Source organism: Pezoporus occidentalis, unplaced genomic scaffold, assembly GCF_034315485.1.
Source record: "Pezoporus occidentalis ecotype Australia unplaced genomic scaffold, CSIRO_AGI_Poc_V1 ctg4, whole genome shotgun sequence".
Taxonomy (NCBI): Eukaryota; Metazoa; Chordata; class Aves; order Psittaciformes; family Psittacidae; genus Pezoporus; species Pezoporus occidentalis.
In genome coordinates this window covers 1,316,287-1,388,375 of record NW_026915724.1, presented here as the reverse complement: position 1 = coordinate 1,388,375, position 72,089 = coordinate 1,316,287, and the positions used below count along the sequence as shown (strand labels likewise).

At 38.4% G+C, this 72,089-nt stretch overlaps 1 protein-coding gene across 4 annotated transcripts; it reads left to right on the top strand.

The window, feature by feature from the left end:
* Positions 1–19,294: 19,294 nt before the first annotated feature.
* Positions 19,295–58,425, top strand: CRISPLD1 (cysteine rich secretory protein LCCL domain containing 1). 4 transcript variants are annotated; one of them, XM_062633163.1, is made up of 15 exons: positions 19,301–19,556; positions 20,486–20,808; positions 37,486–37,604; positions 37,732–37,864; positions 39,368–39,483; positions 40,394–40,494; positions 41,610–41,789; positions 41,882–41,942; positions 42,068–42,134; positions 42,839–42,969; positions 46,739–46,782; positions 46,876–46,948; positions 49,078–49,153; positions 54,895–55,025; positions 56,878–58,425. In XM_062633163.1, exons 2-15 carry the CDS (start codon positions 20,551–20,553, stop codon positions 56,927–56,929), a joined length of 1,542 nt encoding a protein of 513 aa, XP_062489147.1. In that variant the 5' UTR covers positions 19,301–19,556; positions 20,486–20,550; the 3' UTR covers positions 56,930–58,425. The 4 variants fall into 4 exon arrangements, with proteins under 4 accessions (XP_062489148.1, XP_062489146.1, XP_062489147.1 ...); XM_062633164.1 differs by lacking the exons at positions 54,895–55,025; positions 56,878–58,425 and adding an exon at positions 50,396–50,782 and having other exon boundaries at positions 19,295–19,556; XM_062633162.1 differs by lacking the exon at positions 56,878–58,425 and having other exon boundaries at positions 19,296–19,556; positions 54,895–55,119.
* Positions 58,426–72,089: the final 13,664 nt, after the last annotated feature.

Sequence of the window (72,089 nt, the reverse complement as noted above, 5' to 3'; positions counted from 1 at the left end):
GCCAGGAAGATGTGTAGTATCTCTTGTAACCCAGTGACGAGGGCACTTCTGGTAAAATGAAATCATGCTGAAACCCAATATTTACATTTAATGCGTTTCAAATAAATTGCTAATTGGAGAGGGTGTATGCTCTTCTTGATTTATTTTCTTGGTTTTTCTCACTCTCAAGCTCACAAACCGTATGCTTCTCTCATTTTTGTGTTTTGGGGGAATAGGGGATTTACAAGCATGCTGGGTTTTTTTCTGCCTGAACAGGTATACCCAGACAGCCCAAACAAATTCAAGCCTTAAGCGCTGAAATACTTTGTTCTAAGTCCCTTTGCTGCTGATTGATTTGGAATAGGACTGAGAGCTTTGCTGTTGTTTTTTATTGTCTCCAGCTGTTTGTTCCATAAAATTAATTGTGTTAAATGTTGCTCTTGGGCTCAGTGTTGCTGCAGAGGCAAAATTAGAGCATTTTGTCCAAAACCAGCTTTTACGCCAAGATATGTGGATTTTGTTGTGATAGGTTAGGAACAAAACCTGGTACTAAACTGCATGTATTTTTCATATGTGTCATATGAGATGTGGCTGACAATTTATTCATAAATTTTTATGTATGAATCGCTTAAGCTGCATGTATGAGGCAGCAAACCAAAGTATAAATCCTTTCCTGCTGATTAGAGCATTCAGCATTGCAGTGGCTTAGCAGTTTAACGGTTTAATTGTAACAGTGCAGTAGTGTCCTGTTTGACCCCATGAGAGTCATTAATTCCTCATTTACTCTCTGGAAAAGAAATGGTTAGACTTAGACATATCAGCATTTCTAAAATAGGGTAGTAATATGAGTATTTTTTCAGAATTACTGTTAAAAGTAGCATCTTTATCAACATATGAATTACAGCAAGGAGTCAAAATATAAAGGAAGAATAATGTTTGACAATGAAAGTTTGTAGAGAAATATGCCTCTGGACCAAGACCTTTCCAGTTAAAATGCTCAAGATTTTTTTGGTTGGCTTTGTTTTGTTATCTTCTACCCCTCGAGGAGTAAATTCCATCTCCCCAAGCATCCTGATCTCTTGTCTGAGTTGGCTGGCATAGAAACAGTATCACAGAGGTTCTGTGAGATTTAGGCAGTTGATGCGTATTTTTCTTCTGAATATCTAAATTGAAACCCAAGAAATCTTTGAATAGTAAGAATAAATGAAGGACATAAGGAGTGGTCTGCTGGGTCAGATCAGTGGTCCACCCAGCCCAGTGTCCTGTCTACAGTGTCAGCCATAGAGGAGTCTGCTTTCTGCTGTCTGTTCCCATTGCAGACCGAGCTGCAGCCCAGCAGAAACCAGCCAGGGCAGAAGAACATGCCCTGCTCTGCTGCCGGCGTTCATGGCAGAGCCTGCTGGGAGTAGCAGCACAGAAATGGAAATCCCTGCTGCCTCTAAGGGAGCTGAGGAGAGAATCAAATATTTACCATCTGAACTACTGCAACCACTGTTGCTATTGCCAGGAATTATATCTCCTGCTACACCTAGACTCCTCTGTTTATCCCTCCTTCAAAGGGAAGGGACAGAGAAAATTCCTTCCCCTTGGCTTCTGTCATGTTTCCACCTTGCTTAACCTTTCTTCTTTGTTCCTCCTAAGTATCTAGATTGGGTTTTTTATTTTGTTTATGAGATGGGGATTAAGAAAAATTTCTGCCCTCATTGATCATGTTTTCTTGCCCCAATCTGAGATCCACAGTCATTACAGAGAGGTGGTCTTTCAGCTGAGGTGATAATTCTCTAAGATATATAAGAAGATGGTCTTGGGGAATAATACCCTGACAGCAGTGGAGAAGGAAATCTCAGTGTATAGTACCACCATTCTCTTTAAGTCTCTATGGTTCTAAGTAGTCTTCACCCCCCCCCTTATGCCTTTTGGCTTCTCCCTCCTCTGTGCTGCCTTTCTCCTTCCCTTTTCTAGCCCCACTAGGCCAGTTTCGCCCCTCAGCCCTCTCCCACCGGGGTGCAGATACCTGGCCTTCTACCGCATGCTCTCCTTTGGCCAGGAAAACATTGTCCAAATGCCAGTTACAATGTACAGTGTGATGGAAAGGAATAGAAATGTTCTTTGTCACCTTTCTTTGTCAATGAGAAATATCTCTACCTGGTGAACTGACCTACCAGGTACCAGGCATTTTTCTTGTGCTAGGGAGAGACTTGGTGTCTCTGGGGAGGCTGGGGCTCTGTTAAAGTCACAGAGGGGTGACAACTCTATCCAATGGGCCTCTACCTTCAGACTATCTCATCTTCCCCTAGAACACTGAGGTCATGATGGTGCCTGGGTGTGATGTCAATGTGGGGCCCCACCATCTGTACCCCTAATCATCCAACCTCTGTGCTGTTTCAGCAACATAAGTACCAAGGTTTCCATGCCCCTAACCTACAGCTAAACTTTGCTGCAGTAGGGGAGCAGAGCATACTTCTGCCTCCTGAAGATGCCTCTGGCAGATTGACAATCTTCTTCCCTCCAAACACACATGCTTACATACTGGAGGTCACCCAGGTCATGTTGGTCACCTGCTACATCATCAGACCCACAGGGATGGATCAACCGTTAATTCAGTGGTGAGTTTTGTAGACTTTGTAGTTTTCCAGCATGACCTGTGCAGCTCAAACTGTGCATATCTGTGGCACATGCAGTCTGTAAGTATCAGCCTCACAGGTTTTACCAGTGATGATGTCTTCAGGGATCTCTACTCCTTATTGAAAGTGCTTGGATACCTAAGAACAATGACTGGTGATAGCGTATCACTCTACAAGCATGAAGGAATCATTACAGGGTAGGAAAAATTAAGCAGGGATCTGTACGAAGCTATTTGGGCTGTTGAACAAAGTAGGAGTCCCACTGACAGTGAGAAAGAAGCTGTGGGTATCTAGAAGCCACCAATTTTGGATTCCAGATGCTATATTGCCAGTAAATTCCAGTCAGGCCTTTATTGTACACCTGTGTGTGAAATATGCATTTTGCTTACAGGAAGAAAGGCAGAGATCATAGAAACATAGAATCGTTCGGGTTAGAAGGGACTTTAAAGACCATCTACTTCCAATGCCCCTGCCATGCCCAGGACATGGTATAACCAGTAGTGTGAGGTACCTTGAACTAAGAGCAATGCAGTGCTCCAAATCCTGCATGTTCCCCGCTCTTGTAAGTGAGCTGGGAGAGATGCATGGCTGTTTATGGGAATGAGAAGTATAGGAAGTAGTACTGCCTAGACCCCCAGAGCTAGAAATGGCACAGGGCATAAATGTTTGACTTTACTGTTGGCAGAAATGCTTGGATCTGTTTTGTCCCTGTTATGTATGTATTTATTTGATTTTCTTTTAAAAGAAAGGGGAAAGTACCTATGGAACTGCTTCTACACAGGCTGCTCTTCTTTAATCATAGTTTCCTGCATGTTCAAGTGCCAATACAGAAACATCTGCATCAGTACCTGTAACATCTCACACTATTCATACCACCTTAGTAAGTGGCTCCTTGGCAACAATCTTTCTGCTAGAGATCTGGTACATTCAGCACTTCTGCCTAGGTACAAATGTTCCATATTGGATCCTGCAGTGAAACAGAGCATGGTTTACAAGTCTCAGGCCTTGCTTGAGCTGAATGATGTATGTTTTTAATGTGGGCAAAGTCAGACATAGGTATCAAAATTACTGATCATAGGTAGCATTCATCTAAGGAGAGGATTTGGGGGGGCAGAAACCTCCAGGAGCCAAAGGAGTAAAACTGTTATTTAGCTATTAAAATTCTGAGCTGGTGCTTGGAGTCCCTTCATATCTCATGATACCACAGCCTAAAGGTCAGGTGAAATTACATTTATCCACGTCCTGATAGTACAACTGGAACGCTCTGAAGCAGTACTGTTCAAGGATCAGTAAGAATATTTAATCCTGATTTTATATTGGCATCGCTAAGCATGCTAATTATTCTATTATAGGTTGTGAGTAGTTCTTTTTTCTTCTGTATAAATTACTTATACCCTGCTGAGTCTTTATAAGTTATACCAGCATGGACAGTTATGATCCACTTACTAAGAATTAATTTATGCCATACTACATATCACGTCAGTTTTCAATAGCAGCTCATTGTAAATGGCAAAAATCAACACAATGTTTAGACTAAAGATCTAGAGATTGTTAATTTTTATTGTTGTTATAGTTCCTCTATATTTCCAGATAAATGTAATGAAATATGTGATTCCACAGGCACATGAAAAAAGGATAGTTTAAAAATCGATTCATAAAGGAAGATTTAATTAGAATTACAAAGGACAACTAAAGCAATGAACTTTATTGGCTGGCATATGGCTCTTTCATATGTAGACCTTTGAAGAAGGTGCTTATTAGCATATTTCTATATTTTGCCTGGGAGCACTTCAGCCAGACTTATTCAAGTTTCATTAATATTTTAAAATTTGTAGCAAAAATGTAACTTTAATTATAGGGTTGGATTATTTAAAAATTAAAATACTGCCTTTAGCTGTACTAAAAGAGCACTCAGAAGAGACTTTGTGAGAATCTTATTTCTCCTTAAATCCCACAAGATGGAATCAATTTCTATTTTAATTAATAGCTTATTTGCCAGTCATTTACAATTCAGTGCATAGCCTTGACTGTTAGCACCTCTAAATACCCATCCCTAACATTGGGTAAATTATTTTCTCAGTATCAGGAAAAGGTCTGTGACGCAGTATCTTTTTTGAGGCAATGATGGCCCAATGATATGCATATGTTACTTATGGTCATATGAAGGAGAGATATGATCGTAGAAGAATAAGGCCATCGCAAGGATGCCATGACATGGATGGGCTGCCACCCTCACCAGCAGCAGAAGCAGTTTCCAACTCTGTGCCTGCAGTGCAGGTGGTGCAGAAAGAATTGTTCTTCCTTCATTTCTTCTTTAACCTTAACAGTGTCAAATGTTGATTAAATTAGGTTAGCCAGACATCAAATTCTCCTCTCTACTTCCTTCTGTCCCCCCAGTCCCAAGCTTTCCCACCCCTTCCTCAACACTTCTGTGTGTCCTTATACCAACAAGCAATCAGAATCTGTACTCCCTCTCACAGCAAGACCCAGCCCTTTATTTTCTGCCTATTCAGCTTTGTTATGGCATTTACTTATCTGTCCCATATTGGGACCTTCAACTCTTCCTCACAATAAATCTCTTTACAATTCTCTAACTTCCTACCTCACCTCTCAGAATAACTGGGCATATATTTCTAAGTAGATATACCATTTGTTTACCAACATTTTGCCTGTGTAGCATGGGTTATGTGTTAAAAAAATCCTACATTTGGCAGTAGTATGGCCGTACATATACAGGTAGCTGAAAAATATAAAGGGATGTTTATTAGAGAACTGCTTTTTTTTTCTCCAAGGAATCTCCCCTTTCACCAGTCTTCCATACTCTGCTGTTCTGCATCCAGAAATCCCAATTCTTTTTCCTCTGACCTACAGTTAAAACAGAGCACCACTGCCAAGGACTAGGGAATATGCTGCATCCACAGCTGCTGCAGTGGATGGCAAACCCACACAGCTACGGCTGCAGCTAAAGGAGGGCATGTGAGGATTTGAGTTGCTGCTTTAAGGGAGTGCAGGTTATACACATCAAAACACTGACCTGTTCTCTGAATGGTTATGTTATAAAACAAAATTAATTGCTTACAGAATGTGGGGCCCCAGAAAAGGAAGTTCAAGCAAGCAGTATAGTAAATGCTTTGCAAAGAAGCTTTCAGATTTCCAAAGTCAATTGGCACTTTCCAAAACAGCGTCGCCAACGTCAGCCCGGTAGGTGCCACTGAAAACACCACCAAAGTAAATACTGAAAGGTCAGCTCCCCTTTTGTGCCAGTTGTGTGTGCCTGTTCTTCAGCCTTCTCGCTCTAAACAGACTGGTATTTGTATGCGCACAAATATTAAAACATACATTCTTACACTGGTGCCAGTGTTTGTTTTTCTTAAAGAAGCAATATTTATATATGCAAACAAGTTACAGAAGGTATGGACTGCAATATTTTCACACCACAGTTTCTTCTTGCCTTGAAAAAAAAGGAGAAAACGGACAGGTCTTTCCTGATGTGGGTGAGAGCTTTGAGATCTTGGAATCTTTGCAGTAGTACCTGACCAATCTGAGGTTAAGCTTTGTGAACCATATGGTCTTTTGTGACTGGTCCTCCTAAGGATGCTATAAAACTCAGTGCAGCCAAGTGGAAGCAACAATGTTTACTCAAAGTTTGCTTCCTTTGGAAAAGAAATTTGGTGTGGCTTCATTTTATTTAGTTTGTACCTTGCAAGAAATGCACTGACTACAGAGGAGGTGTGAAATGGTGTGAAACTATCAAAATGCAGTAGGGCTGCTGGAATCACAGTCTGGATCTTGCAGGGGACAGGGAGTTAGAAGGCTTCCTCACAAATCAAAGAGGATGCAAAGGAGTCTGTGGCTGGCACAGTATGATTATGCAAGTGTGATGTATATCTGGTAGGGTCAGTGAGCTGGACATTTGTGCTACAATGGAAAGATGTCACTCTCTGCTGCTATTATCACAAATGCATTAGACATGTAACTTCCTCACATGCGAGTGGCATGGCTAAAAAGGGGAAATTTTGATTGCTTCATTTCCTCTGTGACAATGATATTGATTCAGTAATGGAGGAAAAGAGGCCCTATCCTTCAAACCTTACTGACAGTCTGCACGTCCTTAGCAGTTAGGAAATCAAAATACTGCTGTGTTTGTGATCTCTGCTATTGCTTGTCAGTATTCTAATAAAATAGCACATATTTTCCGGTCATTGGTCTAGTCTTAGAAAAGTAGTTTTAATATTTGAATATTTAGGGTTTGTAGTATATTCTGTAATAAACGATAAGTGTACAGCAGTTTGTTGTTTTTTAAATCTCAGCTTAGCACTTTTAAAAATAGCAAAATGATAAAATTCTGCCACTGCAAAGTTGCCAGGGTGCATAGCAGAGAGATTTTATGACAGGTTGCTTTTTGCTGGGATAAATGCTTCTCGAGAAATTTTCAGACGTTGAAAGTCTTTGGGGAAGTTTGTGAAACCTGATCCTGTGGTTTTGGTGAAAACTTGTGGATTATATTTCTTATGTATTGGGGCTTTTTTTCCTCCTAAATATTTCATATCACACACATTTACAACCTAATTGCAATGTATAAATGATAGCAGATCATATACTCAAAATAATATTATCACAATAAAAAGCCACACAGCATTGATGTGGTGACCCACCTGACACTGGGCACATGTTAACTTTAAGCACTTTCTCCCATCAGCTAGGTTTCCCTTTCACAATCACTTCTAGACATCAGGACTACCCAATCTGACATATGATAAGGTTTGAAAAATGACCTGTCAGCAAGACTCACATCTACACTTAAATAATGATAATAACTGAAATTTCTAAGGTTCCCAAAATAAACATTAGAAAAAATGCTCTGAGGGGGCTATCTAATGCATTATTTCCAGATGTATAACAAATAGCGTGTTTCTTTAAAAAATGCTAGGAAGGCAGTTTCTTCCAATGCTTGAGACAGTTTAAAGGACAAAGGCACACAAAGGAAACAACAGTAAAGATGGTTTGGCATTGGTAATGTCTATAGAGATTGCTGTAAGGAAACTCAAGGTCAAATTCCTGATAATTTTCAAGATTTTTTAATCTTTAGTTATAATGTATGTATTTCTATGTGTAAAAGAGTGATTTAAAACATTCAAGTGAAAATATTTGTGTTATATTTCACAATCCCCATATCCAACTGCTTATCCAACTTCCATACCTTCCCAGGCTGCAGCTCCTGATACAGTTGTCAGTTCTTAGAGTGACATGTCTACTCCCAGCCTTCCCTTATGCTACTCCCAAATCTGTTTGGGAAGCGTTTATTCTTTCTTGGGCTGCAGATGTTCTTAAATCAGGATTTGGACCTCTGGTGATTTAACATTTTCCCTAGTCTCACAGTACATTTGGCAACACAACCCAAGGCAAGATGCACACGTCTCTTGTCAAAGTGGAAAATATCCAGTTGTCCTGGGGAACCCTCAAGAAGGCCAGCTGGCAGTTCAGCTCTTGTGAACAACCACCTTTTCTTGATAGAGTCTAAAAAATGCCTAAACAAAACAGATACATTTTGAAGCATTTCCAGAGGGTTTGTATGAAAAACTCATGAACAGTTACATACCATCTACCAAATACAAGGAGTCCACTAAGTTTAACTGGAATGTACTGAAATTTTTGTGTGCAGTATTCAATCTTATACCCTATACTTTGTGCGCTTACAACCATCTTTTATCAAATTCCATATTTTTCTCCAGTTACCCATTTAAAAATATTTTCCACAATTTGCTCACCACAATATTGTTTCAACCATTTGTTACCTGCCAGAATGATTTTTCTCAGTCTCTTTCATTTCGCAGCTTGCTTTATTTTGAGCCTGAACTCTTCCTCCCTGTTGCCTTTCTTATGCTTTCTGTACTTTTCATTCTTGGGACAATGCAGGTGTTTGTTTAACTGTATTCCTTTCTTCAACTTCTCAGCAATTGTTTTCACTTTCCTTGTCTTTATTTAATCATCTTCTGTCCATTATTTTTCTCCTTCTCTACCAGCCTGACATGGTAGCTCAAGCTAATACCACCGCATGAGACTCAGGAAAACATGTCTTCTCCAGCTATAAATGCCAAATAAAACAAAGACAGAAGACAGCTGGGTCTTGTTACACAGATGAGATTTTTGCAAAAAGTTTGATTTGTTAAATGTCAAGTGCCTGGTTTTTTGTGTTTTTTTTTTAATGTCTACTTTTATCTTCACTTTTCAAGATGCAATTCAGTTCTATAGCAATTTAATATCACTGCTACAAATTAGTTAATAAAACAAAAGTAGAAGCTGCATAGCATGTAGGAAGGGTATGGAGCTTCTGACAGGTAATACTGTGTCTCTCAAGTAAAATTAATTTCTGATCTCATGCCAATTCTCTCCCTCTCCTCGACAGCCTTTCACTTGACTACAGAATATAATATGGATCCTGGCTTTGATATTCTTAATTTTGGGTGTTTTTTGGTTTTGGTTTTTTTTTTTTGTTATTAGACCTACTATGGTCTATCAGTGAGTGAAGAACCATTTCAGATTTCTGTAAGGAACCCAAAAATGTAGTCTGCCTTGTTTTCTCTGTGATGTTTTCTGCTCATTCTCTGAAAGTATCTTCAGTGATTTTACACAGATAGTAACAAACTGGTATGCTTGTTATAGTATTTCTACTGCTTTGCCTTCCAGGTGTGCCATTTAATCGTAACCATTCCAAAGATGACTTTCTTTGAAGAAAATCCCTAGATTCTTTACTAAGCTCTTAAAACAAGATGGATAGAAAGGTAATTCTTTGGTAAGCCTTTAAATCCACAAAAAGGAATGTTGACATGGCACAGGTAAATTGATGAGCTGATGAGAAAAATCTGAAAGATGAAAACAACCCATAATGAATTAAATGACATTATTTGTAAGCCCAGATCTTCTGGGGAGTAAAATCTGATTTCGATTCACCTCACGTTTTCCCCATTAAAAGAAAATCTGTAATAATATTTCATTAATGAAATAATCCTCCTCATTTAAAAGACTATCTTAGATCAATGCAAATATAGTTTCAGAGAAACACTTGCTTTTTGAGGATAATTTTATGTATCAGAATACTATTAATAGAATATGGATTTATAATTTGACGTTTTTTTAAGCAATCTAATGCAGATTTCTTACTTTGTATAATTTTTTTTTTTTCACACCTACAAGAAGACTATTTTCCTCCAGGTCAGGGCTGTATTATAGCTGGTAATTCTTTGAGTTTAAAATAAGAAAAACACTCTTATCTCTGTCACTGTTCCTTCCTGGAGTGCTGAATAAGACACCTCATTTACATTTATTAGTTAGTGCTACTTCTCTGCCTTTTTATTCTGCCTGTCTTCTTTTATATGATTTTTTAATTAAATCTTATTCTGTCCTTTCATTACTTATTCATGTTTTCATTGGGGAAGCATGATTTTCATTCTCCTCACAAAGCACAATTTATTTCAATAACCTCATTTAGACAGTTATCAGAAATAACACAAATAATCCATTTGTTAATTATGCAAATTGAAGTGACAATTTCAGAACACCCATTCCTAACATCATGTCAAATGGTCACACCTGCAATATGGCTTCTGCTTCATAAGCAAATGTGCAGACTATTAGTGTGACAGCATCTGGTAGAGATTATTCACAACTTCTAACAGAACATTTGAGATGATAGATAGCTAAGTAAGAACATTCTCCCTGTTTCAGCAGTTATGACAAATATGTCCATTATGAAGATGACTTTGACCATCAGAGTTAACCTCCTCATGTTGGCCAGCCCTCTACATAAGCCTACGCTGACTATACAATTAAAACTCCTAGTTTAGGTACCTGCAGTTAGGCAGTGAGAATAACCTCTATGTCGCTGCAAATAGGCAGATTTCATTAAGCAAAGTATTCACAAAGATGCTTTAACTGTAGCTCTTGCTTTAGCCACATTCCCATTGAGCATTTTCCTGGCAATACCTCCAAACTGCTGTTACCTGCAAACCTCCATCCACATTTTATCCTGACTGCTACATTTCTTGTAAATTTGCATTCATCAAGTAACGATGAATGAAAATTTTAAGCGAAAGGTTTAAAGTGAATGCCAGCAGGTGTTTTTTTTTACTTTATCTTGGTTCGTAATCTTTACATTGCCAGTGAACCGTTTTCTAGCACTTTCAGTTTTATCATTATAAGCAACAGAAGATTGTAACATTACAGTTTCCTTCATAAAATATTTAACAAATAAAATGTGAAATGACTTCATTCTGCTCGCTTCCTTCAGTTTTCTGATAGCTTCCTATATTCCTATATTCAGGTAACATAATTTCTCCCAGTATTAGCAAATAGTTTGCTTACTTTTAATTCTTCACAGTGCCATAGTGCAGAAGAGTACAACTGGAAGATTGCATCTTTTTCTTTGGCATGAATCATAGAGTCATAGGATCATATGGCCTAGGTCAAGGTTATAGGAAACTTTAGCATTCCGACATCTTTCTCATAGCTTCTGATACGATATGATTCCAGTGCCTGCCAGGTTCACCATGGCTTGCTGGCTCATCAGTCTGAAAGGAAACAACACACACAAGATAACTTGCAAGTAAGAATCTCTTGTTTTCAGAGATGCTGCAACATAACCCTGAGGGTCTATTTGTTGAAAGGATATACATGCTTTTGCCACCCAGAGACTAAGCTCAAGTGCCATCAGCAGCTTTACAATTGTAATCCAAACCAAAACAGTCTGCAGAGTGAAGTATAAGAGCAGTTCACAGCAGCAAGGAGTTGCTGGGTATTGTTTATGTATGCAAGTGAGATGGGTGTACAAGAGGAAGTGGTCTGCAAAACAAAGGATTTCAGTGCTTGCATGAACGCAAACGGGAACTTTTTCAGAGGGGTTATTGGAGCTATAAATTATCCTTTCCATCTGACTCAATGCTCTGTTTCAAGCTTCTCCTCTTCCGTAGCTTACTGGCTCTTGACTAATTATAGGCTAATATGCTAAGAAGCAGTTGCACAAAATTGCCTTCTCTATATTGGGTTTACATGCTAGCCTTTGGCTGCTATTCCCACCACAACATCAGGCTGCTTGTATAAGTGGTAAAAAAGACACATTGGACAGTTAAACAGTAATCACCACTGCAGCCACAGTCCCACAGGGGCACAACCATAAAACTAGCATTCATAAAATAAGGAACTACATACAAAAAGCTGTCTACACTGAAGAAAACAGACTTTTCAGATGCTAGCAGTGTTAAATGTAGATGTGAGCACATTTTCACCAGGGTTGCACAGGAGGTAGCAGTGACATCTGTCGTGGTTTAAACCCAGTCAGGCAACTCATTCACCCACTTCCCCCCCTTCTTGCCCTCCCCATGCTCCCGGAGGGATGGAGAGGAGAATCGAAAAGAATGCAACTCCCACGGGTTGAGGTAAGAACAGTTTAGTAACTAAGGTATAACACAAATCACTACTGCTACCACCAGTGATAATAATGATAAAAGAAATAACAAGGGAAGAGACTACAACACCTCATCACCAGCCGACCGATAACTCGCCCCACCCCACCAGACCAAGCACCCACTGATACCTCCTCCAACCCCGCAGTCTACCAGCCCTTCCAGGGCACTCCCAGTTACATCCTGGGCATGACGTGCTGTGGTATGGAATACCTCTTTGGCTAGCTTGGGTCAGGTGTCCTGCCTCTGCTTCCCCTCCTCCCTGGCAGAGCATGAGGCTCAAAAAGTCCTTGTTCAGACCAAAACATTGCTATCGGCTCTGTTCCCAAGCCGAAAGTCAAAACACAGCACTGCACCAGCTACCAAGAAGGAGAAAAATGACTACTACTGCTGAACCCAGGACAACATCCCAGAGGCTTAAATACCTTGATGATGTGACGTTTTATGGCATATGCCATTATAATTCAACCTCTTTAATTTATTGACATCAGCTCAAAATCTGGTGTGGAAAAATGAAAATGAAGAAGACATGTTGCATTTAATTGGTGTATCTGAGGAAAACAAACTGAGGAAATTACAGTTCGATTGTAAGCCCTCTCTATCATGTGACCCAGAAGAAGAATGATTTTAAATGGGGCCCTGAGCAGCAGCAAGCCTTTGAGCAAATTAAACGCGAGATAGTTCATGCAGTAGCCCTTGGACCAGTCCGGACCGGGCCAGATGTAAAAAATGTGCTGTACACTGCAGCTGGGGATAACGGTCCTACCTGGAGCCTCTGGCAGAAAGCTCCAGGGGAGACTCGAGGTCGACCCCTTGGCTTTTGGAGTCGGGGATATAAAGGATCTGAGGCCAGCTATACCCCAACTGAGAAAGAGATACTGGCAGCCTATGAAGGGGTTCAAGCTGCTTTGGAAGTGATTGCCACTGAAGCACAGCTCCTTCTGGCACCCCGGCTGCCCGTGCTGGGCTGGATGTTCAGAGGCAGGGTCTCCTCTACACATCATGCAACTGATGCTACATGGAGTAAATGGGCTGCACTAATTACACAACAAACTCGAATAGGAAATCTCAGTCGTCCAGGCATTCTAGAAGTCATCATGGACTGGCCAGAGGGCAAAGATTTTGGAATGTCACCAAAGGAGGAGGTGGTGCGTGCTGAAGAGGCCCCACCATATAATAAACTGTCAGAAAGTGAAAAGCAGTACGCCTTGTTTACTGATGGCTCTTGCCGTACTGTGGGAAAGCATCGGAGATGGAAGGCAGCTGTATGGAGTCCTGGACGACAAGTTGCAGAAACTGCTGAAGGAGAGGGTGAATCGAGTCAGTTTGCTGAGGTGAAAGCCATCCAGCTGGCCCTGGACATTGCTGAATGAGAAAAGTGGCCAGTACTTTATCTCTATACTGACTCATGGATGGTGGCAAATGCCCTGTGGGGGTGGTTGAAGCAATGGAAGCAGGGCAACTGGCAACGCAGAGGTAAACCCATCTGGGCTGCTGCACTGTGGAAAGATATTGCTGCCAGGATGCAGAACCTGGTGGTGAAGGTACGTCATGTAGATGCCCATGTACCCAAGAGTCGGGCCACTGAGGAACACCAGAACAACCAACAAGTGGATAAAGCGGCTAAGATTGAAGTGGCTCAGATGGACTTAGATTGGCAACATAAAGGTGAATTATTTTTGGCCCGGTGGGCCCATGACACTTCAGGCCATCAGGGCAGAGATGCAACATACAGATGGGCCCTTAATCGAGGGGTGGACTTAACAACGGACACTATTGCCCAGGTTATTCATGAGTGTGAAACATGTGCTGCAATTAAACAAGCCAAGCGGTTAAAGCCTCTTTGGTATGGAGGACGATGGTTGAAGTACAAATATGGGGAGGCCTGGCAGATTGACTATATCACACTGCCACCAACCCGCCAAGGCAAGCGCCATGTGCTTACCATGGTGGAAGCAACCACCGGGTGGCTGGAAACACATGCTGTGCCCCATGCCACTGCCCGGAACACTATCCTGGGCCTTGAGAAACAGATTTTGTGGCGACACGGCACCCCAGAGAGAATTGAGTCAGACAATGGGACTCATTTCCGGAATAACCTTATAGATATTTGGGCCAAAGAGCATGGCATTGAGTGGGTATATCACATCCCCTACCATGCACCAGCCTCTGGGAAAATCGAACGGTACAATGGGCTGTTAAAAACTACACTGAGAGCAATGGGTGGGGGAGCTTTCAAGCATTGGGATACACACTTACCAAAGGCCACCTGGTTGGTCAACACCAGAGGATCTGCCAACAGGGCCGGCCCAGCCCAGTCAGAACTTTTACATATTGTAGAGGGGGACAAAGTTCCCGTGGTGCATATGAAGAATTTGCTGGGGAAGACAGTCTGGGTAATTCCTGCTTCAGGTAAAGGCAAACCCACTCGTGGGATTGCTTTTGCTCAGGGACTGGGATATACTTAGTGGGTAATGCGGGAAGATGGGGAAGTCCGATGTATACCTCAAGGGGATTTGATTTTAGGGGAAAACAGCCAGTGAACTCAATTGTATGCTGTTGCCTGCTGTGTAATATTTTTATAGCTCATCAGCTAGATGTCTCCAGGTCACCAGTGACTAGCCCTGACTTCCCTTCAACCATCATCCCAACAGAGAATGAACTTTGATAGAACCGGATGAGTTCCACAGTAAAGGAATGACCAGCATCAGCAGGCAACGATCCAATACTGCACACAGCCTTTCCTGCCCTGAAAGATTGTTACAAGAGATGGAACCTGACATCATGGACCGAATGGACTCGGCAGCATTATAGGGATTGGTCCATGCACTAAGAAAATGATCTTTTTCTCTTGGTCTGTATGTATATGGATGTATATATGTGGGAGAGCGATGGTGTATTGAAATTGTGGGATATGAGCATGACGGCAGGGGGATTGGACTAGATGATCTTTCGAGGTCCCTTCCAATCTCTAGCATACTGTGATACTGTGTGATACTGTGTGACGTGAATGGTATGGAATAAGGGGTGGATAATGTCCTGGGTTCAGCAGTAGCAGTCATGTTTCTCCTTCGTGGTAGCTGGTGCAGTGCTGTGTTTTGACTTCCAGCCTGGGAACAATGTTGGTGAAGCCGATGTTTTTGGTTGTTGCTAAGCGATGTTTACCCTGACCAAGGACTTTGTGAGGCTCATGCTCTGCCAGGGAGGAGGGGAGGCTGTGAGGAAGCAGAGACGGGGCGCCTGACCCAGGCTAGCCAGGGAGGTATTCCATACCACAGCACATCATGCCCGGGGTGGGGGGTAACTGGGAGTTACCCAGAAGGACACGGGCTTCCGGGTGGGACTCGTTTCTTGGCCGGTGGTATCGTATTCTCTTCCCTTGTTATTTTCCCTTATCATTGTTGTTGTTGGTGGTAGCGGTGGTGATTTGTGTTGTACATTGGTTGCCGGACTGTTCTTGTCTCAACCCGTAGGAGTTGCACCCTTTCGATCCTCCTCCCCGTTCCTCCGGGAGAGGGGAAGGGGAGAGCCCCGGTGGGGGGCGGGGGGGGAGGGGCCCCCGATTGTTGTCAGCTCGGCACCACTCACTGGGAGTGAGTGAACAAGTTACCTGACTGGGTTTAAACCACGACAATGTGTCTCTGAATTACCAATAGAGCTGTGTTTCTCAAGAATAAAACAGTTCACAAGGTCCTCAGCAATGGATGTGGCTAAGACATTTTCAGCTGAGGGAATCCATCTATCAGAAGATCTTGCAAAATTGGAGTAATTTTGGTTTGGATAAAGGTTTCCTTGCCATACCCACAACAACACAAATACTAACACACATAATTTGTTTACTTCATTTGTTGTCCCTGACTGTGAAGTCTTCTGTGACTTTTGTTACCAAGCAGAGAGTCAAAAAACTGCAGAGGCAGTTTGGGCAAAATATTAAAAGCAAGGCTTTGAGCACAGTTCCTCCATTTTAGCCACCAACTTGCAGATGGATACATTTGCCCTTTTTAGCTCTATGTATATTTATTTGTAAAATGAAACAGTTCAATCAAAAAGCAAAATCAAATCAGACCACTCAGCAACATGTTGGGCCTATTAGATCTCAGCAAAGGAGCATTCAACAGCCTGCTGCATATCAGGAAGAGATTAAATTCAAAAACTGATCTTCCACCTTATAGACATTTCCCCTTAAAGGTCTCCTGCTTGGGCATTTTTTGTGAGGGTCTGGAGCAATTTGCCACACTGTTAGGACATATAAGCAGAGGGGTGCCTAATTTGAAGGTCACTGGAGCTTACTTACATGCCTGACAGGTTTGTGATACACACAATACCATACAAAATCCAGGGACTGAACTTCAGGTGTACAGAGGGTTTTCCTGGCAAAAACTGTTCCCATGGTTATTAGTTGCCTCCAGGACCAGGCAACAACTAAACACTGATTTTGTGGGCCTAATTTTTGGAAGGAAAAAAAAAAGTGGAAAGTGGCACCAAAGTCCTGTAATGGATCAGACTTTAATAGCTCCTTTAGGTCAATGCAGTGCTGTGATACTGTAATGTCAAGCAGCAAAGCAGAAGGTATATTAACTGAAGATGTTTAAAATCAACAGAAAGGTGGCCTCGATTTTTCTTCCTCCTTCTGTTTTCAATTAAAAGCTCAGCTCTTATAATTTAGCAGGTTTGCTAAATATGTGTATATGTTTTAGAGTCTTTCTCTCTTCCTCACTTGGTCGTGTCACTCTTTCTCAACCCAATTATCCACACATGGGGGCCCTGTGCATTATTTCTATTAGGAACACAAAATGATGATGGAGTAAAGTATCTTTCATTCAGGTCTTTGGTCATTTACAATGACTGATGGAATTCTGCCTCCTCAACCCCTGGAAGACCCAAACAGCAGAAGATACTCTTTCCCTAAAAATCTTCTTTCCTAGGCTTTTCTTGGTGCCATATTCTCAGTGTTTGTACAGCATATACCTGGTGACCCATTTCTAATTTCTTTCAAGTGTTTTGGGGGTTTTTGTTTGCGTTTTTTGCTTGTCACAATTGTTGTTGCTGCTACAGCTGTTCAGAAACCAGTTACTGAATCTGTCTGACTGCAGGTGCCTTTGGGAAAAGATAGTTTTAGTTTCAGGAGATGTAATGGTGCTTAACTCTTTATTGCAACAATTTTAGAATATGGATAGCAGTTATATCTTTGGTGTCAGAGGAATTCAGAATTCATAGAATTCAGAATAACAAAACAGGCGAAAAGGGTCTCCCCCCAAGCTGATAAAGTCAACAGATCCAGGCAGTTACATTTAATTATATACACAAAATTAGGTCAAAATATAACTTGGAAATCACAACACTTTTATCTGGTCACAAATTTTACAGCCATATATCAAATAAAGAAGAGCACAGTTCACAGAGTGTAAAGGGTTTATTCACTTGTTGATAAATTACCTGCTAACCCAAAAAGAAAGAGGTAAAGATCAATTTCAAAGAGGCCTAGCTCTTTTTATGGTAGCATTTATTTTATCTAAAACTTGTATTACAATATAATAAGGTCTTCAAAGACCAAATATGATCAAGTGCTTTCTAAGAAGTATGATGAATACTCAGAATGAAAGATGTTTGATCTATACTATGTTTGAAACCCAGCAGATGTCCAGTGCTGAGTGAAAGGGGCAGCTTCTGTGCTTTCCAGTGATTGATAGGAACTCCATTATGTATCTTCACTCCTTTAAAAATCTTCAGGTTTTGCGTACAACCATTAATAGCTATAACAGTAAACCTTTTCTGCAGCTTTATAATGAAATAGCACTTGTGCCTGTACACAGAATAAATGGCTTGGTATGACACACATTCTTTACTAGGTGATGATGGTGAAGCTGTACATTAGTGGTTTAGAGTTTAGAGGTCTACAGAGGATGAAAGTCCACATAGCAAAACAAATGGGATGTGAATATTATAAAAATCCAGATCTGAAATGTAGTCTCCAGCAAGTTCTTCTAGTTTTTTGTTTCCTTTCCCTTTCTTCAAACTCTTAGATGGCCAGACTATAAGCAAGGTTCACTCTTGTACACCAAAAATGACAGATGCTAAGGCATCCTGGTGCATAAATCCTGACAAAACTTGCATCTAGTCTGTGTATGCAGCTGCACAGTGGCATTTTACCTCACACAGTTTTGCTGGGATGAAAGTGTAGTAGTGCCTGATACCCGGGTGCATAAGTCCATTTCCCAACATTACAAAGAAAAAGTCTTAAAGATCAACCAATATAGGGCATAACAATTTTTTGCATATCACAGTGCATAACAGAATACCTATAGCATCCTGCAAGACAGGTTAGTTTCAAAGTCTTTAGAGAAATTATAACTAGAACGGAGAGAGTACAATAAGAAGCAGTGTGTTACTTGCATGGCATTGTTTCTCTTGGGCCCATGAAATTTGGAAACATTTACAGAGCTGTTATGAAGCCAGCTGGATTCTGATGAATTTTAACCTCAGCCTCTCATTTTCTGAAAAGTAAAATACAGAAAACCTTTGCAAGCTGGTACAGCAATCCTGTGAAGACTGGAATCTGATCAACCCTGCTGTTAGCTCCATGTACCAAATTATACTAAATAAATGAAACATTGTCCCAGTCCTTTTACATACAAAATTCAGGCTAGAAGACTGTGATGAAATACAATGAAAAAGTACATCTCTAATACCTAGTCTTGTGGGAAGCAGAAGTGAGTGGTTACAAAGTTTTGAATTCTACTTCTTAAAGAGAAAACTCATGCTGATGGTCTGATCTACAGTAAAATTCCTGTCCTGGTACCTCCAGCCCTACTGACATGTTCCAGACTTTTGCAGAGCTCGTGTATGAGCACCCAGCTTTTTCTCCTTGCTGCATCTCAGCAAGAGGGTGCTGCTTTAGCATCCTCTCCTCAGATACCAGGGGATGGAGGCGGCTGGGGCCGGGGCTCGTCTCTGCCTTTTATGCTCGACAGCTTTTGCGGGACCAAGGCCAGCTTCTGGCAGGATGCAGAGGACCCAGACGACCCTTCCTGCCAGCCACACTCGAGACACCGCCCGGGGGGGGGCTCCTGGGAGCTCCGCCGCACGGGGGAGGACGGGCAGCGGTCGAGGGTGCGGGCGCTGATGCGGGGCCGTTTTCGGCGCGGTGCCCGGAGTTTGGCGCATTCCGCCCCGCGGGGTGCCGGGGAGGGTTGTCCGCCGCACGTCACCGCCGCCCGCGATAAAAGCCCGGCGGGGAGGGAGCCAGGAGGAGAAGCGCGGAGGTCCTCGGGGCGGCAGCGACCCGGAGGCCGGCGGGGGAGGCGGCGGCTCGCTCAGCGGCAGTCCTTCGCCGCACTCCACTGCTGGACGTGTCCGCACCGCGGCTGCCCGCTGCAGTGAGCTGGGAGAAGCCGTGTCTGCGCCCCCCGGCCCCGGCCCCTGTGCGGGCCTGACGAGGAGGTGGTCGGCGGAGCGAAGTTGGCTGCAGAGGGAGGAGGCAGCCGGCGGCGGAAGGGTAAGGGCGTTGTAGGGTGGGCGCCCGGCGGCTCCCCGCAGCATCCTCCCTGCGGCGGGGGATGCGGCGGGATACAAACCCCGGCGCATGCAGGGTGACTCGGACAGGAAGAACGTCGTCGGGGCCGGCAGCCCCTCGGCGAACGGGGCCTGGGCGGTGCACCGGAGAGAGCCCGGCTCTGCCCCCTTCGCCGCTTTTTGTTTCCCTCGCAGCGGCTGGGTCCGGCGCGGTCGGTGCGGCCGGATCCGCGCGTTTTCACCCAGGCACCCATGGCGTAGGAGTGACCATGGCATTCCCACCTAGAGCACTCAGTCATGCAGTAGGCAGTGTCAGTATATGCTGTTCTTGGAAGTGGTACTACTTTTCCAGAGTTATCTCTGCTGTCCTTTGTTTGGTGAATAGACTAACCTCATCAACCCTCATTTGCTTTCTCGAGTTGGAAATCATTAAAAGAAAAAAACAAAAGTTTAATCAAAGTCGTATTTTGAAATGCACCAAGAGGGGATATTTCGTATCAACTTAATTGTGTTTTTCAGTCATTATTTTGGCAGTGGATGCAAGCCTTTTAAGTTACTTTGTTCTTATTCCAGTACTGGAAGACCCTTTCTACAGTCTAATCTTCATTTATGTTTGGCTCCTTTTAAGTAGCTATGAAAAGCATGCTTTCCCGCATGAAGGCAATTAAATGTGCATGCCAGTGTACCATATAAAACAGCTTGAACAGACTGAAGTTCATAAGGTTGAAGATAAACCATCTTCCCAAATCAACAGTGTATACTTACTAGAGTAAAAACAGAGTAGCATCCTGGTTTCTCCCCCTGAAACAACAGTGGCAAACTGTACAAACTACAGTTGTTGTTGCTTAGTAAGTTCATACAGACCAGCAATTCAGCCTCCAAATTACATTACTCTCTCTTATGCATTTACAGCCAACAGACCTGGAAGAAAGACTTTGTCTTGGACCTAACTCCTGAGCATTTTGAGATCATTCATCATGAAGTATGTAGTACAGGAATGGCTCAGAATAACCACCTTGCTATTCATAGCTCAAGCAGTTTCTGCAATGGTTCTTCCCAATGCAACGCTCTTACAGGAGCTTTTGGAAAAGTACATGGATGAAGATGGTGAGTGGTGGATCGCCAAGCAGAGAGGGAAAAGGGCTATCACAGACAGTGATATGCAAAGTATCTTGGATCTTCATAATAAATTACGGGGTCAGGTGTATCCACCAGCTTCCAATATGGAATATATGGTAAGGAAAAACTGATAGTGACGTGCAGAAAGAAATGTGCTTGGAATGGTTGCTGTCACTTTGTAACACAATATACTTTCAGTCTTGGCTTGCTTGTTTTCCAGTTTAAAGCACTTGTTTCTTGTTTGTCTTTTTTTTTTTCCTTTTGTACAGAGGTGAACTGTGAGATAAAAGTATCTGCTTGTGGATCAGACATCATGTTCTACCGATACTAATGGTTTTAATCCTTCATAGCTCTCCTGAATTTAAGTGGCAATTCTTCAGTGGTAGGGTTCAATTTCCAAAATTACATTGCTCAAAGTAGTTGATTGTGACCTAAGAAGTTACCATCTAAGAAGAGTTACTGAACTCTGAACTTTCAAAATAACTTGAATACTCTTCCATGCTTCTAGGTTAGATGGAATTTCTGAGGAAGAAAGTCTTCTATTTAACTTGGCATCTGTTACTGGATTGGAGTCCTGTATGTTCCCATGTTAGACAGATTAATAATGTAATGCATAATTTATATTTGTGTTTTTCCCTTAAGAAGCATCTATATTTGATTTATTATTAGTAGATTTAAATCTCCCATGGTTTTGAACTTTGATTTTATGCCATAGTTCAAGGCTAACTCTGTCTGTCCTTGCTAATTAAATCAAATCAGGTCATTAGAGCTTTGAAGAAGTCCAGAGGTCTGACAAGAATGGACAACTTTTCTTCCGTTCTTTTTTCTGCAGAAAAGCACAAATCTCTTTCCTGTGTCCACACTGTGTATTATTTGTGTATCAGTCCAGGCACCAGAGAAATAACATTACTAAGGGTTGGGTTGTTTATACCAAATATTACACATATTTATTTACAAATATTGTCAGGTTATGACAGAAGGTCATACTAACACATTTCAAGATGTAGATGTCTTTTGCAGCTTGGAGTGGTGTCTATCAGCTTGGAGATCTGATTGAACATATATGTGCCCTGGAGAAACTGTGCTTACTTAAACCATTAATAAAGGCAGTTTAACTTAAGTTTACCTGTATGAGTGTTACTATATTAGACTAAGAGCCATCAGAGAATTAGTTACTATGTTTCATCTCCAAATAAGGGGATGATAATATCTGAAACTCCTTTCTTTAACTCCTTCATTTAAAATAGTCTGCACATCTTTGAACTAGTATGTTTCTGTTACGACTTTATAAGACCTTTTTATAATATAAGTTAGCTTCTTGTTTCCAATAACCTAAGTTGATTTATTTCTGGAAAACTTAAGAAAAACCTGTCCAGAATTTTTATAAAATAAGAACAGGGAAAACTGCATTGTTTTCCTATGTTAAAATAGCGTAACACTTTTTCCCAAGATTCTGCAAAAGAGTAGCTTTGATTTTTATTTAAGTGCTTTTTTCCATTCCTAATGATATTTTACATTTACCTGTGTTACATAGTTTGAAAAGAACTTGGATATGCTGGTTGGAGTTACACTTTTGACATCTGTATCCTTCACAGATTCCTCCTGCACTGCGCACACTTTGGCCTAGAGCTTGTGTTAGGTCTACATCTGGAACAATTTTTTTGTGTTGTTGTTGTTGTCTTTTTATTTCTGTGCTCCACTGTGACCCCTGACCCAGAGTACAAGTAGCATGGAAAAGAGATTACACAATTTTAGTATTAAGGAGATATACTTATGTCCTGTTACTCAGAACAGGACAGCAGCTTTCAAGAACCTTGGATTCAATTTTGGGATAATATCCAAGGGAATCAGGGATTGGGGTGGGCAAAAGTTTAGGATTTGTGAATGGGAAGGGTCTGTGTAAAGAATCTGGCCAAAGGAATGGATATGCGTTCAGAGACAGAGCCCCATGAGAAGGGCATGCAGGGGGGCTGAGAGTCTGGTCAAGAAGATGTTGAGAAATCAGTGGTATGGAGAGAAAGAGCATTTGATGAATAGATGTGGTTAGGGGGAAGAGCTGTGACTTCCTGGTCAAAGAAAATTTGGAAGCAAGAGTTTACGGAGGGAGGTTAACAGCACACAAGTTCACAAAGAGGCTATACAAAAAGACAACCTGTGAGTGAGTGATAAGGGAGATTGTATGTGGAGGAAGCTGGCAGGAGTCAATATTGGGAACTGAGAGGATAATTTGGGAGACAGTGGAAACCCTCCACTGGTTAAAAGAAGGAGGAAATTATGGGATTTCTGATTGTTTGCATGTATTGTTTAATAAGAGTGAAATTTGAGTACAGAGTGGTAAATGTGGTGTGGAGCCACAGATTGAACAGCAAAGAAGGAAAAATAAATGATAGCTCATTAAGGAAGCATGGTTTGTTTTGTGTAAAGTGATTCCTTTGGAAAAACTAGCATCATAATCATAGTGCATTATTCATATTGCACATTATATTTATTGCATAATTAAATTACTTGAGGCAAACTCTATTCTGTCATTTCATAACTTTTGAGAGATATAGCTGTATAAGTATTACTGCTAGTTTTCTGTCCATAATTAAAGCAAATGCCTGTTTTGACACTTTATAGTGAATTTGTTTTTCTAGATTCATATCAATAATAGGATAAACAAGTTCTACTTTTCCAGGTGAAGTGATAAGCACTCTTAGATCTGTCTTTCCAAGGGTCTGTGACCTCTGGGTTAGTTTTGTGATTCTTTTCCAGTTTGTATCTACACATAGTAGATATGTCTAAGGAGCAGAATGTTCTCATGGTTGTCTGGCTGAATTTACCACATGACAAGTTCATCTTCCCAAGTACTGTGACTCTAGCAGTGAGCAGTAATAGATTCGTCGGGTAAAAGGATAAGATAAAAGCGTGTGAAAAGAGAAATTTCTGCAGTGAACCCCCCCCAGCTTCCAGCAAACAGCAGCTTAGGGACTTCCAAAATCTGCTCTTATACTTTTTGTGGCCAATAGTCTTGGGTGGAATTTTCTTTTATGAATCTGAATGCTTTTGAGTCCATTTGTATCGTTTGAATCCATGGCATCAAGTTGCAGAGCACTGTATATTTCAAATCATAGAATAATTAGGGTTGGAAAGGACCTTAAGATCACCTAGTTCCAGCCCCCTGCCATGGGCAGGGACATTTAATTATGGATTGTGGGAAAAAGTACTTTTTTTTTTAAGAAATAATAATTTCCTCAATGGTGGCATCTTTTCAGCTGGAGAGTCCTACTCCTCTTGCGTGAAAAATGTTCTATCTGGTATGGTTGTACTGTTTTCATTTTAATTCAAAGGGAGAAAAACAAACTCTTGATACTTATGGCATACCACAGATACAGTTTTTTGCTTCCTAATCATTTCTAAAATTCTTTTACTTTTTTCACTGTGCCTGAACTAAAGCTGACATTTTCATATAGATATTCACAATTACTCCAAGATCTTTTTAGTGTGCTAAGAGGTCATTTACTACACTACAGTGTATGAAAGTTGTCTGTAATCTCCAGCAGTGTTCTCATTATTTTGCATGTATTCACACCGAATGCTGTCATTTTGTTTTCCAGTCACTTATTATTAGTGAGGCTCCTAACTCTGTCTTTTATTTTCCTATCTTGTTTTTAACTACCGTTAAGTAGTGAATACCATCGTGCATTCCCTTTTCTTGGGCTGTTGTGAAGAAGGTATACAGCAGAGGACCATGGACACATCTTGCAGGGAATTTGAAGTTATTTCATATTCTTATCTCTGTTTTCTGGCTTTTATCACTTTTTTTCTTAAACTCATGATATCTTAATTTTAGTCATTTATTAATGATTAATGAATTAATGAATAATTAATTAATGAATTTATTAATTTCAAGACCAGGTTGGATGAGGCCTTGGGTGATATGGTTTAGTGTGAGGTGTCCCTGCCCATGGCAGGGGGGTTGGAACTAGATGATCTTAAGGTCCTTTCCAACCCTAACTATTCTATGATTCTATGATTAATTTTTAAATAACTTAGGAACTTTGTAGGAAGCTTAACTGCGCTTAATCCTCTTCCACATGTTGACACCTTCAAAATTTAATACATTCAGGGAGGATTTCATATTATCTGTGTATTTAGAATGTTTTTTAATGTTCTGTATGGAATCATCCCATGGAAGTCAGCCTTTAGTCTGCAGTTTCTCAGGATCTACTGGACACTTTTTAAAATATTACTACCCACACTCTGTTTTCTGTTACTGTGGTAATGAGGCCATATTAGGAGAGATTGTGTACCACAGTAATTCTGAAGTTCCGTGATCAAATTCTTCCAGATTCTTGAAGGATATTGTCTGGTCCTGCAGTTTGATGCTGTTAATGTATTCAGTTCCATCTAATGTGTTTTAAGTCTGATATGGATCCTCCAACTCCCCTTCTGTCTCTTTCTCCGTATAGAAGGATTCTGGCAAGAGAACCTGTGTAAGCTCCTCTGTAGGGAACTGTAGTCCAACTAATTCAATTAACTTCTCTGCAGTGGCTTTATGTGACCTTCTGACTGCATGTTAGATCATTCTTTCCTAAACATTTTATTTCAATGCTGAGAGAATTCTTGAAGTGTCAACATTATGACTTAAACAGGGGAAAAAAGATATCATTTTTAAGGTGATGATGAACATGAAAATGAATGGCAGATACATACTGTTGATGTTTATTGAGGTCTCTCCTCATAAGAGAGATGCTCCAAACCTGTGATGATCCTTGTGGCCCTCCACTGGACCCTTTCCAGTAGCTCCTTGTCTTTCTTGTACAGAGGAGCCCAGAACTGGACACAGTACGTCATGCATTCTATTTTAAATCATTCTTTTAGTACTGATTCCATGACTTCATGCATATTTTCCCAAACAAATGAGTAAGTCAAATAGCTCATGTAAGACCTATATTCCATGCATGTGCCTCTGTTGTACTGAAAAGTGTTTAGGTTCCTATTTTGATAGATAGCAATGCATTTCAACCTGGTATTTCTCAGCAATTAGCCCCACACTGCATTTTGTAATTACTGTAATTAGAGAACATTGGTGTCCTCTAGAGCAAGGAAGTCTTTGCTTATTTATAGTTGTCTTTTTTCTAATCCTGCTGATAAATGCTAGGGATGTCATTGAAAAGCTTGTGCTTTGCTTCTATAAAGTTTTATTTTGCAAACCTTGTGAAGAAAATACAGTCTTCTAGAGGTACTTTACGAAAAGTTCAGAATGCAGTAATTTATTTGCTATAGCTGCATGGTTCTTAAGGGCAGTTATAGATGTGTATCTGAATCAGTACTGAATCCATATTTTGTTTACAGAAGAAAAAAATATTCTTACTTTGTGTTGTTATAATACCTCTGAAGGTCTTAATTTTAAAAATTGATAATGATCTGATGAAAGTGCTGATACCATGATACTCCTTTCAAAATCATGACTGACTCATGACTTCTGAGGGGCCTTATATTTTAAGAGGCTTAAAGGTTTGCCTTTCCATTTCAGTAACTTCATGAAAACTTCAGAAGAATATTAGTAGTGACTGTAAATACTTCTCATTCAGATTTTTCTATTTTTTCCTCAGGCATATTCCTTCTGTATTTAAATACAACCCATTGGACTTTTGATCATATGAACTCAATAGCAGGTGGAGCTGTTCCATGAATAATAATGGAACTTTCATGTCACCATAGTGACTGAACAGGGATAGAAATAAATTATTGGCTGTTTTGTGATGCTTTTAGATCCTATGATCTGCATAAGTCTGAAGGTAGAAGTTTCTCTCTCTATCTCTCAGCTTCCAGCTGAGATTTTTTTTGTCTGTAGTATACTTAGGAGAACTGAAATAGCATTAGGAAAAATGAAGGAAAGCCTTGTAGTGTACTTTACACATTTTAGTGTAGTGCACTTACACATTTTGGTGAACTTTTATGTGCTGAATAGAAGTGCCTTGTTAAATTTCCTAGACCTTTCTGACAAAACTTGTTCATGTCTCTGTTTAGCGTATCTTGTCCATTTTGCCAAAACTCTTGAGGGACACTTGGTAAAAAACAATTCATGTTCCTTTCGAGTGGAGGACTTTGGTTTGTGGAATCCCTCAAGTGTCTGGAGAGCACTTTGGGTGCCAGGAACAGGGCACCTCTTTTAGAGTGAACCTGCCTGCTTTCCCTCTGGTTTTCCACTTTTCTGCTCCACTTCAAAGGTTGGTGGAAGTGCTTCAGCTCCTCTGCCTGTGCTCAAAGGCTGTTGACACTGCATCAAAGAATACATTGACGTTGACTTATGCTCTTATTCTGTCTGGCAGTTTTAGCAAAGGATTGTGCAATGTGAAGTGTCCAAGAAAGCAAGTGGATAAGTCCGTGGTATGACTTTTACTGATGTAATGCCAACAACAACTAAGCAACTCCAAGCAAAGAAACTGAAAGTGGAAAGTAGCAGAAAGGCTCACTGTCTCAAAGTTTAAGGGAGCCTTCCCAAAATAATTAACAACATAGGACAGAAACTATTCATTGTGTATTTTTGCTGTCAGAGGCATTCTTCATCCTCCATATCAAAAATATTATTAAAAGTTAATCAGTAGTAGTAGTATAAGAGCTTAAATACAAAATACAGTCTGAACACAGAATCAATAAGATTTATAAAAGTATCTCCATGTAGCCTTAGTCTTTATGATGATACCTGCCTGGGAATCTTCTTTAACTTAAGATTTTTTTTTAACAGATATGAAATACTTATTTTTTTAACAATTTCATTGAAATGGTAGATATGAATTTATCCTCAACTTTAGATTTGGCTTAAGTACAATGACTGCCATAGTTAGAAAAGTGTGATTTATTAAGAAGACTGTCTTCTGTCCATACAGAGGATGTTTTTTTATTTTATAATGAAGGAAAATAACAGTTTCTATTGAGGCTATTTCACTCATCAAATCCAGAATTTTGGCTGCCTGATAGATACCACGGTATATTTGCCCTCAATTACCTGTTGGATCTCCAAATGATCAAGAACTCCTTTAATACATTTATTAAGTCTTTTTTCTTTTTTTTTTTTTTTTTTTTTTAGGTTTTATTTAAACATATTTCTAACAGTAGTAACAAGTCACATGATCAACGGGTGCTTTATGGCAGTAAGTTCAATTCACTTATGTCAGATTACAGTGGTCATCTTCTCAAAGGGTTCACTGTGACACATGTTTGAGATACTGTGGCTAATTCCTGTTCAAAGTCCAGGAAATTCTGTAGCATCTCTAAAACTGCTGTATGAAAGCAATCAATTATAGCTGGTTTATCGTAGCAGTCACTACTAGGATTTGAGGTAAGGACCCATGCTCTGGTCAATTTGTGATTAGCTATAAATATTTATGATTACTATTTGTAATGAATGTGTGTAATTCATAATTCGACAATCAACAAAACTCAGAAATCAAGATCAGTGTTTACACTCTTGCTTCTTTTCCATTTGTGTCAGAATTTAGAAGTGAATAGATATTTAGTCATGTTCTAATAGAAAGTCTTTATGCAGTACTTTTAAAAAGTAGCAAAATAAATGCACTGTTTCAGAACACCTTGGAAAGCTGAATATTCCAGCAAGGTTTTTTTAACATGCTTTGGGTACACACAGAATTAAATGTGATTAGTCATGTCTGCTGGTTCCTATTCCTGGTTTTACTTTTGAACACAAAAAGCTCAAACACATGAAACTCTAATAGGGAGATACTTCTAAATATTGATGCAATGTATTCAGTGTTGGGGAACAATATTTTTGGCCGTATACCACTTTCATGTTTCCAGGCAAAAGCCACAGTTTTCCTGCTTCTTACTTTTGTCCAGAAGAGTGGCTGAAACCTCAAGGTCTGTTCAGGGATCTCTGCCCAGTTAAAGCTCTATAAACTCTAGTCCGCTGCATGGTAGCATGTAAAGTCCTTACTGTTTTATTTCTAGACAGGTAGTAGTTCTCCAATGAAAAATAGGTGCCTAACTTTCTTGGTAGTATAAAGTTTAACAATTTCAGCTATTCTCTTTCTTTTTGCTTAAAGGATGTATCAGTACTAGTCAGTGTGGTTGTTTTTGTATATTCAAGGAGAATTGTCTCGTGTTTCAGTACTCCTGAGCTTTTGTGGTCACTCTGCTGTATCCTGTAAGGGATCTTGAGCTTGTACAGAGGCCACATTTTTTTCATACTCTAATGGCTGAAAGTAAGCATCTCAGTCATGTGCTAATTCTCATTAGTTTCTATGGATTTCATTCAGCAGCCTTGGTATGGATCAAAATGCCTCACCTAACCATAACTGAAAGCCAAGCTGATGAAAACTGCCAATGTCTGTTCATCAAGAAGAAACCATATCAAGCCAATCTAATTTTTTTTTTATATGACCCACTAATTAACCAGCATAGTGTAGCAGAGGGGAGTAGTAGGTGTCATATTTTTGACCCTGGAAAGCTTTTGACACTCTTCACCCTGACATTTTTGCAAGTGAAAATTGACAAGCTCCCTGTTAAACTGGCAGATGATTGAAGGTGTTGCTGCTTCTGGAGCCCATGCCATTTGGGTAAGCACTTGGGTTATGACTTGTGTGAGCATACACTTAAAGAATACACTTGAAAATTGCAGAAGACATTAACATGGGCACAGGTTAGGATTGTTTCAGAAAACACGATAAATTAGAACTTGAGAAGTGGGAGTAGTGGTTTGGAACCAACATGATGAAGTTTAACTGCAAGTTATGGAATAAGGAAGAAATCAAACAGGCAAAATATAAGGAATAAAACGTAGAGGTAACACTGCAGTAAGAAGATACAGGAGTCGCACTGATTTAAAATTTAAAAATTAGTATAAGGGAGCAGTCTTTGAAAGGAGACTTCTCCATGTGAAGCTGGTGAGACCTTGTCTGAAATGCAGTATCCAGTTTTAGTCATTTTTTAAGAATGGTCTAGCCATTCTAGAAGGAATGAGAGGAATTAATTATAAAGACAGCATATGTGCTTTAGTTGTAAAAGTGAAGGAATGAAGCAGCTGAATTTGTTTAATTTGGGAAATAAATGAAGGTTGTTAACAGGAGAGAGAGTGATTTCTTTTTTCCTTAGCAATAAAACATCAGCTAGCATTCTAGCATTGCAGGGCAGGAGGTTTGGGTGGCATACCAAGGAAATCCTCTTTACTCTTACAATAAGAATATTCCAAAAGAAAATTAACTATTATTCCGAAAATGCTGTTGCTAGTTTTGATTTAAAAATATGGATAATACACATATATTTGATTCTGGCTTAGAGGAAGAGGCTAGATAGATACAGTCAACATCAGTCTTCTGAAGTAATTTTCAGTTGTACCTTTCTGTCATTTTGCACTGGTGCCCTGCAGCCGATTTCTAGTTCTTGACTGTATTTCTGGTTTACTTTGCTCATGGCATTTCTCATTCTATGTTCCATCTTTCGCTTTTTTTTTTTTTTTTGTTCTCAGTGTCATTAAAGAATACAGTGGATTCTATTAAAAAGTAAATAAATACCCATACTGTACTGTGGTATTTACTTTACCACTCTCTATATTTAGAATATATACAGCAATGAGGTATTTATACTATGCCATGGTAAATGTTTACTTTCAGTGGTGCCTGATGGTACTTACTTTTCCATCTTTCCTGAGCTTAAATTTTAGCTTTTTTTTTTTCTTTCTGTATAGTCCCATTCCATATATTTTTTTCTTCCTTCCTACATACATGAAAGCCTCTCCAACTAAAATGTTATCCCATTTTATTTTATTTTATTTTACTTTTTCACTGGAAAACGTTTTTTGAACTACTGGGCTTTTCAGTTCTGTTGCAGTACTGGTTGGTATAATTGGTAGGCTCACTTAACACTTTGGATGAGAATGTACTTATTTGATCTAACACTCACACAACAGAAATGGTGGGAGTCATCTACCACCACAAGCTTTTGATGTCTGTGGTGTACATGTCTTCATTTGAGCCAGTCTTTTTTATAATTAGTAGAGAAAACTGAGAATTTCCAACACACAGTTTATCTCAATTAAAGGTGGGTAGCTAAAATTACCTCCCTCTACAGATGCTTACTTGTCTGTGTAACTGCAAAGCTAATTTGGATAATTAGCTCAGATGTAGGTATCTGCTTTAAGGCTGTTTAAATTCAGGGGAGGTTAATCCCTGTGTGGAGTGATTAGTTTGGCTGGTGATGAATTGTAATTTAATCTGAGGTATCCTCACAGAAACATCAGCTCCTCCATAAGCAGAACATTGGTTTCAGTCTACGCGCTACTTGAACCCCATGTTGACAGAGGTTAAATACCACAGTTTGTAGTCCAGTCCATAAAGCTAAGATGGTGTTAGATGCGGTTTATTTTAACGTGATACGTTGTAAACCAGAAGCATTCAGAAGATCCTTATTGCATGCAACATTCCTGCTGTAAAACTTGTAACCTTCTGGGGTAGAAGAAGAGTGGGCAGCTGGAGTTGGTAACTGTTATTACCATTCAGTTTAATCTGCCACCTGGGTGGTGGAAAACCTTCTGGGTTTTAGCTTCAGCTGATCTAGCACATGTGGAAAGTTTGTGTAATGCTGCTAGCGCCTAATATATGGGTATGTCTTTGATGTTGCACTGGGTTTTAATAGGATACTGATGAAGGCAGTACCTGTGTTAGTGAGTGTTGTGGTGCCACAGGAGCAGGTATGTAGAGCAAAAGAACTGGTGCTGAGGGCTTGACATTCATGCTGTCTGTATTTCAGTGGTTTTTATTTTGAATTGGGATTAATCTGTGTGGACTGGATACCCATGAACGACTGCAAAGTGTTAGATGCACTCCTGGAGCACACCTTGCATTTTAGCTGGAAGAGATCCACTTTGTACTCCAGGAGTGCTCTGTGATACACAGTAAGTGGGAGTGACCAGGACTTCCATTTCCAAAGCATATTCCTGTTCTAAATTAAAAAAAAAAAAAAGCAACAAACCAAACCCTAATTCACTTTGAGTTCAGTCATGGTGGTATTGCAACCCAGTCTAAAAGATTAGCATTGTTTTCAGGCTGCTGTCTACATGAAAGTGAATGTTTTATATAGTAGATAGTAGATTGGTGTGAAATCTAAGAAATGCAGTAGAAATAGCATAAATAATAACTCAGATGATACACAAGTTGTTTTCCAAAGCTGAAGCAGGAACACACTTCTGATACTGTAAGGCTGAAGTATATAGAACAAAATATTTTTCTCTTACAGTAAAATAGGTGTTTGCAGGGACTGAAAACTTAGCCAATGCTCCTGCTGTGTGTAGTGGCTCAGGTGAAATAGCTTTTAAAATAGCAGTTTTGCTATTTGGGTATGCTGTTGTGGATAGCAGAAGCATCTGAGCTGTAGACTATGACGCCTTGTGAGTGGTAGACTATTCAGAGTAGATGATAAAATTAAGTCTTGAGCAGCACTAAGCCTTGACCCTTGGTTTTTATATGAGGATGACGCTAACTGTAAAGACCAAAACATGTTACCTTGCAGTGGGAAGAGACTACTTCCTCTAGTAGACAGCTATCGCAGAGATGGGGAGAAAAGAGGTTTTTTTTCTCATCCATTATCATGATGTCAGAGTGGTCATAGCTACCTAGTTATGTACCTCTCTTTCCCTCCCTCTCATATAGAGCAAGTTTACATCTGCACCTTTTTTGAGAATTTCATGTTGCACTTTGGACACCAGAGGGCAAGACAGGTACAAACCAATGCATATCTGTCCTGGGTTCAGCAGTAGAAGTCATTTTTTCTCCTTCTTAATAGCTGGTGCATTGCTGTGTTTTTGACTTTTGGCCTGGGAACAGCACTGATAATGCTGATGTTTTTAGTTACTGCTCAAATGTTGTGTCTGACCAAGGACTTTCTGAGCCTCATGCTCTACCAGGGAGGAGGGGAACCCGGGAGGAAGCAGAGGCAGGACACCTGACCCAAACTAGCCAAAGAGGTATTCCATACCACAACATGTCATGGCCAGGATGAAAAAATGAGAGTTACCCAGAAGGGCTAGATCACTGCTTGGGTTGGGCAGGGTATTATCAGTCGGCAGGTGATATTGTATTCTCTTTCCTTGTTATTTCCTTTATCATTATTATTATTGGTGGTAAGCAGTAGTAATTTGTGTTATACCTTAGTTACTGGACTGTTCTTTCTCAGCCAGTGGGAGTTACATTCTTTCAGTTCTCCTCCCCATCCCTCTGGGAGCTGGGGGAAGAAGCAGGGGGAGTGAGTGAATGAGCTGCATGGCTGGGCTTAAACCATGACAATATCCAAGACTAAGAAAATGGTATATGCTACACCATTTTGTGCACTACAGTCTCTTTAGTTCCATAGTTTCTTCCATGATACTGTTGAATACAGGGCTGTCATTACAAATCCAGCTTTCTGTCTTATAAACTACATTTTCTCATCTTAAAATTATCAAGATAGCCTTTGGTTCAGTGCTTTCTAACCTTCTGCATATATAAATAATTTGAAAAGTGAAATTTCATTCTGTGAAAAGTTGATCCCATTATCTCCTTTCTATATCATACTTAGGCTTTGAATCTTTCCTAATTTCAGCTTTCACTGGCAACTGTATGTGTATAACAAATTAACTTCTTACAACTGCAGTCTGCAGACTTTATCTTACAAGTCACACATTCTTGGCTTTTACAAGTCATGTAACAGGTTTAAAAACTTATGGACCTGGCCGTAACTAGAGAGACATTAATCTATTCTATTCCATTCTGTATCTAATATTTCATCTCTATTTGAGCACATTTGAACTCTAACGTAGTCTTGAAGAAGTAACAATGGTAAGTTGTACTGTAGGTTTCATGAACTCATCTGAAAAAACTGGATCAAATTAAGCATTGGCTGGCAGGATAATAGTTTTTTCTTATGACAGACTGTGCTAGGTGTATGTGCATGGCATCCATGTCAGGTAGTTTTTCTGTGTGGCACTAAAAATAAGGGGTTTAGGTGTTAAAGGCTGAAGAATAAATGAATGGGTCCTTTCCTCTATGGCGCAGAGAGAAAATGTCCTGAATAGCTGTCTTGGTTGTGTAGTACATGCGTTGAGGAGGAAAGCAAGACAAGTCGCATCATTTGCTGCAAACCCAAAATACATATATGCAAGGCTTTTGACATCTGATTCACGTCTCGGAACATGTTGCAGTTGAGGTTATTTGTTGATACTGTGTGTTTGAGTTATGCAGTATGACTGAGTTAATTCAATCCTTATAAAACAGCAACTATTTACTGTAAGATTTCTGATTATTTTTATCATAAAACTTTTTATTCACAATTTCTCATCAAAATTTTGAATGATTAAACTTAAATGAGTGCATGAAATGTATGCTTTGAGATTTTATGTTGTATTTTTTATAAAAAGATAACCTGTCTTTTAATTCCTAAATTTAAATTCTAATATATGAGACAGTTCCCATGAAATAATATCACAGGCATTTTACAAAGGTACTGAAATATGAATTACTCAAGTTTTAAAAATCATCTTCTTTCTCCATTGTTACAAAGATTAGCTAAAGCTGTTTTAAATTAGTGCCAATGAACAACATTTGTCTAGCCTATTATAACACTTTTAAAGTTTGATTAGAGAAAGGAAAATTGAAAAATTTCAGTTGAAACAAAATTTGGTTTTATCTATTGGAGAATTATATTTTTTTGCTTTCAATGAAAACTACCGGAAATTATGATTAGTTGAGCTCTAACATTCCTATTACTTCATTCTTTCCTGTTCTTCTTTCATCTATGTCATAAACTGATGTCTTTTGTGAAGTTCCTGTCATTAGACCTGTCATTATGATGGACACAGTGATCAAGGAAGGATGATGTTATCACTGTCTTAATGGACACCAGAGCAGAATCAATAATCAATCTGCTACAAGGAAAGTGCACTATGATGAGGCTCACTTCACCATAAACAGTAGTAAATAAAAACCACAGAAAGCACTAATTGGACAAATTAAAACTCTTAACATAAAAAGAAATAGGGTGATTACTTAATGGTGAGCCTTAAGCTATGACCTTTTTTGCTTAATTACTTGTGCAGATTCCTACTTGATATAATCTCATGCACATAGACCCATTCTTAAAAAACCTGGAGTTGGCTCCTCTTGGCTGATGTACTAACCTTTTGTGCAGTCAGGAATGACTGCAATGGGTAAAAATACCCAAATACCCCAGTCTCATTGTTGATATTATCTCCTGCTCTATGCTTTGTGCAAAGAGCTTTGCTGCATTCCATCTGCTTAGTCATGAAGATTATTTCTTTACTGCAGCTAAGGTTGTGGACTAGAAACTTAGAAGTGTGCTTATCTCTGGGTAGGCAAAGCAAGGGGGAGTAAGGACAATATTTCATAGTGTGCGTGAAGGCAGAGAAGCGGAAGAAGCTTTTTGAAAGGCATCCACTCTCAACAGTACCTTGGAGTGTGGGTGCTCATCTGTCAGGAGGATTGAATTTAATTTTTTCATCAGAAAGCTATTCTTGCAGAGTTCTGGATGGCTCTGTCATGCATAGCTATCATCATTCTTTAAAAGAAAATTTTGTTAAAGGTAACTACTTCACAAGCTTGAGGAACTGATTCAAGCAGCTATTATTGACTGCCTAGCTTAACTTCAAAAAATCATTATTTCACTTAAAATAGCTGCATAAAATATTTTGAAAGTTTTGTGGAGAAAAACACCCACAACAGTACAATTTCTTTATCCACAACTGCTGTTTTAAGAGTTGAAAATGTAAGGGGATGCTTTACCAGAGAATAGATTGTGGTATTCTGAGATTTATAAGAACTACAAGAAATTTTAGCTGGCTTTGGAGGTAGGAATTTCTAAAAATAAGCAGGTTGCCCACATTTTGGTCTAATGTAAGTCTAATTTACCCTGTATCTGTATTTCAGAACCTGGTTGGTAAAACCATTCTTAGAGAGCAATTATTTGGGAAATATGTTAACTTTATGACTTGTTCATATTCAGAGCTAAATCTGAGTATTACAGGATTTCAATTTGACAGTGTCATATAATATATTCAGCAAAGACAAACGATAGTGGCTTATATTTCAAAATGTTACAGTCTCATGATTTTATTACAGAATATTGAAGCCTATCATTTATAAGACCAAAACATATATGTGGAAAAGTGTGCTAATCTTGATGGTTTTTACAGTGGGTACAATAGAAAGAAGAACTATTAATAATGGTGAAACAAAGAAAGGGAAAAGATTTGTACAGACTGTCATATAAAACTTTCTGTTTTAAGATTAGTATATTTTCTTAAGGAGATTAAAGAATGCTGTGGCATATGACACTGAAATACTGGCCCAGTAGGGTGAACAGAAAATTCCTACTGTTTAGAGTCAGCGGGGTTTGTATCCATATGCGTGTTAAAAGCTTTATTGTGTCATTATTACATGCTGTCAAAATAAATGTTGCATTTTGTGAGTCAAAATGGACCCTATAAATTTTGTAACTGCTGATGATAGTAATAAGACAAAATCTAATTCAATGCATGAGAGATTTCTGAAGAGAAGCAAGAACAGATATGCTAGGATTAAACTGAGTTATATTAAAGTCTTTACATAATCATGGTCTTGCATAACCAAGGATATATTTATTTTTAATGAGTAATCTGATTAATAAGGGGAAAAACTGCATGTCAAAATAATTAGAAAAATAAATTTTAGCACGTGGAATTTGTCTTTTATGTTTGTGTATTCTTTGGCTTAGACATGATCTCCAGTGTCTGCATGGAGATTTGGTTTTGGAAACACTGAATTAGTGTTGATTTAGAAATTCAGTCTGAACTTATGATGAAGTAATTGAGGCTCTATCAGGAAAAGTGTTTCCTTCCTGGAAGTGTTTCAGTTTCCTAACCTGAGCATTGATATCAGATAGTCAAGTATCTAGAAACTGTATCTGCAACTACAGGAGTTGTTAAAAGTCCAGCAGTGGTATGGATGCTTTGCACAAGAGGGACCACTTTGAGGAAACCGCAGCTTAGCACGGTGAAAATGTGCGTACATAGTATTGTATAATTTCTTGCAGTAGGAGTACATTTGTAGTATGCTTTTAAAAGAAATAAACTTGCATTTGCCTTTCAGCTATAAGCCTATTCTTCCATGTCTCTTAAAGAATAAAAGAATAAGTAATTTTGAGAAACAATAATTGATAATCTTTAACTTATCCTAAGCATGCCTCTTGCTAACATGAATGCCTTTTTTACCAATCTGTCATAAAAATCTGTTAACGACAATCTTACTCTGTTTTTCATATTTTGTGTTTGCGCTGTATTATTTCAACAAAAGCTGATTATAGAAGAGGGAGAGAAAATCACTTTCATTTCAGATATACTGTTGGTTAGAGGAAGTAAAGCCTTATGTTGAAAGTGTGCTGGATAACATCCTTTTGGCTAAGAAAAGTACCTATTACTAAAAAGAACTCTCACAAGACAGAAAATGCACTTAATATAGCCTCGAAAGTTGAACTAAGTCTTTCAGTTTCATATTTGTGCTTTATTCATTGCAGCATTGCTTCACATGCTTCCTAAAGGAACTGCTGTGAAGGGGTTAAAACTGGTTTTTTTTCCTTCTGGTGAAAATGGTTTTTCTTTCTTATGTAACACAAATTTGCATACAATTGTCAAGTCTTACTCTTTTATTTATTCCTCTGCCCTGGCTAGTAACAGAGGCTTCAAAAACGGACAATCCTGTTTTGTTGTTTTTAAAGTAGGAGATACATATTTCTAAGAAGGTGTACCTTTCTTTCCTTTCAAATTTCAGACATGGGACACAGAACTGGAGAGATCTGCAGAATCGTGGGCTGAAACCTGTCTATGGGAGCATGGGCCTGCAAGCCTTCTTCCATCAATTGGACAGAATTTAGGTGCACACTGGGGAAGGTAGTTTGAGATACTGTTTCATACTATATTTTTTAGAAATCTAACAAAACTTGCATGTTACTTAAAGGGGGAATAATAGAAGCTACAACTTTTGAATGATCTAATAGACTACTACTGGCTTTCGTAGGTACAGACCTCCAACATTTCATGTCCAAGCATGGTATGATGAAGTGAGAGATTTCACATATCCCTATCCTCATGAATGCAACCCGTATTGTCCTTACAAATGCTCTGGTCCTGTTTGTACACATTACACACAGGTATGTAGATGGGTTTGGGTTTTGTCAGCTATGGAAAAGAGTGGTCAAGACTTCCAGATATGTTACTGTATGACAATGTAGAACATTAATCTTGCAGCATATACCATAGCACTAAAGCACAAATGGGACTTGTTGTTTATTAGACTCCATAGTTACAATCATTGGGTAGCGGTGACATAGAGTAGGGTTATACAAATCTTTAGATTCCGTCCTCATTAATACCACTTCCTTAATAGGATTAAGGAAAAAGCTCATAAACCCGTGTTGAACTGAGTGTTACTGCTCAATGCACTTTACAGAATCTAGTCTCTGTTGCTGGTATGTTGGTACTTCTTTCTGTAGTATGCTGAAGAAACACACATTTTAAAAAGAGAAAAAAAGTTTTATGAGGTGAATTCCTCAGCTCAAACAACAGTTTTTTTAACATGTTACTTTAACCTTAGCAAGATTTTTAAATTGTATAAGAACCATTTTATTTGGTACTTCTGAAATCTACATGCCTAACCTGAATTTTTCCAGAGGGGAATCAGTCGTATTTTCAGTGAATTGAAAACACATGATCCACATGTAATTTTCAATATAATATTAGAAAACTTCAGAATGATTAATTTAAAAATATTTATTTTGTTTACTTGAGCAATTTACAATTGTAGGCAATTTTAAGACAAAAATACCTCCATGTGTTTATTTACCATTTCTGTAAAAATACCTGTAATTACACTTATCAGCTGCATGGGAAATCTACAATGCATATATATGGTTCTTTGTGGTACTAATTCTTCACAGTACCTATCTCTATCAACTCCTAAGTCTTGCTGAAACTACACAGTTGTCTTATCTTGAATTAATACAAATTTACCACCTGTCATATTTGTCTAATTTTAATATTACAGACTTCGTAATTCAGATTTTTTTGAGATCTGTAATGAAAATTGTTTCAACAGATGAATAAAGGAGCACAGCCACCTTAGATTACAATGGCATAAAAGCATATTCATTTAAAATCCGAATTTGAGTCTTTCTGGTTTATTAGTGGTTTCTCTGAATAGCTTTATCATTTATGTTACCTGCTTTCACTGCTGACAAACATCTGTTCTCTCAGTCTAACCAACCTAAACCCCTGTGGGTCCTCAGATTGTACTGAGAGCTCCAGGGTATAGGAAGCTAACTTCTAAAACATGATTATCTGTTAATGTAATTCCAAGAATCAGTTCTTCAGATCATGTTTTGTAAATATTTTTCTACACTTTCAAATACATGCTTAGACCATTTATGTAAAATGAGAGCCATGTCATTTTTATGAACGGAAAGGTTTTCTTTCTAGCAAGGATATAACCGAATGGCCTTTTGACGGTTGTAATTAGGTCACTTCAACCCATTTGTAACAGAGTTGAATTTAACATCACTTTTGTGATTTGAGTTTTATATGTTGAAGTTGAGAGTTTTGATTTTGTGTTAATCAGCTTTGGTTTTCACAGTTATTTCTCTTTCATTTTCCCATAGGTTGTTTGGGCTACAAGTAGCAGAATTGGTTGTGCAATTAATTTGTGTCACAACATGAACATCTGGGGGCAGATTTGGCCAAAAGCAGTCTATCTTGTATGCAATTACTCTCCTAAGTAAGTAGGCTGACACCCAAAAATATCTTGAGGGGGCAAGATACTTTACCATAATACAGGAAATCTGAAAGGAAATCAGTCTGGGTTTTCTGTTTTTTGTGCTCTTACACAGTAGAGCATTTTTCCAAAAGCAGCTTTTGCCTGCACAAATACTCTGATTTTCAGTTTTCTGGCCTGTGTTTTAGCATCCAACATCAGAGATCTTTGTTGTAGTGTGATATTTGTCTGAAAAATAAATGTATCTATCTCCCCAGTGTGACTTTAAGGAATGTGTAACATGAAGCCCATGGTTAAGATCAAATTCTATAGGATATTCCTTTTAGGAAAGCAGAGCCTGAGCTCGTGTAGTTGGGGAGTTTACTCTTAAGGTGCTATGCCAAAGATTTTAACAGCATAAATAAAAAGATTTTAACAGCAGTTTATGGCAGTACTTCAGTTTTTGCTGCATGGACTTTTTAATTACTTCATGTGCATTTTGTATAGAATCATGGAATCAGAGAATCGTTTAGGTTGGAAAGACCCTCCTGATCAACAAGTTCAACTGTAAACCTAGCACTGCCAAGTCCGCCCCTGAACAATGTCCCTTAGTGCCACAGCTACACATCTTTTAAATACCTCCAGGGATGGGAACTCAACCCCTTCCCTGGGCAGACTCTTCCAATGCTTGACAACCCTTTCAGTGAAGAAATTTTTCCTAATATTCAATCTAAACCTCCCCTGGTACAGCTTGATGCCATTTCATCTCATACTGTCACTTATTACTTGGGAATATCAAAACAAAGTTACAGGCTAAGTGTGTGCTGGTTTTCATCATTTGTCCACATACTAAATGCAGTTTAATGTTAATATATTTATTTATTTATTAAGCCATGTTTTGCTAATTTATTCTTTTATGATTTTTTGTGTAAAGGGGTAACTGGTGGGGTCATGCTCCTTATAAACCTGGCCGCCCTTGTTCTGCTTGTCCCCCTAGTTTTGGAGGAGGTTGCAGAGAAAATCTTTGTTACAAAGGTATGTTCTATTTCAACAGTACAACTATAAGTGGGAAGAGAAATGCAACTTTCATTTTGCCTTCTTTCCTCATTATCCCTAGTGGAATAGAATATATTATGCATGTTCCCAAAGACCTGGTAGGGGCCTACTTTTTCTATGATGAATGAGATCATGTAATTATGATTTGTGAGGCTGAGCCTCACCAGAGGGAATGGAGTTTGCTGAACTCCTGATGATTTAAGTGCTGATTGAGGGCTTTTAGTACACAAACACGTAGACTGTCTCTGCTATGTGTATGCCTTTCTGTAATTATAGTGGGATCCTGTGCAGTCATTTGTTTATAGGAAAATGTTATCTCAGGCACGTAGCCATGCACATTACTATAAGAATATCAAGAACAAGCCTAGAAGATATTACTAATTAAAATGTCAGCTGGGATGGTTATTAACTTCTTGCAATTTTCATACTTTAGAGGATTGAAACACAAAATATAATGAAGCTACTTTTTTTTTTTATTTGTTTACCCTGTGTACAAGTAATTAGGCAGGTCTTCTTAGTAAATTTTGAAAGTTCATATGGACCATAAGAGCTGGATGCGTGTGACAAAATACCTTCCTTATGGTTTTGCTCAGTGATGAGTATTTAAAAATTATTTTCATTATGTTTGAATAGAAGGCTTAATTCCCAGATGTATGTTTTTATGAAACCAGCTTCTTTAATTACAAGTTATCTATGAACTTGATAGAACTCTTATGATTGTATAATAGAGATGACATATTTGTTCTATAGTTTTTGTGATGGCATAAAGATACTAAAACAGGAGTGTTAGGAGCATTTTCATACTTCAGTTGTGCTGTGTGTACTAGAAATAAAAAATCTATCTTTTGTTAACATCAGAAACATACTTCAGATGTATGATTAATTTTGAGGTCTTATACTTGAGATGTATGATTAATTTTGAGGTCTTATTATGAAGCAGTGGAAAGTGTTCCTTGCTTTCTTGCTTTTATTCATCCACCTTTTTATGAGGACAAAGCCATGTTACCATAACATGGTAAGGGATTTGCATTCCACAAACACTGGTTTCTTTTTTCCTGAGATTTTTTTATTTTCTCTCCTGTTTTCTGAAACAGATGATTCAGAAAGGCCTTATTCTCCCCAAGAGCCAGAAGAGGAAACCAATGAGATTGAACGGCAGCGATCCAAAGCCCAGGATGCAACAACACAAAGCTGGCCAAGAGCTCATTCACCTCCAGGCTCCACAGGCACTGATGACAGTGAGAAAAATGAAGTAATAAGCACACAGCAAATGTGTAAGGAATTTACCCAATTTGCAAGCGGTCAACAGATTTGAATTACATAGTACCAAATTCATTGCAGTGAAATTGCTTTTTGCTTGTTTTAGCTCAGATTGTTTCATGTGAAGTAAGGCTAAGAGATCAGTGCAAAGGAACAACTTGCAATAGGTATGGTAAATTTTACAGTTGTCATTCTGAGATTATTTTGAAAGGCTCTATTTGTTCATGAGCTGCAGTATTTTCCCTTTTTGTAATCCCAGGATTTTAGACCAAGTTGTATTTTATTTTCTTAGGTATGAATGTCCTGCTGGCTGTTTGGATAGCAAAGCCAAAGTTATTGGAAGTGTACATTATGAAATGGTAAATATTTTAAAATTAGATTCTGCACCAGTAGAATGTTTAATGAAATATCTCTCTGTTGGAATGCTGGTTAAAAACATATTAAAAATGGATTTTGAAGAAATCAATATTTACCAAAAATAAAAGCCTACACCAGATGTTTAAGATCATATCAGATGGTCTAAGTTTGCATCTGCTGTTCTGTGTATATTGTCCAAATATACTTTATACTTCTTATACATGCACAGAAGTAGAATTTTTGTGTCTACATATTTGCATGTAAATATGTGAAGGTGCTGCAGCAATTTATGGGTGCACTCATATAAATTATTTGAGTAAGAAAGATAGGCCTACTTGTGTAAGCTTAATGGTAGCTGAAAATATATAATTTATTCTGTAGAACTAGAAAAACAGTGTAGGAAGTAATAGCTGTTGTGAACAAGTATGCCAGAAATTAGTATAGTTTGTCCCCAAGTAAGGCAAAGTGGTATTTTCTTCGTCTGAAATAATACCTACATAGACAGTATCAAACTTATTAGACTATCTACCAAGGTTTTAATGACATGTTGTAGTTAAACCCTGGGGGATTTTGGTGGGGTTTCTGTTTTTTTTGCGGGGGTGGGGTTTGGTTGGTTGGTTGGTTGGTTGTTTTTTCACAAAGAAATTTTAAAGTAAAATAGTGGCTTTGTCTGACATGGAACTGCTTTTCTTGCTCTGTTTTTCAGCAATCCAGTATTTGCAAAGCTGCCATACATTATGGCATCCTAGATAATGAAGGTGGTTGGGTTGATGTCACTAGGCAAGGAAGGAAAAATTACTTTATCAAGTCTTACAGAAATGGCATTCAGTCAATTGGGTAAGTTTTCTTAAAATGTGTGGAAATTTTTTCACCTGTTCTTTTGTATTACATGCAAAATATTTCACAGTAATAGCATTTTATTCATACTCTTTATCCTAAAGAATATGAAAATGATGTAAAAGGGTATGTGGATATGCAGGTATTGTATCCATTCTGAAACTTCAGCCTAGTGTTTAATGATGGGCAGAAAAGTGATGCAGTCATGATATGAAAGAAGGTGAAATGGTTATCAAAATCACTTGGGCAGTAAGTTAGTATTTGTAGAAATATTCTCAGTATATGAAGGATTAAATTAATTGATTTTTTATGTGATATATTTATTGTAGAAAACAGGGGACTCTTCATTAGGGACTGTAGTGATACGACAAGGCCTAACGGGTTAAAACTTACACAGGGGAAGTTTAGATTGGATACAAGGAGGAAGTTTTTTACTGTGAGGGTGGTGAGGCACTGGAATGGGTTGCTCAGGGAGGTTGTGAAAGCTCCATTGCTGGCAGTGTTCAAGGCCAGGTTGGACAGAGCCTTGGGTGACATGGTGTCCTGTGAGGTGTCCCTGCCCACGGCAGTGGGGTTGGAACTAGATGATCTTAAGGTCCTTTCCAACTCTATTCTGTGATTCTTTATTGTCACTGAAGTGGCTTTGTTTTGTACAAAGCTGGTAATATTTCCACGTTGGACCATGGGCACCGTGCATATGAACAGTATGAGCCAAGTAGATAATACACCTCTTCCAATATGTTTGATAGTTGCATCACAATTCCACAATTTACATATTATGCTCCAGTATTTTGCACAGTTTCTGCTTAGGCCAGTGGTGAAATAATACTGCATACTGTGGAAGCCTCATTTGGAGGTGTACTATATTGTTTAGGTGCTTGCCTTAAGACAGGTGTACAGAAACAGATCCAAATACTTGTTGACATGCTAAAAGGAAAACGAGTGAAAAAGGGTCTAGAAGTGAATACTTGGCTGTTTCCATACGTAATCATCCTGTGATGGGACAACATCATTATTTGTATGTTTAAATCTAAGATATTATTAGGATTTGCAAATTACACTTCACTATATTTTAATATGTTCTGCAGAGCTGTACATTGCTGTCCTTATTTCTGTCTATCGTTAGTATGTATGCAATAATGGTATGTATATAACAGTTAATATAGGGGTAATATTGACCTAAGAGAAAACATAATTTTGCTGATGTATTTGGCTCAGGTGTGAACCCAAGAGTAAGGAGATATGTAATCATTCGAGGCGGTACTCTCACATACAACAAATGCCACATACTAAGATGCTTGTCAAAATTTCTCTTTTCAACAGATTTACCTAAGCCAGGATAGAGAGAAATACACTGACCAGGTAGACTAAATTCAGTGGCCTATAGTTTGGGCTGCCTGGGTAGCACTTAAATCATTGATATCGATCTGTTTCTTTGGGTCATCTGATGATCTGACTGTGGTTTAATTTACTTCCTCTAGAAATGAAGGTACACACAAATCTCTTTTTTTTTTTTAATGCTGTGAGAAAAAAAGAGAAGTAAATCTTCATTATATCAATACTAACATATTAGGAGCCAGCTTTCTAACAAATGTAGGAGTAGTTAAACTGTAGAAAATCATCAAGCTAGAAGGAATTGATTTCCTGTCACTTGAAATCTCTGTATTTCTATGACATATGAAGCAAAACTGTATTGAGTGTTTGGTCTACAGAGTATATTTAGCACCTATCCTCTGAGAGCTAGAACTCGGAACAAGGTATTAACAATTGGGTTTGTTTGCTATGGGCATGGATAATCTTGTCATTGCTGAACATTACTGTTTTTGTTTTGTGATTCGGATGTTGTAAAAAAAAAAATAAAAATAGATGACATACACAAAATACTGTTCAAGGACCGAATCTGTACCTTCCTATCTATAAACATATTTCAGGAAACTCATGCTGCTATGTGTGCACAAGGATGACATAATTCTTCATTAGTGTCCTATAGTATTTAGCGTATCACCTTTTAGAGTGAATTTACAACATTTTATGATCAGGCATCAGTTTCATAAGTCAATCTGTAAGCCAAAGGTTTGGGATAAATAAGGATGATTTACCAAAGTTTCAGCCTTCAAAAGGCCCATCAGTAAGGCCGGGGATGCCTTGCATCTAGCAGGCTCTCACTAGTGTCTCTAGATGGAGCCATGCATAAACTACATATCAATTCAATGAGTAATGCATATTGCACAACAGAAAGACAGAAAATGTAATACCAGTGCAACATAAAACAGATCTCCTAATCTTCAGCTGCTTTGATTTAAGATCCAGATTGCTAATACAGATTTTTGTTCAACTGTTGCATTTTCATAGTACAGGATACCATTTTTAATAGTATTTCAACAAGCTAATCAAAGATAGAATCACTGTTTGACAATGCAAGGGCAACAGAAATTTGAGCTAACTCAGTGAAAGCAAATTGGAAGCCACTAAATGAGCAAATGTGAAATTGGTGGACCATGCAACTAAATAAACCAATGCAAGCAAACAGTTTCTGAAAGCAAATCACCATGCTGTGGAGCACATGTCTAGAATTTGCTGCAAAGGTGGATAGGGAATAATTTCCTTGGGGTTTTGTGGTTTGTTTTGGGGGGGGGGGGGGGGGGGGGGGTTGGTGTTTTGTTTTTTTTTGTTTTTTTTTATTGGTTGATTTGGTTTGCTTGGGTTTTTTTTAATAATCAGTGACTTTGTGAGTACCAAAAGCGCCACCAGCTTCCTTGTTACATATGAAAAATACTAGAATCAGAGGCATATCCAATGGCTAAAAGGGGAGCAAAAGAGGAAGAAAACATAAGAGGAGGTGTGAAATGGAAGTGTTCATAAATTCTCACAACAGAAACAGTATACAGGAAACAGATACATCCAGGTACCACGTAATTACTGAGAAAAACAGACTTTTGTATGTTATCATAGAATCATGGAATGGTTTGGGTTGGAAAGGACCTTAATGATCATTTAGTTCCAGCTCCCCTGCCATGGGCAGAGACACCTTCCACTAGACCAGGTTGCTCAAAGCCCTGTCCAGCCTGGCCTTGAATGCCGCCAGGGATGGGGCAGCCACAGCTTCTCTGGGCAACCTGTGCCAGGGCCTCACCACCATCACAGTAAAGAATTTCTTCCTTAATTCAAATATAAAACCACCGTCATTCAGTTTAAAGTCATTACTCCTTGTTCTATCACCGCATGCCCTTGTGAAAAATCCCTCTTGTAGGCCCTCTGTAGATACTGTTATACTGGGGTTTTCATGATACTGGTGAAAATTTACCATAGTGACAGGATCCAAAAGTAAAATTTCATTATTTTTTTCCAAGAAGACTGCTATGAGAAACTGTGTTAAGTGTTGGAGCTGTTGGTAAGAATGTACCTTTAGGGAGAAGTGAGTGATCTCTTCTGATAGATGGATGCTTCTGACCAATCACAGATTTTGGTTGCTACATTTTGAAGGACAAATAGATTGCATAATTTGTTCCTTGCACACTTAATCTCTTAGCAGATTCAATTACTGAAAGACTTTAACATGCATTCCTGGTTTTCAGATTCACTGGGAGTACAAAGTAAATGTGTCATTGCAATAAATAGATTCACAACGGGTGAGAGGGACTGCAGTGAGTAAAACTTATTTGGAACAGTGTCTTGAGTTGATTTTTAGATTCTCTAATCAAAATTCTTCTATTTAAAGAAATCAATGAGATATGTTATTTATTGACTATTTCTATTTTTTCTTCTTCAGAAAGTATCAGTCTGCTAACTCCTTCACTGTCTCTAAAGTAACAGGTTAGCATTTATTTGTTATAAACTCAGTACTACTTTGAGTTATGTTTTTTCTAAATAGCACACATTTATTTGTTTCTGTTTTACTTTCTTCAGTTCAAGCTATCACCTGTGAAACAACAGTGGAACAACTATGCCCATTTCAAAAACCAGCCTCACACTGTCCAAGGTGAAATTCTTTGATTTTTATTAATATAAAGTGCTGACATATTTTCTATCAGTTTCTTATTATCTATAGTTTTCATTGATAAAGGTGGGAACAGTAGCTGTTAAAGTGAAGCCAAAAATGGTTTACTGATATTTTGTTCTTTGGTCTAAATAGAAGGCCAGGTAGGTACAGGTGATCTACAGGCTTTTGTATTTGGAGAATCTCTTTTACCCATAAATATCCCTTGGCAAATCTTAGTGAAATCATCGTTGGTAAGACTACAGACTGCACAGAAAAATTCCTTTTTGTATTTCATTGTCCACTATTATATCTGTGCATATTAGGCAAAATACCCTTTGTTTCAGTTTGCTTGTCTGTAAAACCAATAAAATAAAAAGATATGGTACAGGTATTTACCATAGAAGTTATCCATTTGTTTGGGAGTTCTGAAGCATAGAGCAGAAAATGTGAAGTATATATATTTAAGGTAAGGTGTGGTCTGCAAGTCAGTTAACCTCTTTAAATAGATGTGCCATTTCTTTAAAGCCTGCATTTTAACTCTTTGAAAGAAGCCTGTGCCATAATATCTGGAGGAAGGAAATCGGTAACAGTTCATAAAACCATAGATGAGTCAAAGGTAAATACACTATAGCATGATTTGCCGCAAGCTAAGCTGGAGATATCCACAGGATTACTTTCATAGCAATTCTACAGCCAATACAGGAAGCAAGTACAAAGCCAGAACTGCTAGGAAAACATCCTTCATGTAGCACTTGAGTCCATGGACTTGTTTGGTGCTTGGCTATGACTCCTAGCTTTTTTGCTGGAAGATATGGAGAAGTAAGCTAAGGAGTGAAATGCAGGAATGGATGGGTACAATCTCATGCTTAGATCTTTTTTTCTTCATTAAAAACTAAAACTAGCTTAATTAAGGGAAATATAAAGTCTGCCTTTAAGAAAATCTGAAAATAAAAATAAGGTTAAAAATTACTAATTCTGATGCATCAGCTGAAGGAATTTGATAGCAACAGTAGTTCATTCAAGATTCTGTGAATGCCCTTAAGTTAATTCTGAAAACATAGTCTCGGGTGTTTCAAGCAGTAATCAGCTATGGCATTAATTGCACAACCTCATTTTTCCCTCTCATGCCTTAATCATAAATCAGCAGGCCTTCAAAAAGCCTCTGACATCTTGTTTCCTCAGACAAAAATCTTTTTCCTAGCTGCATTAGCCTGTTTGAGTTACCCATCTGGTTAAGACTGTAGCATGCCCAAGTGGGGTGACATATTGATTGGAGTGTGGGCATTAGACGTTAGGGCATGACCCATTTTTCAAATGAAACAGCTCAGAGTAGACCTAGAGCTGACTTGTTCCTTGGAGCAGTATTGGAATTACCAAATAAGATGTTGGATGCCTTCTATACTACTGTTATCCTTTCACATGGTTTTACTGTGCATCTTGGAGCTGTATCAGGCATGCATCACAGTTTTCTCAAAGGTTAACAATATGCAGTTGACTAAAGACAGGGTTTTTTTTTTTCAATAGTTTTCTCATATCCTAGAATCAGCCAGGAATCTCATTACTTTCCAGAGTTTTTCAGTTTAGCCACAGATACCAAGTGCTGACCCTCATTTTTAGTTCCTAAATTGTCTTTCATCACCACATCAGCATCATAGCGGGTCCTCATTCAGATCTGCCTCTCCTGAGAAGGTATGCACATGTACAATTTATATAGGATGCTGTAGAAACAATAATATAAAAGGGAAGAGCCTTTCTTCTCACTGGCTTTTCTGCTGGCCTCACATATGTTGAACATGAACAGGAACTGCTTATCAAAAGGGAAGAAAACCAGACATGTCTGAAAACAGAAATATGTTTTCAAGCAGTTCATTACAAACTACAACTTACATCAGCAATGCTTTCACCTGTATTGTCAAAACCTTGAAAGCTAACAGCCTTTTAGTATTGCCATAGACCCATATAGGTAGAGCCACAGAATCAGCTAGATTGAAAAAGACTTCTAAGATACCCCCAGGAAAGGGGTATGCATCAACTAGGTTTATACTCAATAATGCTGATGTTAAATATGATGCAGTAGTATTCTGATATCATTCTTTCTCACTGTGTGTGGTTTATTTTTGATATTCCAGGGTGTATTGTCCTCGCAACTGTATGCAGGCAAATCCACATTATGCTCGTGTAATTGGAACACGAATTTATTCTGATGTAAGTATACTGAGTTACACTGTAGTATGTAATAAAATATAAAACCCTATGAAAAGCTATAATGTAAAGATAATAAGGTTTAATATAGATACTTGGTTCTCCTCTATATCCACATTTTTTACACAGTCTTTTCAAAAATTCTTTTTCAAAGGCTCTCTTTTAACTTAGTACTGAGCTGCTGAAGATGCAGGAAGTTACTTGAAAACTCAGTGTAGACTTCAGTAGTCTCCGGACCTATATTTTGAACTTGTTCAGTATAGGCAGTGTATACTCATTTAAACTTTTGCTCTTTAGACCCTAATGCAACCATAACTTCTGTCAGATTAAAGTAACAAAAAAAAAAATATATCTGAGAATAAATGTCTACATCTCGTTATTTTGGATATTTCTTAACTGTGCAGATAGCTAAATACTTGCAGTAGGATTTTGATATATTTGTGGTAGTATCTCACACTGTCATATTATTTTAGCAGACTAATACTGGGTTTTTCGGTTTTTGGTTTGGTGTTTTTTGTCAGTCTACTAGTCAACTTTCTTCTCCTTTCCTTTCTGTGTTTAGTTCTGAAGTGGGTAGAAAGAATGAAGGGAGAGTTCTTTTTTATGCCTCTCCTATGTCATCTCTCTATGGAGAAGCCAGGATGCAGTGGGAGAGAGCACAGTTTACTTTTTTGTTAGTACATTGTATGTTTTAACTGTCTTTTAACTGTCATAGTGACCAGCAGGGTCAGACAATTATTTTCTCTACTTTCCATCACTTTAAAATGTATAAAAATAATCTGCAAATATTTATTCACCATTATTTTGAAATTAACTGATGTCTGTTGGATTACCTGGGTAGCTTGTCCTGAAAACATTCTTGTCCATAAATATTGTTAAATGTTTCAGAAGTACTTCCAGTTCAGGAATATAATTGATTTGTGCATGTGGAACTTGGTCCTTAATGTGAATAAGAGAGGCAATGAAAACAGATTCAAATGAAAGCCCATTTTTGTGGAAGACTGTTTTCTTTCAGTTCTGTGGTTGCAATCAAAGGCTACAGCCAAAGTTTCCTAGTGAGTTAGAAAAGATTTTGTTGTAGGGGAAAGATGACTCATTTCTGTTTAACTTACAGAAGAGAACAGATACAGAATACATACAGAATGTATATTTGCCCTGGTTTGAGAAGTCTCATATGACTTTCGTTATATTATGCTTTAAAATAATTATAGATGTACTATCTCATTATTCATCTCCATTGTATAGAAATGTGTGCAGCCATACTGCTTTTAGGAAAAAATGGACATAAATACAGGTAAAAAAACAGGGATGGGACTCAGGTTACCGACTTCAGATGCTGTCAAGGGTAGGTTGCTACATTGGTGGTGCCTCAATTATACTGACAGTAGCTTGCAGTACATATAGGATAGTGGTAAAGGAGATAAAGGCAGCTGCAGCTCAGGATTCAGATTTGACTTTTCAGAGTGTCTGCTTCAGTATGAAGTGAATTGCCTAACAGAGATGTCTATTCCTCTACATTTCCTACAGAAGGGTTCTAGGGCATCTAGCTCAGATGTAGACAGATGTGTCCTACCTGTATCTGTACAGTAGTTTCCATTGATGGTATCAGCATTATGCAATTTTCTGCAATGTTTCTTTGTAGCTAACATTTAAATTATTTTAAAACTAAGAGACCTCTAATTGAAATTTTCGCTATATGGCTGGGTATTTTGTGCATTGTTATATGTTAGTTACTGAACTAGTTTCAGGTAAAGTACTTACAGAGAATATTTGTTCAATATGTGTCCTCTTCTTCATTTTTTCCTGTATTCAAAGTCAGTTTTGTTCATACATACAGAGAATTCATTTACCCGCGTCATAGAAAATGGGTTTGAAATTGCAGTCCGTGATCTACTGGATTGAGTCCACAAAACAGATGGGATTTTTTTTGTGACATTCCTACAAATTCTTTTGTTTCAAAAATGCATATGTATATTAAATGTATGTATGTATGCATGTATGCATATATGTACATGACCATTTCTTTTTACTAGCTTTTACTAGCTTAGGCTACTTGCATTCAATATATGAAGATTTTGCAGAGATACTGAGGAAAAAGCAAATAACATTAATAGATGTCACTAGTGCAAAAAGATAAATTTACAAACCCATTTTTGTAGCACTCATTCATAAGAATCCAGTTTAACCTTTCCTTTTCTGGCTTTGATCTGATCAGGCATTCATTCTTAAACTGATTTCAGATTTTGCAGTGACTTCTTTTCCTCCCTGTTCCTGAGAAGGGTTTTCCTCTGATTTATCAGTAGTGATCTTTCTTTTCCCCAGTGATGCCTCTTTTTCGTATCTCCAGTGTGAGCTGAAAATGAAGTTGCTACTATATTATATTACTAGTAATTAATAGTGTTCTCCTAGTTCTTCACTAGTAGTTAATTGCTTATAAACTTCACCTTTTGTTTCTTTAGACTATAATCCTGTATTGTAGAGGCCATTTTCCCCTTGTATATTTGAAATTGCACATGATCAATATTATCTTTAGTAACTCCCATAGTATGAGTACATAAAGAATGCTATAATCCTAAAAATAAGGCAACTACTGGTACACAGGGAGTCTTGCAGCCTTGGGAGGAGGAGGGAAAGTACAGAGGAACGTAAATGGCATCCCTTCTGGCATGTTCAAACCTGCAGCCAGCAGTGTGAAAAGAAAAACCAAGGTGTCTTTGTAAAAGGTTCTTTGTATAAACAATTTCAAATCTTTACTCCTAGAACTATTGTAACATTAAAAGACAAACTGTTTAACAGTGGAACTGGCAAGTTCTGTGCTTGGAATGAGAGTAGAAAAAACGTTGCTATTTTAAATTCCTGATTTTATATAGCATCACGAAATGCATATATAGCATCAAATAAATGCAATTATTGTTTGAATAGTGGTCTGTGTGAACAGCTATTGATATTTATATTGACTACATTTTTAAGGTTAGTCGTGGAGCCATCTATTGCAGTGAAGACTTTTTTCCACAAAACAACTTGGCTTGAATTGCAGATTCTCTATAACTGTAACTACACTTTGCTGTGCTGTGTCTTGAAGATTGGGACCTGCATTCTGGAGTACCTAAGAAGTTTCATTCTTCTGGCATCTTTTAAAATGCTCAAAGAGTAGTAGAGGACTGCAAGTTTAAATCAATTATTTAAATTAACATTATAAAGCTTGTCACTGAGCAATCCTTTGTTGGATATTATTTATGCTGCATAGGATCATGAGAGGAATTAGTGGCCAGAGAATGTAGGTTTCACTGAGGTGAAACTGCTGTTAACTTCACAGGGAATTTTCATAGAATCATAGAACATCACATTGGAAGGGGACCTCAAGGATCGTCTCTTCCAACCTTTCTTGGCAAAAGCACAGTGGCCCAGCACCTGGCACAGCTGAATCTTGCAAGTGTCTAATGTTGGTGAATCTGGCACTTCCCTTGGGAAATTATTCTAATGGCTGATTTTTCTTAATGTGAAAAATGTTCCTTTTGTGTCCAGTTGGAATCTCCCCAGCAGTAATTTGTGACCATTACTCCTCATCTTTTCCATTTGAGACCTTTTAAAAAGGGACTCTCCATCCTTGATGTGCCCTTTAAATGCCATTTAAGTATTGGAACATGGTGATAAGGTCTCCCCTGTGTCTTCTTTTCCCCAGGCTGAACAAACGCAGTTCTCTCAACCTTTCCTCATATAGCAGCCTTGCCAGTCCTTTGGTCATCTTTGTGGGCATTCTCTGGACCCTCTCCAGCCTGTCCACAGCTTTTTGTATAGCGGGAACTAAACTAAACACAGTATTCCAGCTATGGCCTGACAAGAGCCAAGTACAGTGGGATAACCTTGTACTAGAATTTGATTACACAAGGTGATACACTTGTTGATGTAACCCAGCATCCTGTTGGATTTCTTTGCTGCAGCGGCACACTGTTTACTCAAATTGAGCTTGCTGTCCCATGGGATCCTCTTTCCACAGAGCTGCTCCCCAGCCTCATAGATCACAGCCTGTGCTGCATTCCTGGATTGTGTTTTCCCAAGTGCAAGACCTTACACTTGTTGAAATTCATAAGGTTCTGGTTAGTCCACTCTTCCTGCCTATCCAGGTCATCCTGCAGGGTGGCTCTCCTTTCCAGGGTATCCACTTTCCACTCAGTTTGATACCATTGGCAAACTCCATTAGGGTACATTTCATCACATCATCCAGATCACTTATACTAAATAGTGCTGGGCCCAATACTGATCCCTAGGGCACCGCACTAGTAGCAACTTCCCAGTTACAAAGGAGCTATTCAGCACTACCCTCCGAGTATGACTTATCAGCCAGTTCATCACCTACTGCACAGACCACTTGTCTAGACTATGATGCATCAGTTTCTCTAGGAGTAGGCTTTGGGAAACTGTTGAGAGCCTTGAAGAAATCCAGGTAGACAACGTCCACCGCTTGCCCAGCATCAGCTGAGCAGGTTCTTTGTCACAGAAGGTGGTCAGGTTTGCTGACCCTTGGTGAATCTCTACTGGCTTTTCCCAGTCATGACCTTCCTTTGACTTGTGATAGCCCCCAGGAGGATTCGTTCCATATATTTCTCAGGAACTGAAGTAAGACTGATGTGCCTGTAATTTCCTGGATCCTCCTTTAAGCTCTTCTTGTGGATGGGGTGACATGAGCCTTCTTTCAGTCTTCTGGGATGTCCCCCAATCTCTAGAATTTCCCAAAGATAAGGAAAGCGGCTTTGCAATGACAGTAGCCAGCTCTCTTAACACCCTTGGATGGATGTTGTCAAGGCCTGTCAATTTGTAGGGGTCAAGCTCCTGTAATAGTTCACACACCAACTCCTCCTCCTTCACTGGTGCTGCATCTGTGTTTGCAACCTGGATTTTTGTTTTCAAGTCTGGTGCACAAAAGTGCTATGTAATCTTGCCTGCATAAAGTTTATGGAATTAAGCCCTGATTTAAAAAATCTTTTGAAGCAGTTGGAGTCTTCGCCTCCTAACTATTTCCTCACGCAGTCTTGAGGAGCTAAAGCCGTTAGTTGGTCATTAATCAACTGGTTTAGCTAAGGAATGATTTTAGGCCTCTATCTTCTGTTTGATGCTCACATTATATTTTTAATCTAATATGCTTTTAGTACTTTTCTCTGCCTGGGTAAGATATGCCTGGGTCTATGCCTGGCTTTGAATATGGACCATTTCACTGCTGGTAAAGGTTTTGTACTTAAAGAAGGAATTATTTCAGTCAATCCCTCACCTTTGGGGTAGGACATCCTCCTAGAAACACATAACTGCATGTGCCTTTGCTATTCTGCAGTTCCCCTGTTCAGCTTTGGCTGGGGATTAAACTGAATCTCCTGTTCTATAACAATTGACTAAGGTTTGGAGTTCACTACATCTCTGCTGTTGAAGTGAAGGCTGATAGAGCCTTTCATTTGAAAGGCTCAAGAATTCAGACATGTCCCTGATCTTTGAACTGAAATAGTCTGAAATAAATGATTTTTGAGGTCATGCTGTGGGAGATCTTTGAAGAGACAATGTCTGTATTCCTATAAAGTGGCCTATTTCCTATGAAATGAGTCTAAATACTGTAAGATGAATAAAACCAATCATGCAATAAATATAATTATTCTACGTTTCCTAGAATTTGGTTTAAATGCCTTTACTTGTTTCTTCTAAACAATTTTAAAATAAAAGGATGAATAAAAACTAATCTTCTCCTCATTCTTTCTTAGATATCCAGTATCTGCCGGGCAGCGGTACATGCTGGTGTAGTCCGCAACCAGGGTGGTTATGTTGATGTTATGCCAGTCGACAAAAGAAAGGTGTACATCGCTTCCTTTCAAAACGGGATATATTCAGAAAGGTACAGCGCCCAGTTTCAAAGATTACACTTTAATCTTCACCTCAGTAAGATTTACAGTCTTGCTTTGTGTCTGTTTGTACCTGGGCAGTGCTAGAAAACTTGTAGCTGGGGCAGTGCTAAAAAACAAATAAATAGGCCAACATGGGAGATTTACAGAGCTTGTGTAACAGCTGTGGTGACTTTGGAGAAGCTGTGGTAATAGAGCTGCCTGCCTCCTCTAAGCTCATAAATCATTACCCTAGGAAGCTGCTTATGAAATAAAATAACTCTCTTGTTTACTTTACTGGTTCTGTTGCAGCTAACATATTTGATAAGAAAATTGCCTTTGCTTTCTTTGGGATGTTTTTTAAATTAACATTGGTGATTTATTCTGTCCAAGTTAGAGGATCTGCAAGAGATAGTTACTAATAGCTAATGCAGGTTCATGATGAAATTCATTACTGATTTACATGGTATTGAATTAGTGGGCCTGAATCATAAATAAATATTAAAAACCATTATAATTCACTACGACATTCACTATCATGAAAACTTTTTTTTTTTAATGGTTTGACTATTTTTAACTGTTTTTCTGAAAGACATGGAGATGCTGCTGTGTATTTCATTCTCTGATGATAATGAATGGTGCATGCTGCAGGCTAAATTTAATCCCTGAAAGAGTTCTTCGGGTTGTAAAGGAAGAAAGAGAAATTACATTAAAAATAAATCCCTCTTGCACCAGTCTTTTAGTCCTGTGAAACTGGGAGTGATTGTTGCTTCTAAAACTGTAGGCTTTCCAAGAAACTTGAGTGGGAAGAAACCTCAAAAAGTTTCTGTAAAGAACTTGAAAGTAGGGAAAGAGTATTTTTTTATTTTTAATGGGAGGTGGGAGAATGTGTTGCCTCTTTCCCTCAAAACTTTCAACAAGCCTGGAAACTTCTGAAATATATATTTCCTTTGCTTAGTGAATGACTTAATTTACATATTCTTTGACCCTTCCCAGTGACCCTCCAGTAACCTCAGAAAGAGAGCTTCCTTAGTGACACTTTTGTTCTCCATATTAATCTCCTCATTGAGTAGAGATGTAGGCAGGAAAAGAGATGCAAATTTAATCCTTAATTGTACTTTAGTATTTCGGTAAAGTTAGGAACATCAGCAATTTAGGAAATAGTCCCATGCAAGTTTCAGATGATGGGTTGATCTAATGCCCTTGCGGTCAACCTGTTTCATTGTGCCCTTCCTTACTTTCACCTCCATTTCCCTTTTGTTCCCAGGTATGCCTCAGACAGTTTGCAAAAGAGAAAACAATGGCACCATTAAATGTGATATATTAGTTCAGTATGTAAGACAAAAAAATATTTATTCTAACGAAATTTCATTGTAGTTGAGTACTTTAGTTTCATTCCTTTTGAAATCAGATATTCATTCAGAAGAAATTTCCTTGTTTTTGTAAAATATCAATTCTTTATAGAAATCTATTCATCATATAAGCAACTAACAAGTGATTTTTTTAGGTCTGTAAGTTCTCTCTGAATATAATTATTAGAATAGTGAGTATAAAGATGGATGATTTCTCTTCTTCCTAAAAATTTTTTTGTAGTAGTTTGCTTTAAAGAGCATTATTCTTTAAATGAGAATCTCTCATCATAAAGGATCGCTTGAATTCTTTTATGCTGTTACTTGTTTATAATAAACTGCTTGGGAAAAAAAATTATTTGTATTTGTAATATTTTAAAAAAAAATTCTTAGCTGAGGTTATGAGTAGTCACGAGAAGAGTTGCAGGATTCTAGAATTGTCTTTGACAATTAAAAAGAAATGTCATTGGAGTGTTGCAGTCTTAAAAATAACATCAGGCATGTTTTTATGTTTCAGTTTACAGAATCCTCCAGGAAGCAAGGCATTCAGAGTATTTGCTGTTGTTTGAGTCTGGCAAGTAAACTGTGAAACAGGCAAGTGAAAACGGAGCACTTAGAAGAGAAGAATGAAGGCCATTTCTTATCATTCCTAAAATTTGTATAAAGCTGTAACATTATTGTACAGAAGTTGTATACTGCTTTCCACCAAAAAGTTTAAATTACATATATATATCTTAATGAAAAAAATCTGTAAAAGTAAACATGGGAGAAGAATTCATTTGAAAATCTATAATGATATATAACAATATTTTGAATCCTGTGTTAAAAATTGCTATATTTTCTTAGCAGTTACTCCTATACAGTTAATTCGTAACTCACAAATGTCCTTTGTTTTCTTCATCTGAATATATTTTCTATGGTGCTTTATATATGCCACTAACAATAACCTTAAAGCTATACCATAGGGAGGTCTGAATTTTTATTTCCAATGTACATAAACGAAGCCATCCAAATAATTCTATAAATAAATCATGCCTCAAAGTAAAATAAATATATATATAACTTTTTGATAATTTACAATATCATTAGCCACACAAGCACAAATGAGGAGATGGACTGTTTTCAGTTTCACACTAATCATAACAAGTACAAACACCTATTTTGAAATAAAATGGAAAATATAAAATATAGGGAAGTCCTGGGTCATATTAGCATGTTTCGCACAAAAATATTTTTATTAGACTGGGTCATTCATGTTTATTATTTCTTAAAATATGTTAGTAAATGTCTATTTGATGCTGCTAAGCTCTGAGTTTGAATAACCGATTCATTATAGCCCAGTCCTTCACATATCTGTCTTGGAATGGGAAAGTGAGAGATAGATATGCATAACCTTGAAAGATCTGAGGAAATTTTCATCCTGAGTAACCTGAAATTAAGGAATAAGCCATGCGTTCTGCAATGCAGTTCTGCACATATACATGATTTATTTTTGCCATGTGATTCCTTTAATTTACCTAAATTGGTTTTCAGCAAAAACGTAGAATTGTACACATAAAAATTGCACACTTGAAACCTTAAGCTGTGCGTGGTATCCATATACTGTACATTAATATGAGGGTAAATGTTCAAAAAACAAAGGCTAGTCTTGCTCCTTATGACCTGGCACATACTCCTGCAGGCCAGGAAGTATAGTGGTATGGAGCCCAGTGACTATTATGTCATTTGCTTCATCATTTAAAAAAATTCATTTATGGTGAACAGCCCTGTGCATTAATTTTACCATATTATGGTATATGAAGAACATGTAGTGATGATACTATGTTTCTTTCTATGAAAAGTGTATTGGTGCTTTAAAACTGAAAAGCTGTTAAACTTTATTTTTGGTATATTTTGTTTCTGTTGTTGAATTTATTTCCTTCAAACTTGTAAACTTATTCATATTCTTCGTATTTCAGAATACTATATTCTGCCTTCTGTTTTGCTACATGTACTACCTCATGTAGTTAGGCAAGCTTTGTCAGGTTTTTGAATCTGTTTTGAATAAAATTAATTTACATAGTAAGAGTACCTTTGACAGCATTTATTTTTTAATTATTTGTCCTGCCTCAATAAGACAAAAGTAACAGGCATCCAAAATCTGCTTTTTCTGACCTAAACATTGCAAGTGTAGGACCAACCCGTAGACATAATCTGAGGTTCTAAAAGCTGTAAAGGCAATTTAGACACATAACTTCCATTAATTACATTGGGGTTTTCATGGATAAATCTTCCGCTCATTTTTTTTCAAGTGCTGGCAAAGTTCTTTAGGAGCAGATTGCTATCTCATTTTAATGGGATATTTAATGCTGTGTCATAAGTGATTATGAAAAAATTCACCACCTTTTATTCTGTCCAGCTCTTTCCTGTTGTGGTGTGCAAACATTCCTAGCTACATTTGTTGGTAACAAGCAGATTTTTATATTACACATGCTTTTTTTGCTTCATAAGACTCATGGTCAGCTTGAGGGTTCCATGTGGGAAATCTGTTTAATTGATGAGGGAGAAAAGGAGTCTTTGATGTATAACCCGTTTTTTTGCAGGTGGTGGCAGAGGGCCATTGAAAGAAGCTTTATATAGGTTTTGCAATACTGGCATTAACTGTCCTGCAGAATTGAAACCAAAGCGCAAGCAGACCTTGACTGTGGTAGGAATCTCAGTCAAAGGCTTGAGGTAGACTTGTACCTCCTTTCCTTGAAAGCTCCAAGGCCGTAACAGAGAAAAGCCTTGCAGTACCTAGAGCTGGGACTGTCAGAACATAAAATGGAGTAAAGGCTGAGATTAAGGCCATGCAGAACTGCTAAGGGAGACATTTGGAAAAAAACCAGTATAATTGCAGCAGTAGTGTTCCTTTCCACACAGGCAAGGCACTTTCTTGCACCCTGGCCTTGCCACCCAGCAGCTCTCCATGTCCCCTGCCTGGCCCGTGGTCCCAGCAGTTGCCTCAGTAGCCCATGGGAAGCCTGTAAGGTGCTGCAGAGCCTGGCTCTGGTGACCAGGCCGGTAGGGTGAATGCCTTTCTTTGGGAAGGGCAGAGCCTGGGCTGTTGGAAAGACCAAGACAGTCACACCTTCCGTCATAACCACAGCTTCCTCACTTTTGCTAGGTGGGTGAGTGGAGTCCCATGCAGAAAGAGTTGCTGCACCAAATTTTTCCCTTTTTCCCACATTTGTTCCTGATACCTTTTTGTTCTGTATATCTCTGATTCTTGTCCTCTCTCATCTGTAAAGTCCAAACTACGTTTGCTGGGACTTCCTGTGCAAGGGGGCAGGGGTGGATCCTTGGTGCTTTAACAAACAAGTTAGTGTTTTTTGGGAGAAGTGGGGGCTAGCATCAGTGCGTGTGGATGGTTGGTGTGAGGAGCTCTATTAAGCAACACAGTGACGTGAATAATGAGAGGCAAGCAATTCTTTCTCTCCACATCTGTTCTATAAATTTTGGACTCCTGTTGCCTTTCCACACGTAATGATTCTATTCTGTTATAATAAATATATTCCAGCCAGCATCAGCTTTATGAGAAATTCTCTCATGTATTTACTGTAAGTAATGAGTCAGTGAGTAGACATTTCTAAGCAGTTGTAGACTGGGACCTACACACTGGTATTTTTGTCCGCACCAGAAGCAACTGTATGCCAGATGGTCAAAACTAATTCACACAAAGACCAGATGAGTAACTTGCACTCACTTGCAGTATCAGAAAACTTGTTGAAGCCTAATGAAAAAAATTTAGCTGAAAGTAACTTTAAAATGCTGAAGAATCACTAACTGAGCAGTTACAAAATTATGTTCTCGACTTGAAATTAAAAAAAAAAAGGATAATGAGAAAGTAAAGCTGAAAGGGCGAAAATATCAAGGAATGTAAACCCACTAAATACAGTAGGTCCTTAAAAGCTTGTGTGAATCAAGGGAGAGTACATATGAAGCTTTGTCTATAATCCTGTGGTATTTTCCATTATGACCTGCTCCATGAGGAATCTTTTCAAGAGAAAAGCATAGGAATCATTTGGAGAGGAGTCAAGTATTTGTCAAGCATAGTTCACTTGCCTGGTGAGCTTTTCAGTAAGGAGGCATCTGTCTGCTATGCTGCATCTCTTCCAGCTGGAGTAGCTAATTTCATTACTAAACAAGAGCGAGTATGAAAGAAAGTGGTCAGACCCAAACAGATAATTTTTTAACAGTATCTACCATTTTGATTGCTATATATGGATACTTTAGTTTTAGGGAACTTGGGATGCATACTCATGTCAGCAGATGACTCGTAGATCTAGCTGGACATGAACTTCGAAAAGTAAGAAACGTTTCCTAAACTCTGTGGATACTGAGGAGTTTTATGGGGTTTACAGACTTCCTTGTATCTGATTTCTGCGTAGAGGACTGTCTGATCTAGAATTTATACATAAAGTGTTTTTGGAACCAAGCCTGAAACACAGGTTGGGATAATGTGTGTGAGTTTACAGGCTTTTAACTGATGAAGCACTCAGTTTCAGGTTTTATGTAAATGTCTAGACTGTCAGCTGTCTGTGGATTCTTAGCAAATTTAAAAGAAAAGGAACATCAGCTTTTGTGTGTATTGATACATTTGCTGAGGAAAATGCACAGCACTTTACTTCAAATGGCAGATACGTAACCAAGTTACTCACATAAACAGTGTCTTCTGTGTGCCAATTGCTTTTAAAGTATGTTTTGAATTTGCTTAAAACTCAGATAACCCAGTTTCCTTTGAATACACGAGGGAAGGTTTATTTCCTTTAGTCATACAAAGGGTCAGATTTAGAACTGTAAATATTTGGAAGTTCCAAAGATTATTCATACGGTGCAATATGCTGTTTGAAAATTTATATAAATACTGTATGAAATACTGTACTGTCACACTTCTATGTCTTAAGGCTTTTTATAGCGTCTGTGGAACTCTAGGGAATTATAAAGGAATGAAAGGCCTGAAGAATTTTGTTTCATTCAGTGTATAGTACGCATCTTACAGAGCTTTAGATATACAAATGATAGCATACTTTAGTATTCAGAAAATTGCATGTGACTTTATAAAGACAGACATTGTGCATACGGGAAAAGAAGCCATGCTGTCAGCCTTAGCTTTAGCCTGCCTTTGTTGTCAGGAATAAATGATGGAACTAGTATAATACTGATATCATTGTTATTAAATGACCCCTTGTTGTGTGCTAGGGGACAATGAAAATACAATAAAGTGTGATTCCTACTTCATGTTAACATAGGATAGTAATGCGACACTTGAAATTTGCCATCAGCTGTTCAGTGATCTGTGTCAAATATCTTGTTCATCTTAGCCTGTTTGCTAGGAGACAGATGCCTACGTCATTAAGCCTTCATAGCGCTTTGTAAAAAGTACTAGTAATGAGTCTTAAATTTTCAGAAGCTAGCAAAAGTCCCCCAGTTGAACTAACTCAATCTAATAAGGCACATGAAAATGCAACTGACTGAAGGAGGAAAGTAAAGAAAATACCAAACAGGCAGTCATCGTGCTCCATGTCTTACTATTCACATTGATTTCTGCAATAATTACCCTAGTTATTCAATTTAATATCAGCCCCCAGTGGTGTATGCAATATTGGTTTTGTCTGTACTAACAATGGGGTGAGTGTTTGAAGGCTAGCAGCAAATTTGTTGGTTAAGAACTGAGATACACTGGCCAAACAACGTGACTAAGTTTGCAGTACTGTGTCTTCAGTTGCCAATGGCAGTAACTCTTGGTCTTTTAATTGCCTAATTTCATTTAAAGCATAAGCCTTAAAACAAAATAAAAATGTCAGCACATGATAACTCTTTAGTAAGAAGTTCAGTTGTTCAAAATCCCATTTATTTCAGCTGAACAGAAATTGCTGTAGCTAACACCAGCAGTATTAGCAATAATCTCCTTGAAATTTTATTTATGCAGTTCAGTAAGCTTTATTTGATGTGTTTGCAATTATTTCTGCAAGAAAGTTTTTTATAAGACAAAATCCTTATTAGGAGTATCATCTTAGAATAAATACAAGCACTTGCATTAGATTTGCTTGCATATCTTACTGCAATTACTTCCAAAGGCTGATAGACTCCTAAGAATTTGTAATAATACTAATTACTTTTAGGGTGCTCAGGACACAAGAAGATCAGGGAGTTAATAATACTTCCAGACTTACCCTACATTTTGAAAAACAAGTACTTCAGTTGCTTAATTGTTCACTTAGGCTTGTTTATATGCAATGTTAATAGCAAGCTGGCTTTGACTTCTTATAAATTGCTGCTACCGTACATCCCAAAGATATATTGGCAACAGTTGCTAAATAAATCTCCCTGTAGTCAGTCCAGTCTTCATTCCTTATTTATCTGCTGAAATCCATCTGTTTCTTGGTGGTGGTGGGTGTTTTTTCCCTACTGAAAGAGCATGTCTTCTGAATAAGCATTTCTTTTATTGTGTCAGAACGACTCCAAGACCTTTGGGGCTGCAGGCTTCACTAGGCACAGAAACAAAGCAATCATTTTGTGCAAAAGGACTTAGTTTCAGATTTTGGATTTAGCCCAGTTCAGTACACAAAGAAGGACATTGTATGAATTGATTTAGTGCTTGCTGTACTGGAGGTGATAGTCTTACTCTGGCACAGCTATAACTGAGCCAAGGAATAATTTTGTGAAAAGCTCTGACCCCTTCTCTCTTACCCAATAAGAATTATGGGGCAAATTAGATCAGTTTGCATTTTTAAATAAAAGGAATAACTAGAGAGATAGGTTTGGTGGCTTGCTGATAAAGACTTGCCCTTTTGCCACTTATTGAGGGTTTAAGCATGTTACACCAAACACATTCAGTGATGTGCATATCACTGTGATATTTTTTTTTCCCTTGGCAGTAATGTTAGAACAATTTATATTCAGAAATCTTCTGCTCCAGCAGCTTCAAAGCCCACATAATTTTAAAACCGTTTCCTAGAAATTATTTCTTTTTTTGTGTGTTAATTTGTAATACGTAAAGATTTGGTATTTTCTCTTGTCCTAGAAATGAATAAGTCACACCTTGAATGAGATGTGCTGTTGCACCTACTACACAATAAAAATATAGTTTTTTGATTTAGGACTTAAGTTAATACTTTGAGACAATTTGTAGTTTTCTTTACAATCACTGGAGAAGTACAGTCCAGTTGAAACACCTAAAATATACTTCAGGAAAACCACCATATCTACAATGATTTCTCAGAAGACATTCAATGCTTATTTATCTTACATCAATACAACAACTCAGTATCACTGCTATAGAAATTGCAGTCTCTGGAGTCTATGATTCCCCAGAAGGCTGAGTTTCGAACCCATCTTCTTATTTAGCACTAGTCAAAAGCATAGGCAAAGGACTCAGTGCCCCTTGTAATACGCTGAATAACTTAAATCCGTAGTCAGTTGAAGAATCAGGCTTTAACAGGAAAGGTGAGATTAATTTGCAGCTGAAAGCTAGAATATCTGAGGTCTCAGAATATAAGAAATGCCTTTTAAAAGAAAGCGGGAACTTTGATGTATTAGGAGACAAACTTACATGCCTGTGTCACATGGATCATTAGTAGAAATGGTTGATGTTGCTACAATACAAAGAATAAATCTTAATAAAGAGTGATCTCAGTACTGTCTGTTTACTACCCCAAACAAAATAACCTTCAAATAACATTTCAAAGCTCATTGTTTTCCTTCATTGTGTAAAAATAGGCAAATATTGAGGTCAGCAGGGCTGAGAAGGAAAATTTGTGTGCAGTTTGACTAGTAGGTGGATAAGAGCTTTCTGAGGTATACTGGTGCACAAAAATCTGATGCAAATTTTTGGTTCATTCACAAGCACCCAAACTCTCTGTGAACAGCTTTCTAGCAAGCTTTGTTCTTTGTGCAAACAAGTCACTTAAATTGGTGTCCATTTGTGTTACATTTACCTGTTTTGTAGGACAGGCAGACAAAAATGATTTTTTTTTTTTGAGTTTTTGCAAATATGGCTCTATTTAGTGATAGCTGTAAGGTAAAATGAGAAATATTCTCCATTGTATGTCAGAAATACGTATTTATGCCTTGAAAATGCTTATAATACAGAGCTACTCCCCTTAGTATTCTCTAAGGAAATAATAACTATTGGGAACTGGTACCTTTTAGAACTGCTTAAAGAATATGGAGATGATGGATCATGAAGGTCAAATTCAGAAAAGTATTCAGTAAAGCAGAAGACACGATGGGGGGTGGTTTGTTTTGCAATTTTGCTACAGAAAGTTTCCCAAATTGCTTAGATAGTTAGAAAGTGCATTTTACTATGTCTTCTAAACTGATCAATCATCAAGTTTCTCTTAATTTCTACAGCTAGATATTTAATTATTTAAATTTGTAGATAAAGGTGTCAACCCCCCCTTTTTTTTATTAATTACTAAGAACTTAAAAATGAACTGAAATTCCTGTAGTCTCTTCAATTTTGATTGTTCTTCCAAACTGTAGTTCACTGAAGATCTCTACCAGTTCATTGGTCAGCAATACTCTCCATACATACGTATTATCATAGAATCATAGAATCATAGAATAGTTAGGGTTGGATAAGACCTTAAGATATTGCTAGATAGCAGTGTGTTAGAAGTGAAAAATCCAGAGAATCTGCATTGCTAAGAAAGTTATAAAAGAAACAATAATATGTGGGTTATCCTCACAGTGTAAGGACGATAGTCTGCTCATGAGGAATGCAGTTTGTGCCCCTAAAAATCTAATGTAGAGAAAATAGCTTCTTTCAACCTACCAACTAAATAGTATGCGTTAGCTGAAAGACTTGTTATTCAGTACAACTTCTAGGTTTGACCCTGAAGTTACTAAAAGCATCTGCACAGTTGAAGTTGTTACCCAACTCTCACTCATAACTCATGCCTAGTGACAGAAGTGACTGTGAAATAGAGGTAGTGTCTCTCCTCCCACCTAATCCAGCTGCTTTGAGTCTCAGCAAGAGCATAAATGCCTCTTTTCCTTCCTAGTCAAAGGTGGCATTTACAAAGAAAGAGAAAATCTTGAGAGGATGTCTGTGGCGATACTGCACTGCACAGCAGGGCTAGGGGGATGGCAGACTCCTTGCAAAGCTCTGTCACTGGAAATGTTCATGTGAAATCACAGAGAGGAGAGGGAGGGAATCTTGCCATACCATGAACATGCGCAAGGAAGCAGATAACAAAGGCATCTTCAGCCCAGTAACAGCAGTGACAGCAGGCAGGTTTTGTGCACTAGAAAATTTAGCAAACTATTGTGAAGTAGTCAAGCTGTTAATTGCTAGATATAATGCTGCAAGTATGATAAATGGAAGGTTGGGTTATCTTTTCAGTTAAACTGGTGTAAATCATATAAAAGAATAATCCCACCAACATCTGTGATGCTCCTCAAAAACAAGTACAGATAGTTTTGCTTTTCCTAATTGTAAGAATACTTCTGTAAGAAGCAAGGGTTTTTTTTTTGCCAGATTAACTATATCAGTGTGCCAAATGTTTTTAGTGGAAGATGGATAAACATTGCCTGTTCTGAATGACATGTTGCTGCTAGGTGACTTAAGAAGAAGTCTTTATAAACAGGTAGCTAATCCATTTCACTGGGACATTTAAGTGTAGGGTGATCACAGAATCACAGAACACCTGAGGTTGGAAGGGACCTTTGCAGGTCAATTGGTCCAAGCCCCCTGCTTAAGCAGAGCCACCTAGATCAGGCTGCTCAAGGACCATGTCCAGACACATTTTTAATATATCCAAGGACAGAGGCTCCACAAACTAGTTGGACACCTGTGCCAGTGCTCTATCACTGTCAAAGTAAAAACATGTTTCCGGATGTTCAGATGGATCATCCTGTATTTTAATTTATTCCCATTTCCTCTAGTACTGTCACTGGGCACCACTGAAAAGAGCCTGGCTCCGCCTTCTACACACTGGTAGTATCCTGGAGCTTTCCCTTCTCCAGGCTGAACACTCCCAGCTCTCTCAGCCTTTCCTGATAGGAGAGATGCTGCAGTGCCGTAATCATCTTTGTGGCCCTTCATTCGACTTTCTTCAGTATGTCCATGTCCCTCCTACACTGGGGAGCCCAGAACTGGGTCCAGCACTCCAGGTGTGGCCTCACCAGTGCTGAGTGAAAGGAAAGAATCACCTCCCTCAATACTTTGCTGGCAATACTTTGCATAGCGTAACCCAGGATACTGTTAGCCCTTTTTGCCATAAGTGCAAATTGCTTGACTTTTGTTCAACTTGATGTCCACCAGGACCCCCAGACTGTTTTCTTCAAGGCTGCTTTCCAGCTCAGTGTCCCCAGCATACACTGGTGCACAGAGTTGTCCCTCTTCACTTGCAATACTTTGCACTTCTACTTCCTGAACTTCTAGGAATTCTTGTCAGCACATTTCTTCAGCCTATTGGGGTCCCTCTGGATGGAAGCATGACCTCCTGGTACCTCAGCCACTCTTCCCGGTTTTGTGTCATCAGCAGACTTGCTGAGGGTACACTCTTTCCCTTCATCCAGACCATTAATGAAGATGTTAAGTAGGCTTAGACCTAGTATAGACCCCTGGAGTGCACTGCTAATTATTAGCCTGCAACTAGACTTTGTACCACTGATGAGAACTCTCTGGGTATGGCCATTCAGTTTTTAACCATCTACCTCACTGTCTGTTCATCAAGGACATAACTCATTCTCTGTGAGGATCTTAAGGGAAACAGTGTTGATCTATTTCTAGAAAGTACCCTCTTTGTGCCTTGCCTGTAGTGTTTCCTGCTAGTCTGCAAATAATCTGCCCAAATGGTGGCTTCAGGATCAGGAAGTTTAATACAGGGATTGGTAGGCATTAGTTGATGTTTCTCATTCTTTAGGTGGGGCAGTCTACAGACGCTAACAAACACTATTCTTGATGTTATACTGCAGTCATATTTTCACATTATTCTCCATAAAAAACTTACAGCCTCATCATATGACTCTTCAAGCTGGGTATATGCCTCTGACCTTCATCTAGCTCTAAACAGTGTCCCAGATTTCCACTGTAGGAGCCCAAAACCTACCTGAGAACACATCCTTTACTAAATAAGTCTACTGAAAGTGATGACTAGTTTTGCTATTTCAGATGGGTGTTATTCAGACTTGTAATTATTGGCAGACCTTTTCGGACCTAAAATACTCAGTCTATTAATGCCTATTTACATCAGCTGAAGGCTCAGCTCAGAAGACTTGATGTAAAAGGGGGAAGCCTTGCAACACCAGGAGATAATATTCTGTAAAAAGTAAAATTTTTCTACATTAGCTCCATAAACAAAACAGAGAGATCTGAGTGTGATGAATGAACTGATGTAAGAAAATGTTCATTGCCTGATTACACTGGAACAGCTCTGTATGGAAAAGAGGAAGTGAAAAATTCAGGGTTACAAATGTTTGGGGAAAGAGCATGAATTATAGAACATTCAAAATAATGGGAGATTATTTCAGGGGAAAAAGATACTAACAAAGAGGTATACAGGTTATTCAAAATGCTTCTTTCAGAAGCAGATCATTTGCTTCTCTGTTATGTAAGAATGACTGGCTCTCATTTTGCTTCAAACAGCCTAAGTAGAACTGTTTATAGTTCCATGAGTAAGCTGAGTCTACTCAGATCTTGCTCCTTTCCCTCTACTGCACACATCTTCTCAACAGTCTTATCCCCATGTCTTTTTGGAGTGCTATACTATGATCCAGTTGGGTATATCCCTCTGGATGCCAGCTTTTCTACACAGCAAGCTGACTAATCTTGGTACCACCTACTCCTATGAATAACATTAGTACAACAAGGCATAGGAAGATCTTCTTCCAAGCAAGGTAGAATTTCCTTTACCCAAAGGAACAGAGTAGGCATGGGAATGGTCTCTCTGCAATGGGCCTCTCTGCCCAAGATGTGCTTTGAGCTTGGCAGTCTCTTGTGTGGGCTGCTCTCAAACTTGGCATGCCTGAATCTTTTGGGGATGAAGCTACAGTTTCTTTGGCTTTCAGACAATCTCTGTGCTTGACACAGCTGACAGTTCCCTTGACCTCTTTCTGCCAGTGCAAATATAAATAGGGTTTATTGGTTTAAGGGACACAGCTTTAGGAAAATAAAATCTGCTAAATTTGCTGTCATGTGGAAGAAGAAACTACCTGTAATGGCCCATTGCCTCAGCTGCCTTTGAGATGCATAGCTGAAACTTTTCTATCCTGGAAGCTTTTGCTTCGTTTTCCACTTTGGCAAACAATATTATTCAAAAAAATAGCACCAACATTTAATCACAGGTATTTTAAAAGCTCAAGGCAGACTTTCAGCTGGCATCAATCAGGCCAACCACCTTGATTTCAAGGGAAATTTGCTAATTCACCCAAGCTGATGGTATAGTCTGCATTCTTCAAAAACAACAGAAATAAACATTGGCAAAGCTTCTTAAAGGGACATCTAAATTGGTTTCATAGGTCTGTCACCTCCACAAACTTATACAACAGAGCATGCATGATTTCCTGTTCCCAAGCTCATTTCCTGGTCAACAACACAAAATGTTAACGCAAACAAGACTCTCTTCAAATTGATGCTATTTTAAAAGATTTAGTACTATTGAAATAGCTGTTTCATAAATACCTGGTTATACAATGGAACATACCTCTTGCAGCATGAAGATTTCAGGGAACAATGCAGGAGAGAATTGGAGTTGCTGCATGGATGGGAGAGAAACTCTAGCCTGCACTGCAAAGCAATTTTACTGTCATTAATTTTCTTTGACTGAGCTCTTTTGGCAACCCCTGCAGAGCCCCCAGCACACAGCCTATTTATGCAGGCTGAATGCAGAGCCAGAATTTAACCTAAACACAGTAAAAATCAAGGATAATGTAAAAAGCCATCTGTTTAGAGCAGTCTCACACAAACTAATGGATACTTGTTTTTATAGACATGTGGGACTCATGTTGAGCCACTTCTAGATGATATTTTCCCCAATATAACCAAAAGTGTCCCAGATCCCATGGGACTGCTCTGATGTTTTCTCTACATCTAGTGAATATTTCTGGATTCTGAATAAGGGCCTTTTTAAATAAGTTGTGTGGATTTACTCTCTGCTTTTATTAGGTGGAATATAGGTTACATCCTATGATTATGTATGGCATTGCACACCCTAAACCTCTCATCATTAGCGATGCTTCAGGATCACTCAGAGGGCAAAAATTTATACAACTCTTGTTTTCTATTAATTGTGAGAAAAATCCAGTGACATGAATGTTCCAAACTGAACCTAATGAAGCAATAATAGTGTTTTTTTTTTTAATTAAATAGGTTCTTATCTGGTTTTATTGTTATGTTGCAACCTTATATTAGGGACAAATTTTCTAAAAAGTCAGATTTCAGGACTATGGTGTTAGAAATTACAGGTTAGGACATAATATCAGAATAAAACACCACCTAATGCACTTAGTCCTTTGGAAAATCTGTCCCTTGTAGAAGGCACTAGTTGACATCAGAGATCGTTTGAAAAACTACATATTATAATACATTCCTCTGGGAAAAATATCTACACAAAATCATGAATGCATTTAAACTGCAGTAATGAAACTAGCAATGTGATAGTAATTATTTTTTTTCCTGTTCATTTCCATCAGCCTGTCTTGTTTGTATATTTCTTTTTCTTGGTAATAGCACGTATATCTATGCAGAAAATACTCAAGGATGGGAAAGAAAGAGGGTAAGAGGAAAGAGAAAAAAGATATATATCTTTTATGTACTAGAAACATTAATTCTAAATTAAAAGATGTGTGACAATTGTTGTGCTTTATATTTTCTCAGAAACTGATCATACTTTTCTCTAACTGGTTTTTACTCTCTGGAATTCTCACAGTATTTTGCGGATAAATTTTGGTCTTTCTGTTTTTTCCAAATTTTCACTGTATCTTTACTCTGCAACTACTTTTCAAAGAGACAACAGAAAAGAAGGATAGTGAGGAGTCCTGAAAACTGCTGTGCATGCATGCATAAACTTTACAGGAGGTTGACCTGATATTTGAGGTGAGTTGGACAGGGCTACACATCCAGTGGGCCACTTTCATAGAACTCTTAGCCAGGAACAGCATGTCTATAGTTACGCAAGTCATCACCCTTCACATCAGGAAGAAATGTTGTTAACAAGGAAATATGAATGTTACAATACAAAGATAAAGTAGTTGATAGCTTGAGTAGCTTGAGAGACAGACATGCAAAAATGGGGGGAAAAAATGGTTCTTTATATGTTTTATCAGTTCCAGGAGGCTGTCCATTAATTTCAGAAAGCTGAAAGATTGTCAGCCTTTTCTTGTGGCTCTCACAGATGGGTTTTATGCAGAATTTTATCTCTGGGCATTGCTTTTCCTGAGTGCAGTCTGCAGCTGGGAATCTGCCTCCCCTTTCTCTTTGGCTTTGATTTTTCCTTTTTCCTTTATTTCTGTCTCAGATATTCATGCAATGTAATACTTGAAGTAGCTTAACACTTGTCTTAAGGGTTACTGATTTTCCACACCTCACTTCAGAAATGTTGCTGGTCCTTGGGAATGGATAACTAGAAGCATTTTCTAATTAAGCAATAAATGAAATAAGCTAACAATTGGTCTGGCATTTACTTATTTGAAATCAAACCATTTGTCCACTCTAAAAAATATTTATACTGTCATCTACTGAGGTGGTTTTTAAATATCAGTAATAACTTTTTATACGGAATACTATAATTCATATAAGCATTATTAACCATCACATTTCACATAATCAAAAAATGGTTGAGGTGAGAAGGGATCTTTGGAGGTCATCTGGTCCACTGCCACTCACACTCAAGCAGAGCCACCTACAGCTGGTTGCCCAGGGCTATGTCCAGCTGGCTTTTGAGTATCTCCAAGACTGAAGACTCCACAACCTCCCTGGGCAACCTGTGCCATTGCTCAATCGTTTAATGCAAGCATACAGTGGAAAGCACTGCATGCAGGACACCGCCACTTTCAAGAGGAAAAAACATTACAGAATATCATGAGGTTCTGGTTAGTTTCTGGTGAACCACCCTGTATTACAAAATCTTTCTTTTTTCCTAACTGTACTAAAGTAGGCAGCACCAATCCAAGGATGCCATACAGTTGACATAAAGCAAGGTGAAAACAGGACTTTCAAATCTGAAGGAAAAGCAAAGATAACATTTATACTTTATCCAAATTATGACTCAGTTTCTCTGTATCTGGGGTAAGGCCAAAAATTTGACTCACGTATTTTTCATCTTGAATATTTTATTTCTTGTTTCATTTATTGTTCAAACTTTCCTAATGCTTCCATAATGAGATGAAAGACCTTCTTTAATTCCAAAAATATAAATACACATTAACCCACTGAACTTTCCTGACTACGGGTGGCAACCTCTTCAGGAAACTCTTAATATGTTCCTTAGCTATGGCCTCCACACCGGTAAAAATAAAAATTAAGTAACTGGATTTTTATTTATTTTATTATTTCTTTGGTTGGTTGGGTGGTGGAAGTGTTTTTTTGTTTGTTTTGTCTTGTTTTGCCTCAGATGCTTTCCAGCACATCCTTTTAGATAATTCCCAGGTTTCTTCCTTCCAAGATGTAATAACTATATAGTTACAATTTCCTGTGAATTGATTTGCTGCTACTGAAGTCTCTCAGTGGACATATGGAGCAGGATAACGTATTTTCTTTTTCTG

Excerpts from the sequence above, each read along its gene's own strand:
- CRISPLD1 (XM_062633162.1), top strand. The coding sequence starts at position 20,551 with ATGAAGTATGTAGTACAGGAATGGCTCAGAATAACCACCTTGCTATTC. Across the intron at positions 37,865-39,367 it reads TTTGTACACATTACACACAG|GTTGTTTGGGCTACAAGTAG; the intron begins GTATGTAGATGG and ends ATTTTCCCATAG. Across the intron at positions 42,135-42,838 it reads GAAGTGTACATTATGAAATG|CAATCCAGTATTTGCAAAGC; the intron begins GTAAATATTTTA and ends TCTGTTTTTCAG.